Source organism: Ambystoma mexicanum, chromosome 3q, assembly GCF_040938575.1.
Source record: "Ambystoma mexicanum isolate Mex_15411 chromosome 3q, UKY_AmexF1_1, whole genome shotgun sequence".
Lineage (NCBI taxonomy): Eukaryota > Metazoa > Chordata > Amphibia > Caudata > Ambystomatidae > Ambystoma > Ambystoma mexicanum.
Genome location: NC_090926.1, coordinates 261030127 through 261102215, shown reverse-complemented (window position 1 = coordinate 261102215; position 72089 = coordinate 261030127). Strand labels below are relative to the sequence as shown.

The 72089-nt window shown below is 46.5% G+C and overlaps 2 protein-coding genes across 2 annotated transcripts; both read left to right on the top strand.

Moving 5' to 3' along the window:
- Positions 1–30426: 30426 nt before the first annotated feature.
- On the top strand, positions 30427–43159 carry IL23A (interleukin 23 subunit alpha). Its single transcript, XM_069652840.1, has 4 exons — positions 30427–30920; positions 38441–38530; positions 40729–40851; positions 42909–43159. The coding sequence occupies exons 1-4, from the start codon at positions 30750–30752 to the stop codon at positions 43080–43082; spliced, it is 558 nt and encodes a 185-aa protein (XP_069508941.1). The 5' UTR covers positions 30427–30749; the 3' UTR covers positions 43083–43159.
- Positions 43160–62297: 19138 nt separating this feature from the next.
- Positions 62298–70079, top strand: LOC138582421 (syncytin-2-like). Its single transcript, XM_069653705.1, has 2 exons — positions 62298–62400; positions 64548–70079. The coding sequence occupies exon 2, from the start codon at positions 67420–67422 to the stop codon at positions 68449–68451; it is 1032 nt and encodes a 343-aa protein (XP_069509806.1). The 5' UTR covers positions 62298–62400; positions 64548–67419; the 3' UTR covers positions 68452–70079.
- Positions 70080–72089: the final 2010 nt, after the last annotated feature.

Below are 72089 nucleotides of genomic sequence, written 5' to 3'. Positions count from 1 at the left end.
CATAAGGTCTTGAGAATCCTTATGCAACGGGATTGAGAAAAATGTATTTTTCAAGTCAATCACCGTGAGATATTGTGCTTCTTTGGGAAAACTGCATAGAATCGTTGCAGGATTCGGAACTAGAGGAAACTCGGCCTCTACAATATGGTTAATTGGTCTCATGTCCTGAATTAAACGCCATGACACTCCTTTTGATTTTTTCACAGGATACACCGCCGTATTACATGGTGACTCTGACATAACCAAAATGCCTTGTTCCATCATAGCTGATATAGTCTTGAAAATCCCCTCGTCTGCCTCTCGGGGCATTGGGTATTGCCTTGCTCGAGGCAAAATGGATCCTGTTTTCTCCCACCCACTTTAATAGTCCTACGGCATAGGGCCTGTAGTCCATAAAAAAGTTTGCACTTTTTCCATGTCCTCATCAAAAAATGCTGGGCGCTGCCGCACTATCACCATCCACTGTGGGATTTCCCTTCTCTCTAGTCTGATCCAATAAGTAATGCTCATTTTGAACACTACCTCATCATCTGATGGATCATCTGTGAACCTATCCTCGTCAGTGACATCAGTCAATCTGTAACTTTCCCCAATGGCAATTACTGTTCTCCATGGCCTGCTCTCGTTATATGTTCCTTCAAGCTTAGCTAATTCACCTTGCTCCATGGCTACCTGTAATTTTACGGGAATAATCTATCCCCCCTCTTCATCCATAGGTACCTGTGGCCTGAACAAGAATTAATCAGGTATCCTCATAATCTTGCCCACTAAACCGGGTAGCCATGTTAACAAAATGCGTACCCCACAGTGAAAGACTTCTGGTTCCAGTGGCATTCCTCGCAGAGCTATTTGCCCTGTAAACACCATAATAAATATGCCCACATTTTAATAATGTATTCCTGGCGTAGAACACACTATACCTTCATCAGTGAAAGAAATCATCATATTTAACTTCATCACTAAATCTCGACCCAGAATATTAACTGGTGTCTGTCTTGAATACAATAATGGAACATACATGTCACATTCTCCTATAGAGACTGGCAATTTCTCAGTAAAAGGAACTCTACTTGTAGCTCCAGAGAAGCCTTGCGCATTCATGGCATTTCCTGATAATGAAAACTTTCCCTCTCGTATACATGAGCGAGTTACCCCAGTGTCTACTAAAAAAGAAAAGGATTTGCCTCCTATGGTAACATCAACACTTGGTTCCTCTTGAGGATTTGGTGTCACTGATAGTACTGAACACATCAAGTCACCCTGTGAGCTGTTCTATTGTGGATACATGCTTATTCCCGTGCCTGTAAAAGGACTTCCTCCCACAAAAGTGACACCCCCTACTCTAGGAGTCAATAGCTGTCCTTTGCTGTATCTGCATGGGTGCGTGTTGTGACTGCCCTTGTGGCGGATTCAATGGTGCTTTCTGTGGTTGTAAAGCCTGTTGCAATGGCGGCTCTTGCGCCTTATACGCTGTCTAATCTTGGGCAAACCCATCCCTATTTTGTGAGCTATATGTTGGAGGATGTCGTCCTTCCTCTTGAGAATTGCCCATTCTGTACATACCCTTGGCTCCCACATGTTTGTGCGATGTGCCCTGTCATTGCACATGTCCAACACACAGGAGGAAGTCTTTTAATCTGCCCTCCCTTCATGTTTTGATTATCATTCTGCACATTCTGAAACCCGCCTTGGTTATTCTGGAAACCTCCTCTTCCTCTGAAACCAATTCCCCTGCCTCTTGGCATGAACACATTTCCTCCTTTGTCCGTCTGACATTGATTATTCACCTGTGACATACCCGCTGTTTGCTGTATTCCTAACCTTTCTCCCCTTGTCAGTACCGCTCCCTCTATGGCGTACTTTGAAAGTTTCTTCTGAACTAAATTGGCTTCCTCAAGTTTTCTAGCATCCTCCTTCTTCTTATTTTTCTCTTGCAACAATCGGCAATGATGCACAATAGTCAACTGTATTTCTGCCCATGGCTTTTCTTCCATTCCCACTAATTTCTTGAGCTGCCTCTGAACTTGCTCTGGCAACCCTTGACTTAGAATGTGGTAAAATACTGGTATTGGTTTCCCCCGCGGCTCCCTCGTTTCCAAAGTCCAACATTCTTGAATATTTTGAATGTAAACAAGCCCATCTTCATCATCTTTCATCTTACGTGCCATAATTGCACCCATATCTGACGTATCAGGATATTGCACTCTAAGCGATTTCCAGACTGACACCCTACACTTATTAAACGGCGCTCCATCATGCGCTGTGTTCTGTGCCATGACACTTGAGTATCCTGCTCTCGTCCAAATGTAATCAGCCCTTTCCCCAAGGATAGCTGCTAGAAGACCCTTAATGTCCTCTATGGCTAAAGTGTTTCCTCCTCACATTTTCTCTAACTCATAAATCCATTTCCCTGCACCCGCTGTTAAGCTGGGAGGTTTACATCTTAAATGATCCTTATCCATCTGGGGCCAGGGGATATACTGCGGTCTGGCCCCTCCTTTTTCCAATAAAGGAAACTGCGAAATCCCAAAATCCCAATCGGCTCTCATCGTCTGCCTGTCCATAGTAGGGACAATGGTTCCTGATCACCTTCTACCTGGCAATGACCTTAACCTGCTCACATATGGTGGCGATTAACCTCTCTCACTATACAATCGACTTTTAGGTCGCTTTGGGTACGCCATAGGACCTTGCGTCCTTTCTTTAGGTTGGTCTAGGCCCGACCACCTTACTTCCTTATCTGTCTGAAAGCATTGCTCAGGACCGCATGCACTTGCTCCCTCCTCCCCACGGAAGGTTTCTCTGTCTTCGTCTGACATATCTTGTCCCAAACTGGTAGGACTGTCATCCTCCTCATTTCTGTTTAAAGTCAGCCTGTCCAAAGACAAGGGTGTATGCTCGGGACTAAACAAGCTTCCCTCCTTGCCTCGTGACTGGACAACTATAGATCGATCTTCTTTTCCCCTGCTCCTTGATTCACTTTTCGTCCTCATCTCCTGAAAAGTTTTGTCGATCCTATGTCCAATGCTTCCTATCTCAGAATTCCCATCTGGGTTTACCCTAGACGGTCCTGGGATTGCTTCTTGCGATGGGAGAAACTCCTCTATGTCGCCCCATAATGCTACTGGACTTGGCTCCATCAGCTCTTCCTCAATGCGATCAATATGGCGTGCCCTCTGTCACCTTTTTTGCTCCATTTCTTCATCAAATTCCCTTTGCTTCTTTGCTTCCTCTCTAGCCCTTTCCTCTTCCTGTCTTTTCGCTTCTCTTCTTTCATTTGCCCTACACACCTCTGCATCTCTGCGTCTTTGCATTCTTTTATCCCTTAATTTCTGTTCTTACTCCTCTTCTCTCTTCTTTTCTAGCCCGTCTCGTTCTTCGATTGCTCTTTGTCTATTGTCATATTTTCTTTGCGCTTCTGCTCTTTCTTCCTTCCTTAGCTGCTCTTCTTGATACATCTACTCTCGTCTTTGCCTACTCTTCCTTTTATACTCATCTTCTTTCAATCGTTTCTCTTGTTCCCTGTCCTTTTTGTCATGTTCATCTTGATCTTCCCCTTGCCTTACTTCCTCAGTGCTCTTTCCATCAAGTTTGAGTAATATCTGCCCACCCATCCATTCATTCTGTATGAGTGCTATCTCGTCAGCCATGTCTTTTTCTCCTTTCCATCTCTTGATTTCTCATTCGATCTCTATTGTCACACTTGGCCGTTCACTTTTCTCTTTGTCTCGTAAGACCTTAGAGATCACTTCCTTTTCTGGAGTCCTTTCTGGACTCTCGTCACTGCTAGAAGCAGGCAGTTCAGGTATCAGATTACTATATCCTGTCGCTGCTTTTAATTCCCTTAGTGGATATACTCCATCATCTTTTGCGCTTTCGCCATTTACTTCAGGCGAGGCAAGGGGAGCAGAAGGCTCAACACCCCCCTCTTTACACAGGTTAAGCATCCAGTCCTCTGGAGGGGATGGGGGTCTTCCCGTTCCTCCTGGTACATCTTCCAAAGCTTTGGGCTAGCTAACCTTTTTTCCAATTTCGTTCCTGTGTACGCAGCCTGCAAGTATGTGGTCATGTGTTGCAAAACCGCTTTTGACAGTGAACCCCCTTGTGGCCATGGCATGAAAATTTTATCTGCTGTGCCCTTAACCCATTCTGCACTGTATTGCTTAAGCTTGGGTGGTGTTTCGGCAATTGCTTACACAGGTTCACTAGGGGAGTAACGTCCCCCGTTGCCTCGAGTCTTAACTGACTGTCAATACTTACCATTATTTGACACAAAAATGTCTTTCAGAAAAATAATAAATATGAGCGTGCACCAATCGTTGTCGCTCCAAGCCTCTACTTCACACTTTACTCCAATCTACCTGTTCGGTCAGCGCCGACAATGAATAAATAAATAGGTTTTACTCTCAATCTCTACTTAACACAACCTATCGTTTGTCGCTCTTGGACATTTCACTCTTTTCTTAATACATAAAATACACAAAATACACAAACAGACAGACTAGCCGGCTTCAACATGTACTATTTCTCAGCACTCCTCACTGCTATTCATGCCCCTAAAAAATACTCCGAAAGGAGTGTAAATTATTCCCTTTCACAGACCTTGTCCGTGTGTCATCTATTTATCCACTTTGGATTTTGGAATAACTTCTTTTAAACGTTCCTTGAACGTAGGACTCTGGGCTTATCTTAGACGCTCCATGTCTTGACGCTCGTCGTAATACACTAAACAACCAACCCCCTGTTACTTTCTCTCTATTACCACAATCCCCAATCTTTATTTATTCACTTTTGCCATCTTTCTCAATCTACTCACCATTCGCTTTTCAGCTCCTGCCCCTCAAGATCGTCTCCTCCTCCAACCGGCCACCGTCGTTTTCGGTCAGCTCAGCTCCTTGTGGAAACCAGGAGGGGATTTTGTGAAAGAGGGACCCGTCCCACCTATATCTTTTATCTTGCAAGAGTTTTATGTTGACCACTATCCACAGGAAGCCTTGCGGTCCTCCAGCTGAATGGCGGAGGACATCTGATATTCCGGGACCCTTAAAAGCTTACTTGGTCGACGGATCTTTAACCATCCTACCTCTGCCACCACATGAACCCATAGACCTAGGGCCCTTTTTAGGCGAGGTAGCAAATACAAGAGGTGGGTGGGGATGCAGAATTTACACATACATCAATAATCAGACCGACTCAGGAAGTTGGCAAAACACAGTACTGTTTTATTAACAATTATCTAAAACAGGGTGTTACAATGGACATCAACTGACGTTTGCTCGATTTCTCTCAAACATCATATGAAAAAACAGCATTCTTATACTAAGAATTTGTCACTATTGACGTCATCCTACGTGGCAAAATAAGAAAACCTACAGGAGATTGTGATAGGCTTAAAGGGAACATCTAGTTATACGTTCTATTTAGCCAGGGGTTGTGATTGGGTCTCTAAAATCAGGTGGACAACTAAACCCATCTCAAGTGCAAGCCATCTTCCATGTCATGCTAATATATGACATCCTATTGGCTTCTCAAACTATAGGGCTCTGTTCTACGTGGCCCTCTACAATTGGTTGGCACGCTTGTACCCTTCTGGAATATTCCCCTCGCTAGCAGCACGCCAACTGGTGCCCCAGGTACTGGGAAGGTCGGTCTGGTCTTGCCTCCCCACCCAATTAGGCCACATCCATCATCACTCCTGTGGTCTGCCATTCAATTAAGGCTTTGAACTTGGCCTTGTAGAAGCTCACTGTGCCTGAGAATAAAGGGGAGTAGAGGCATGGTCTTATCTTCTGGTTTCGGTGTAGCTCGACCCAAAGTCTATTTTCATCTGACCATGTGACTGTAGACCACATTTTGAGCTCTTTCGCTCCATAAAACACTATTAAATGAAGAACTCTTACCACTTGTAGTGTTTCTTCCATTACGCTTCAAACAGGAGCTTGCTGCTTTCTCACGTTCATGTGTTTTCTCAAACAAATAACCAAGCTCATGGTGGCCCCGACTCTTGACACTGGGCCAGCCAGCCTTTCTTGAATTCTCCTTCGCCATCAGCTGTTTTATTCAACTTCGACACACTTCAAGCACTTTATATTCACGGGTTCAGGTTTGCTAAAGTGCGTTGTGGAACATCCAGATTATATACATTTCTATGAATATACATTGGCACATCGCCTGCAGTCTAACTACGTAGCCAGCCTTGTAATTACTTTGTCTACTGGCGTTACGGCATCTGTACAGTTGTAAAATGACTGCATTTTCTTCCCGAAATGTTGCTTTTTCTTGATACTTCATCCTCAGATTCTTCATAATGTCTATATTCTTTCTTTATTTAGCATCCCGTCTGGGTGAGTCATTCTCATTTTGCATGACGTCACCAGTCTTCTTTCTTGTTCATTTTCACACTTCTTCCGGGACTTCTTCCAGAAGACTGTTATTTCTGCATGCATGTATATAGGGTTTTCTCAATGGATACCTTGTCTCAAGGATTCTTTGTGGTATAGACACCCTTACTAGTACTGCGCATGTCGCAATTTCCGGTTCCCAACATATAGGCAACATGGGGGCGGGACTTCTGGTAGAGGTACTTGGCTCCTCCTCTACAAACCCACATAGTGTAGCCCAGGACACGAGCAAGACTGACAATTTGTGTAGATGTTAGTGCATTTCGCGTAGATGTTAGTAACCATAGTTAGGAGACAGGGCCTGCGCGGCGAATCCAGAATTTCATGCATTAGGCCCTAATTGCGAGACAAGGGAAACCTCCAGCCAAGCCTGAGCTCCCATGAGGACAACCCACAACCCCAACCGCCATAAAGCTCATTCATTGGTCTAACAGTGTTGCAAAGATGTTTTTCTACTCTACAGGAATGTGCTCTAAAAGGCCGCGATCACAGACCAGCGCCTGGTGTGCATGTTATCTCACACTGGCCAAAGCATGACCCAGCCCTTCCCCAGGCGACCACAAGTTATAGCCCATATAACTGACTAAGCCCCAAGATCCCAGAATTCCATGGCACCAGGTGACCTTCGACCACCAACCCTAAAGTAACAAGTTCTGAATGTTTAAAGAGAACGGACATTGCACGTCTTTGAGCTACAATCATATGATTTGTATTGCAAGGTGCTGGGAGGGATAAAATATAGTTCAAAACGAGACCGGAGACGTTGCAGCCAGATGGCACGAAAGGGAGTGAGTGACATTAGTGTGTGGAGGTCAGAGTGCCCCAGAACCTCCTTTGTGCCAGTCTTACAGCCTGCCAGGTGCACAGTATAATGATGAAGTAGCATTGTTTTAGGGGTGTAGTTAATTTGTTCTTTGCCCTTCGTCGGTGAGAAGAAGATGATCTCTGCAGCCCCCATGTGATGGAAGACAGACAGACTGGGCTGGAACCAATGACCTGGCATCCCTTATGAAGCAGGCAGATCTTGTATAGGTGCACACCAACCAGCCGCGCAGGTTTTTACTGTATGCATTGCATCACAATGACAATGTATCTCCTCTTAAGTCTCTGCTTGTACCGCTTTTCAGCATAACATTCTTGGCAGCACAGTACTTTGCTGTTGCTCTCATTTTTGTGTGAGATTAAAATGTGTTATCCTTACATCGATCAACTTGGGCCTTTTTTTCCTAGCGGATTGTATTTGTTCTGGTGTGAGCGTTCAGGGGCGTGCCTTCAATTGGTGACCCGAATGTGATCCCAGAGCCCCCCGTATTTTCAGAGGCTTCCAGACCGCTTCTCCAGAAGGAGCCGCACCCACCTATAGCAATCGGTCCTGAAAAAATCTGTGTTCCGAGTGGTTTAGCAGGAGCAATTTTAAGAAAAGTCCTCTCTGCTCTTTGAAGCAGGCGTGGCTGAGGAGAGTGCAGGCTGGTGTTGGAACCCCGTGACGGAGGAGTTCGGGTGAGCACACACATGTGAGCAGACTCTTGTAAGTGATAACAAGTAGGGGACAGATGCATGGGGAAGCGTGAGAGGTGTGAACACGTGGAGAGTGAGGTTGTTGATGTGATGTGGGTGTGGTTTGTGTTATTTCTTATTGGTGGTTGTATTGTAAAGAGATTATTCCAGTGAGGCATTATAAGGTAAGGCAAAGGTAAGGCAGGGAGCCCCTCCTCGAAAGGGGAGGGAAGGTGGTACCACAGTAAAATATATTATTTAAAGGAGGAATACAGAAACAAATGTAATGGTCTTGTATAAGTAGTAGACCTGGGATAAGTAGTGGTTGTTATGTTAGTTTATTTGGCCAGGGAGGATATCTCAGGGGCAACGTGCTCACCTGGGAAGCAAGCTGGCACGGAGCAACACAGGTTCAATCCCCGGGTCTGCGCTTAGAAACCTCTGGGTATTAAGCACGTTATAAATAACTAATCATATCATATTGTATTTGTGTTTTATTGGATGAAGAACAGGCCCTTGGAGGAGCATTAGTTGTATGTGTCGTGGCATTAGAGGGTTATGTGAAGTAGTGTGTGTGTGCGCACGCATGGGGGAGTTGCAGGAGGACAGAAAAGGGTGGGGGTTGATTTTCCTTTTTTTTATTGTTGTTTTGTCACAAGCAGCAGCAGCGTGCGTGCCGCATTAGCAGGGCTTTGCGGGGTCAGTAAGGCATAGACATCACCAGCATAGGGGGAGGAACACCAATAGAGTATATGTACAAGGCCCTGCCACTGTATCATGACAGGGTAGAAAAATATCATAAGCAGTGGATCGCAGAGACAAGAGGAGGGGGATGCCCTGCCCATGGCCAGAGCAGGGCTTCCACAATAAGAGGGTCTTGGAACATATGTCCACATTCTTAGTAGCTAAGTATAAGGGGAAACAGCCACAGAAGAGAAAAGAAATGTTTGACCTCTGACGAATGTTTGAGTACACAGAGGACCAAGGGGACGGAGCGGGGGCACAGATACAAAAAGATGCAAAGTGCAGGAGGGGGAGGAGAGGGTGGGGCGCCAGCAGGGCGCAGGGATTATATCCCTTGACAGCGTGTCCCACAGAAGGGTACACATATCCAACCTATTTGCCCACCGTGATAGGGACCCCTTCAGTATCGGTAACACCACAGGCTACTGCTCCCTCACCCCCATATGTACACCCGCCTGAAGTATCGGCACACGCGGGTGTCAGGGAAAGAAAGTTCGATGAAACGTTGGCAGAGTTGCGAGCTGAGCTGAACAGTGCGCGGGTATCCCCAAGTGAAGTGAGGGATGTAGGGTTGTTAGAAAAACAGATTATTGGTGTGACTGAAATTACTGTGCTGACTGAATTTTAATTAATTGAGTGCATGATTTGAAATCATTTATAAAATATTTTGAGCTTTATTGTTCTTCTTTCATCGACTGTGTTTGCATTTAGTTGAGCCCCTCATTAGCCTAACAGGGGTCAAGCTAACTGCTAGACATGCTTACGTATCGCACAAGGTACTGGCTGTAGTTCTTTTGAACTTCAGTTCCCAAGTTTCCATCAGCGGCACGTAAGCGCCGGCACATTACAGAGGCTAGTTTTTGCCAGTTATTGCCGGGCTGCGGCCTCCTATTCTCTGTGCTTTCTTGGACTGTTACCCCATTGTGCACATATACGCCCAGGATTCAGCTGCAGCTGACACTTATCCTTCCACTGGTATGCTTTCGAAAAAGACTGCTTCAATCGTGGAAAAATACCTAAAAATAGGCCTTCTTCCTGAAGTTCTCCCAAAGGTAAACCGGGTGGGTGAAATTGCCATGAATATTTTGCAAACACCACAAGTAGACCATAAGACTTCTCCTGGCTTTGAACTTCGGAGTTCTGTGTCTGGGGTACCACACCCCATGTCAGTAGAACCGTTGGATAAAATGCCCAACGCTAACACTGCCTCAGAATGCGTGCAAGCGCCTAATTTGGTCAAAATGGCCCCCAGTGACGTAATATCGCTCATTTGTGTTGCCCCTTGGAATTTGAGCACTCTACCCACTGATCCACCTTCTATCCATCTTACTGACTCCAGTATGCAGCTTAATCATGCCAATCTTGCTGATGCTACCTACAAAACAGACACAGAACACTTGGCCTCAGGAGTCACTCCCTGTATCCGGGACAATGAGCCCTTAACAACTGAGCTAACGGGCAACATTCCCCCTACTATGCTGTATGCTGACAGTTCGGACACCACCAATTTAGCTAACCGCAGAAGAACCCAAAAATGTATGTTACTAAACTCAAGATCACTGATTAAACCTGCACACCTCTACAGGTTGCAAGATTGGGACTGGCCGCCTCAGGTGGGCAAAGCCCCTTTATAGAAGCAGCATGGAAGCCTCTGTCGTCGTGGTGGTCGCTGGGATCCCGTTGTAGTCAATAAATGTAGGAAATGTACACCTTTAAGGATATCAATGTTTATTTCCATACAAAAGGAAAAAGCGGCAACAAAGAACTCTGCTGCCGCGGAACGTTATGGCAACATCGGCATGTGCAGCACATTATAAAGGTACATTGCGTCATCAGTGACATCATTACATACAGTAGAAACCTACGCGGCTGGTTGGTGCAGCCCTATACATAGGCCACCTGCTCCATAGAGGATGCCAGGCCATTGGCCCCAGCACGTCCATCCATCTTCTTCCACGTGGGGGATGCTGCATTCGTCATCAGTCGCAAGCCAAGTAATAGGCCATTATTTTGCAAAGTAAACAACACTTCTCTATCTATTATTATTATTATACTTTATTGTGATACAATCCAAAATTGGATTTTACACAACTCATAAGTTTATACATCTCAATAAAAGCACACATATTTATCTCAAAATACAAACAAACCAAAACAGGACATAAACAAAACAGTTCAACTCAATCATTGATTATTGATTATTAATAATTCCTCAACACAATACGGCAATAGACAAAGAAGTGGTAATAAGGTTTTCAGTGAAGTAAAGGCTTCACATGGTTCCATACCGTGAAGAGAGCTAGCTGAAGGCCTAAAGTGGATGGATTTAAACATCCATACCAAAAGAACTCATCTTTTACTGCCTCAAGGTTGTGGACCCATTTTTCGTATAAATTCATGTATATCGGTCCCAATTTTGGGCAAAGTGTTAGTACATGCCGTGCAGATTCCAGTGCTCCTGTTTTCTTACATATTCTACATATTCTAGATTCACGTGGGATTTTTAGCCTTGGTCCTGTTATGGTAAGCAAGGGGAGCTGATTTGTTCTTAGTTGTAGCAAAAAACGTCTAACATCAGGTGCTGGGGTGAGCAAGAGATACACCTGGGGTCTGAGATATCTATGGATAACGTGAAGTACTGCCTCATACCCTTTCAAGGTAGATAAATGCTCCACATTCAAGCACCAATCCCACTTATTCAGCTTATCTTGAAATGCTCTTTTCTGGTGAATAAATGGTAAATGTTTTAGCTTGTCGTAGGGCCAGTCAATCTCCATAAACAGTGATTCATTCAATTGTTTATAAGACCCCCCCCTTGGATGTTTTTCCAACTCAAAACATTGCCCTGCCAGTTTGAGCAATTTACAGCGTGGATTGGCTAGGGCTTTCAAATAGAAGGAACCTCTCGCGCGCATTGCCATCCCTCTCAGGGACACAAGACCCAATTCCAATCTTAAGTACTGTACTGAACATGAAGGTCCCAGTCCAAAGACAGAGCGCCAATAGTGTCCCTCTAGTATATTTAGCCACATTAAGTCCTGCATTGCTAAGGCCTCCAGGCCGTAAAGCACAGTAGGGACAAAGCACTGCATATACAACTTCATAATACCAGCCATGCTAAAGCCAGCCGTCCCCTTTGCAAATCTACAGGCCTGGAGGGTAAGCAATTTTGCTCGTCTTTTTTATTTCTGATAATGGCTTCATAGTCTGATAAGGCCATAAAATCCAGCCCCAGATATGGGTACTGCTTCACCACTTCAATGGTTCCCAAGTTAGTATCAATACCAAATCTTCTTGGCCCTTTTCTTGCAATAGTCATTATTTTTGTTTTTTCCAGGTTTATAACAAGACCCAGATTAGCAGTGTATTCCTGTAGTTCATTAAGTAGAGTCTTAACACCGGATAGTGTCCAGTCAAATAGGATTAGATCGTCTGCATATAGCATTCCCGTAAGTGGGGTATCCTTCAATTTAGGAGGGCAGTTAGATTTTAACGCCATACGTGCTAGTAAATCTGCTATGTATAAATTATACAACATAGGGGCCGTTACGCATCCCTGCTTTACTCCTATGTTGGTGTAGATCTCTTTGGATACCTCCCCCCGATCATTAAGACGGACCCTTGTTACGGTATTACTATGCAGGGCTATCAAAATATCTAGGATCCAATGTGGACATTCCATATCTTTTAACTTGCACCACAGGATATCCCGATCTACCAGATCAAAAGCACTTGTGAAGTCTACAAAAACAATGAAGAGTGTGGCATCCTTACAGCTCATGGTGTTATTTATTAGCATGTCTAGGACCCTGATGTTATGGGTAGTGCCTGCTCCAGGTCTAAAGCCAGTTTGGGAAAAATGCAAAATCTGTCTTTCAGTAACCCAGTTTTCAATCTCTTTAAGGACCAGCGTGTTAAAGATTTTGCTACTCACATCCAGCATTGAGAGTAGGCGATAGTTGGCCGGTAAAGATCGCTCCCCCTTTTTGTATATAGGTATCAATATAGACTTTTTCCAAGTAGTAGGAATTTGGCTAGATCTACAAATCCTTGAATATAGTGTGAGTAATATCTGAGCCCAATTATGTGGGTCCTGTTTCAATACCACATTGGCCAATCCGTTTGGGCCTGGAGCATTGGATGATTTTAAATTCAATATAGCCTGTTTTATACAGCTATAGCTCAGAGTGAGGGGCCAGGTTTGTACCCTCATAGTACTTTGTATGTTGGTCGTATTCTCTCTGTAAAATTTGTTAGAAATATAGTCTACCCATTTTTCTTCCTGGATGGGGTTTAAAACCTTCAACCTCTGTTCTCCTCCCACCTTTGTTAATATTTGCCAGATCTTGCGGCTATTTTTGCTACAGAGGGCTTCAGCAAATTTTTCCCATTTACTTATTTTTGAGCCTGGCGATACCTTTTTAGCCAGTTGTGATAATTACGTTTTATTTTTAGGGTCTCTAAAGTAAGTGTATCCACCTCAAAGGTAGAAAATTTTTGTATTCTTAAGGATCTTAAGGCTCTTCGCATAAGGCGTTTCTGGTCTCTGATATTTGCGTCAAACGCTCGAGTGCTCCCTTTCTTCCAACTTATCGTCGGGATAGGGTTGGCTTTAAAGAGTGAGTGTGTTAAGTGGGTAATCCAATTTTCAATTTCTTCAGGACTCTTACCCCACATTAATTGCTTAATGGTCTTATCGCTAGGGAAGGAGATAGAGGTCATTTTTTCAATATTTCTATGTGTCCATCTGATCTTGTTGCCCGCCGAATTAGAAGTCAAATATTTACAGGAATCCACCTTTATGCTATCCCTTCCACCTTCTAAGACTAATGTGAGGGGACCATGATCACTAAAGTCATTCAACATGACGTCTAAATGCGTGATATATGGTAGCAGTGCACCTGGCATGAGTACACAGGTGTCCAAGGGGAATGGTGAGGTCATCCTAACTCACACACTTCACTCACTCCCAAACAGGCCACCCTCGTTCTGGGCTATCATTTCTTTCCTCCCTGCACCTCGCAGCACAAATCACGTGACCTAGAAGTGAAGGCAGGAAGACCCTGCTTTCTGATCTTTTTGATCGATCGGGGCTCCAACAGTTTTATGATCAGTGGTCTGGGGCTGGCTGGTACATTGGAATTAAGAGGTCCTAAAGCCAGGACATGTGAGTGCTATAACTAAGAATTGGGACTGGTGTTGGTCGGAAGCCTGTGCCCTCCTTTTCGTGGGATTGTATCGCACATAGACGCTCAGGCCTCTTCCTATGGCCTTGCAGGGCACATTTTTCCCACGGTGCGAAGGTTGGCAACATTTTAGGACAATAAAGGGTTTATGGATCTGTGTAGCTCTGGCCTTTCTCATCAGTGCCAAAGATACAACCTATTCCTTTGCTCAGGCAGAGCCCTGGGATACTGACTGCTGCCCTACGTTTAAGCTTTGTGTTCCAGTATGGCTGCTAATATCTAGGATGGGTGCTATCTCCACATGTGCACTGCACCTATAAAGCATGCAATAGTGTCATTGTTTAGACGCTTTTATGGGCACTCCCCTACTCCTGGTCTCTTACATTACTGGCAAAGGCCTTTGCCTTATTCTGAAGCGCTTGGGGTGCAGGAAGATTGTGTCCCCTTCCCAACAATAGATTTAACTCCCTTTCCTTCCACAAATGAAAAGACTGCCACTTCTGTTAGGCCACTCTTTTATGATATAGGTCACATGCCTTTTAAAGTTTCCTTAGCGTCTTATGATGCTTAGGCCACGGCAGACACTGCTTAGGCCCTACCCCCAAAATATTGTTTTTACGACTGACTTGTCCCCCTACCCCACAATCACATCAAATACACCCTGGAAGCTGAGAGGGGAGCACAGGCCCATTTATTCTTTGGCCTCTCAGCTCAGACTGCCAGCAACGGAGCCAGCTCTCATTGTGCTTTCACTGCAAATAGCCTGGTACTGGGGGCACATAGTGGAGAAATGTATGGGAACAGAAGGAGGACGGCTGAATCTCCGTTCATCCCCTACAGGTGATCTGTCCAATGAGAGTCTTCATTCTCGTCGCAAGAGAAGATCACCATACTGCCTGCATTACCCAGTCCATTTGGGGGAGTCTAGTCCAGTCCTGATTTTAACTTTGCATTCTGCGTATTGTCATCCTGGATTTCTCCTTAACAATCACAGAACTACAAGTCCCAGGACTGGACTAGTGTTAAAATGGATTTCTAAACTCTGACCTGGTGGGCAGATGTTTAGGAGGCCACCCTCGGTTTAGTGAAACAGGAAAGCCTTCTGGACAAGCCAGACAAATCTAGGTAGCTTGGCAGGCGGTCAAAACTAGAACACACAGTAACGAGCCACAAATTACTCTTAGACAAGTGTATGTGAAAAATATCTGTACGTGTATTGTCGGCCGGACCAATAAACATAAGTAAACCTTAGTATTATAAAAACAGTTACCACACAAAATGCTCTACTATATAACATATATACAATATGTTTCCTAATGCAACAGATTAGTAAAACACAGCCACAACCTGTAAAGAGAATGGTGAGTTGACACACTAGGAGCATTAGACAATTCTTCAGAGTCGTTCCCTAACTTTCAAGTCCAGCCCTAAGAAGTGGGGAGCCTTGTGCTCAACAGTACATTTGTGCGTAAAAACGCACAATCGTGCAGGCAGAACAAAAAGCGGGTCTTCTTCTGAGAGCTTGTAGCAAATCAGGAAGGTGCTTGAGACGATGAAGAATTGGTTCCCACTATTCGAGTAGGATCTGCCCTTGGCAGCAGAGCAGTTTTCAAAAGGTGAGAATAGCTAGGGAGCGCAGGCTAACCCAGCCAAAGGTTATATCGTTTTAGGGATATTTGTGCGTAAAAGAGATTGGTTGTGCCAGGGGGCCACCGACAAGTGATGCAAGTACTCACCGACTCTCAGCCCAGTCCGGACCAAACTTTGCCAGTTTAGTCAAGGTCGCTAGTAGGCTCGAGTCCTGCAGTTTCGCGTCGTTCCTGCTTGCAGCGGCTGCGGGATAGAACGATTGTCTGTGACAGGACAGTTGCCTTTTCTCAGCTTCTGAAGGAGGTATGAAGAAAATTCTGGTGCAGCAGGCTTCAGGGCACAAGAGAGCAGGTCAGCAAGACACCTACAGCGATCGTCATCAACAGGTAGTGACGCGGGAATCACAGATGAAGGCAGCATTACGCACTCTCCTAATTCAGGACCTAGAGGAGCTAGGCCTGCAAAATTAGGCGGGAGAGGGCACGGGACCACAAGCAAGTGATGTCTCAAGTTTTGGGTTGCAACTCAAGACAGTGGCGATTCTGCGGGATACCCTGAGGTAGAGCTGGACAGTTCACTGGTTGGCCCAGGAGCACTTCCGAAGGGGCTTGTTTGGTCGGTAAGCAGGGGGTGCCGACCATAGTTGTTCCCACTACTTCAAAGGGGCGAACCGCCTAGGCAGGCCTTCTTGATTGATGGGGAAAACAGGGGTCTGACGAGACAGCAGAGGGTAAAAGGTTCCAACCCTTCCAAAGCATCTCAGGCAGTTCCCCGAGTCTGTTCCTTCATTGCAGGATAGTTGGCTCCTTCTGTAGTTCGGGGAGAACTCAGGTGATTGGCCTGGAATGGATTCAGTGACCCTTCTCTTATTCATGATTAGCTTTGCGCAAATATCAGGGACTTACAATAGAAGATCTGCTCTCATGCAGGCATCCCAGTCATGGACCAATCACGGTCCGCGGTGGTCTCAGTCATTCAGGCACTCCAGACATCCTGGCACCAGTAGTGTGGATTGGGACTAGACAGTCCCAACCCGCTTCCTGGGCACACACACGTGACAGGTAGAAGCCCGTGGGAGGCAGCATGCCCAAATAAGGAAAACCCGGGTTACTCGACCTGGGTGAAGGCAAGGGACAAAATGGCCCTGGGACAGAACAAAAGATGCTGTGGCTCGGCCATTTTCAGACCTGCCCACATTCTTGAACCAAACGCGATAAACGCGATGTGATTCAGTAAATAGAAGTAAAACACTTTGAAAAAGTAGCTGCTGCCACCAGTTTGTCCCAGGCACACTTGTACATTCACCAAAAAATCTGAGGGTGTCTAGGGCCATAAAACAAAAAGGACCCCAGTGCACGCTACTGGAAGGTACGTTGTGCACTGTTAAAAAGTTACCAAGAAATAGCAACATAGTCAAAGACTAAGGGAAACATAGTTTCCCAGTACTGTCAGTTTGGAGGACATGTCAGTTTCCCCATAACAAGTAAGCAAAAGCCCAGGGGAGTGCAGCTGAAGGCTGAAGGCTGTGCTCCACTGGCAAAAGTCAGGATAGGATAACCAAACAAAAGCGAAAAGTTTGGGGAGTCCACAAATGGAGGGAAAATTACACATTGATGAAATCTTTCCTAAAAACTAGTGACTCCCGAATGGAATGGATAATGTTGGCATGCATGGATCCCTCCGATGAGAGATGGGGCACTGAACGGATGTTGAAGCTCTGGTTGCCCCTTGAGATGATTCTCTCTGTACAGCGCACTGCCTATGTGCAGTGATCGAGCCATTCATCCATCCATCTATCCATCTGTACGGTTGGCATTTCTAGAATCTTTATTAGAGGGCAATACAGGGAGCACAAATGGAACTAGGGTGGGGTAAAAACAAATAAGGGTTAACATTCCAAACTGGTTCAAGTAAACATATTTTACCAAGCTGTTGGAATTTATTACAAAGGTGGTATAATGCAAGTTTAGCATAGGTTCAAGACTGTAAAAGGTGTGCATTTATTTAATAGATACCCTTAAAAAGCAACCTGTTTCACAGTTGCAAAACGGCCCCCAAAATGTTTCCAAAGACGTTTCGTCTAACAAGTTTCTTACTGTGCGATTTTCTTCGAACACATTTCATCAGGCTTTGTTACTGCAGCTTAAACTAAATTACTTCAAAAAAATTAAGAAATGAGTAGTCACTGAGCACCCCATTCATCCCCCACATATAAGGTACCTTCAAGGTCTAAACCACAGCACACTCCATGTAACCCTTCTCCAATATTTCAAGTTTACTAATAATAATAATATCATGCTTATATACAGGGCTTAATGGCGGAAACCTCCTTTGTTTAAGAGCTGTGATAAGTGGTATGACTAGCCAACTTATTGGTCTTAATGGTAATGTAATGTAAAGTGGTCTTACATAGCCCATCTCTGCAATGTGAGGTTACCTTGTGGCGTGCGGTTTGGCAAAAAAAGAGGGGAGTGAATGTAAGCAAAAAGCAAGGTGTGGAAAATGGCATTGATGAGTGTGGGCTGGAAGTAACAGAGTCCCGAGTGCCGGTATGGTTCTATGTGGTTTTTGGCATTGATACTTGAGTACGTGTAAAGAGGGAAAAAACACAAAATCCATTAGATGTCAGTGCCATGTGCTAGAGCCAAAGATGTAGCAAGCTGTGAGATGAGCTCTGAGACACTTGTTCTCCAACAAATTAATTCCTCTAGTCCGGGTGGTGTGAGCAGATGTAAATCAGCCATGTGCGTTTTGGTCCATGTGGGTAGTTTCAGGGTGCTAGTAGAGTGAAAGCTGAGTCAATCAGTTGGTGAAGGAGGAAGCGATTTAGGGTGCCTGAGGAGTCCAATTATTGGAATTTTAGGGCTTCACTAAAGCAGTAAAATTCAAGGCACGTTGCTATCCATCCAGATGTGGTATTACTGTTGTGGGTTCCATTTTATCATGGTTGTGTGGTGGTGTCAGTGTATTAGATCTGTTGGGGAGAAAAGGTTCTGGAGACTGATCCGACTGGGTTCCGATCTCCAGGGGGTTCTTCGTGTTAGTATTGTGCACAAACGTATTGCCCGTCAGTGCGACTGACCCAACTGGGTCCGATCTCCAAAGTTTTTTCATGTAAGGCTTGTGCGTAGATGACTAGCACGCCAGTGAGCCTGACCCGAATGCATCTCTATTTCGTCCTGGTTTTAGAGGTTAGTGCCCTGGTCGGTCTTTGTGCTCTGATGTGGGGTGGCTATGGTAAAAGCCGAGTTGTCCATCCCTTGGGTGTTCCAGGAGCATTCTGGTTCATTTGAGGGGTTCTCATGGGTCTTACTGTCCCAGCTTGTGGTGGCTAGAGGTCGAAAGTTCTGATTAGTGAGGTCTTTGGAGGGTGTCATGCAAGTTTGTATATTGTGGTCTAGTGAGCAGCCAGCTTTTGTGAGATGTTTCCAAAGATTAGGTGATTGTCCTCTATGCAGTGTTACCTGGGTATGGAGCTCCATAGTGTGATTGATAGAAAGAAGGGAAGGATTTTCAAGGTACTCAATTTTTCATGTTCTGAATGTTAAAGGGCTGTGTTGTTCCCAGCAGAATTCAAATGTGTGAGTGCAGGTTGCACACAGATGTCAGAACCAAGCTCTTTATCAGAACTCATAAAGCCAGGCATCCTTAGTTTGAAAATATCTGCTTGTATTATGCATGCACTGCAGTCCCTAAACTGGGTCCTGATAGACCAGGATGAGTCAGGTTTTAAACTTTGGGCTTTACTCGCTTGCAGGTAATACTGGGCTCAGGGCCCCAAATACCTTTAGAAACTCCATCCTACCCCACAGACTGAGGTCCACCTTGGAAGGCATCATTGAAGCATATACTTTAAGGAGGTTCAGTCTTGGGTGTAGGTGGGTTAGCTGCATGGAAATAAAAAACCCCGCCATACATTGAAATTGCAATAGAGGTGGGTGACCTGAATGAGGTCAGTCGGGAAAGGAGAGAGCGAGGGAGAAAAGGTAAGATGTAGGTTTTGGTGTATCTCGCAATTTCTGTACCTATTCTGCATGAGAGGATTTCACTTCTGCTGCCTGTCCTGCACTTTACCTCATATTTTCTTCTGCCTCAGGCGAGGGGATACTTACAGTAACCCTGCCTATGCAGCAATGAGTCTTGCCTTTTCTTATCTGGGCCCTTCCATCCCCTGACTACCCTTAAAGGTTTAGCTGGCTTTTTATGTGCACATTGATTGTGATAATAAGTTTGTCATTGTGTGTCAGCGGGGAGCGGTGGGGGAATTGACATGCCACTGAAACACCCTTTTCTACTCCCATCTTAGTCCTGCAGATATCCAAAAAGTCTGGAGGAATTGCTCCGGGGCCAAAGGACTAACCCGATGTTTCTTAAATGCCCTATGTTTTAATAGTATGCAGAAACAATGCCTTTGCGTTGGGGCATAAGGGCTGGGATGTTCAATCGCTTGCTTTAAGCGCACCTGATTTAGTGTTCTTGTACAGTAATTATAGTTTTAGTTTCAGACCATAAAGCCGGGTGCATAAGCTCTAGAATGCAATGGGATGAAAAGAGCTGGTTTAGCATCTCCACCTGACGTGCTCATTTGAGAGGTCTCTCATTCTCCCACTGGGCTATCATGTGTGATAGTTACCTCCTCACGGTCGTTGTTTGATGCAGGCATGCAGCTTATTGTTATTGATGATGTACAGGCAAGCAAGAGACAGCACACCTTCAACGATAAGACATCACTCATAATTCAACCACCTAATAGTATGAGCTCAGCAAGGGACAGTGTGCTTTTAACTTAAAAGAGACATCACTCCTAGCTCAGCTTCCAATAATATGTAGTCAAAGACAGTCCGTTTAACAGGAGAGATATCACCCGCAGGCGCTTTTTAGGGGAAGAAAACTGGCAACTTCCCAATTGGTTCTTTGGCAACAGAGGCAGGAACATCACGTTGCCACTATAGACATGTTTACAGGCGTCATTTTCTGACTGCACGTCCTAAACGAATCTGTGTGCACTGTCAGTGTGGCTGGAAAAGAAACACTAGTGGCTTTAAAGTCATGTACATAACAGAAACGACACGGTTTGTAATACATTTATTTTTAGCACAATCACAGATCCACATTTGAATTTCACGTTTTTGAAAGTACAGGTGTATATTCTAAAGTAGAAAACAACCAAAGTGGCTCAGCACGGTACACCACTTTTTTGCGCCGCTGTTTTGGCGCGGGCCGGTTTGGCGTGACCACTTCGACGAGGCGGACAGTCCGCCACTCATTTTGGCACAGAGGGCCTCATTACGACCCTGGCGGAAAGTGACTGACCGGACCGCAACAGCGTAAATAGCGTTTCCGCCATTGCACGAAGGAGCAAAGTGCGGCCAATCACGACCCATCGGGCACGAGCATTACGCCATGGCGGAATCCGAAAGGCTGCGATGGCGGAAATGACCCCAAAACGGCCCTTACCGCCGCCGTACGCTGCACCAGGTGCAATACCGCCACCCATCTTAGCGGTCACCGTAATGAGCGGTCACCGTAACGAGCGTGCACCGCAAATTACGGCCACCGTAAATATACGGAAACGGAAGTAAAAGCATGTGGCCGGAACGGGAAACAGCACGCCGCACAACTATAAAATCCGAATCCCAACACAACCATAAAAAATCCGACCCTGACACACATCCCAACCCGTTAGCAACCCCAGTTAAAAAAATAAATATGGGAAAGGTAGCCAAGAAAGCGTGTGACCGCAAGCGGCAGGTACACTTCTCCCGAGAGGAACTGACCGTGCTCACCGAGACCCTCCAGGAAAATTCCGCCGTCGTCTTCTCCAGTCAAATGACCAGGACGGCCCTTGCCAACAAGAAGGCCATATGGGCCCTGGTGGCACAGCGCGTAAGTGCGGTGGGGACAACACCCCGCACGCCACAGCAATGTCGCAAGCGGTGGGACGACCTGCGGATCCGCGTACGCAGCATACTTTCTGCGAACAGGAACATCGCCACAGCTACCGGGGGGGGTTCAGAGTCGCCCATCAAGTTGACCCCCTGGGAGGAAATCTGCGCCTCCACCATAGGAATGGAGAGCATAGAGGGAGTCGGAGGGATGGAGAAAGGAGTGCCGACATCCGGAGAATCAGGTAGGTTGGCCAAGAGAAACAATGCGAAATCCACAAACCACGAACATGTGCAGTACCATGTGACCCCATAGTGCAATACATACTTTGCCCTGACAGCGCCCTCTAAAAGTCAGAATGAACAAACAAATCAATCAAGAAGCCATAAACAACCCCTACATGTGCAGCATGCACCCCCTAACTGCAGGCAGCCAAATGAATGCATCCTCAATCCACACGAAAATGAGACCACCTCCAAGGCCCAGTCCCAAATCAGCCTCATGTACCACCCCAATGCATTTGATACGTTGCCATTCCAAATCCGACAGACCCATAACTAACGCTCGCCCCTCTTTACTCCACCACAGGGTCCGATACCAACGACGAGCTGCAGGACACCCCTACCAGCACGCCTGCAAAGAGGGCCAGGACCAACGTCCCAAGAGCCTCCACCTCAGGTGCAAGGATCAAGACACGGCAGCAGCAGGAATCAAGTGGCAGCACACTGGAGGGGACTGCAACAGGCACCCCAGCAGCCAGCAAGTCCACAACCCCAGCACCACAGGTCCCCCCAAAGAACGTATCTGATGGCACTGCCTCTGGTGGTAGCAGCACCATAGGTGACACAGCTGTCATGCCAGCATGCTCCGACACGGAAAACAGTGCTGGCGACGTAGGTACCATCCATGACCTTTCCCAATCCCCCTGCATGTTCCATCCCCTACACCATGACGAAACCACGCAGGGGCACCCTGAAGACGACGACTGGCCAACCCCCACAAGTCCTGTGCCAAGGCAACATGTGTTGAGCAGCCCCCCTGTCACACCACCGCAAATGTCCATGGCCCAGCAGAGGCAACAGTCCCTCGACCTGCTGATCGAGCAACAGCAGGAAGCGTCCACGCTACTCAAGGACCATGCAAATGAATGCGGGGGTTCCAGGGCAGCCATGGAAACATCCACCGAGACACTCAGGGCACAAATAGAGAAAAGTAGTGAGAGCCTCAGGGGAGAAATGGAGAGAAGCACCGAGAGCCTGAGAGCACAAATGGAGAAAAGCACCGAGAGCCTGAGGGGGGAACTGCATGCGACGTCCAAAGACGTTTGTGCTGAACTTGCTGCTGTGCGCCGTGTGCTCTCGGAGCTCTCACAAACCCTCAGAGACATGCATGGACGCGAGCAGGCAGAGACATCATCCGTGGCAAGTTCCGTCCAGGGCAGCCCCCAACGCAGATCTGGCAGGAACCTGCGCTCCACGGGCAGGGGTGCCCCTGATACCCGTAGAGGGGGCTTGCAATAGCGTCTACCCACGGACAGCATGCATATTTGGACACTGGTGTTGGGGGGGGAGGTAGTAGGGTGGAGGGGGTGTGTTGGGCTTCACTGGGTGGCGGGTCCATAGGGTGTATAAATCAAATCACATTAACAATACAGCACCTCATTATCATCCAATGACATGTGTGGACATTGATATTTGCGTACGAGGCCTTCATAGGCGTACAGTCCACAATGTGCCTGTACTACACACACACAGTGCCACAGGTCCCCTTTCCGTGTAATAGGCACCATGCGTGGTTGCTAGAAGCATGCATCTATGATGCTCTGTCGGATTGCACGTGCATCCTGTGCCTCATGGACTCCTTGAGGTGCCTCCACATCCCCACCCTCATCATCATCATCATCTTCAGGTGCATGCAGTACAGCGTCAGGGGGCATGGGCACATTCCTACGTATGCACATGTTGTGCAGCATGACACATGCCATGACCATCTTTGAAACCTTCTCATGGCTGTACATGAGTGCCCCGCCAGACCTGCTGAGGCTGCGGAAACGAGCCTTCAGTAGGCCGAATGCCTGTTCAATGACCACACGGGTACGTGAGTGGGCATGGTTGTAGTCCTCCTCATGCTCGTTCTGTGGGTTCCGGATTGGTGTAAGGAGCCATCTCTTCAGTGGATACCCGGCATCACCTGTATGAGACGAATAAAGGGTGTCAGTGGAATGATAGTGCTAAGTAGCCCCCCCCCCCCCTGCAAGGTCATTGACGCATCAAATGGGCCACGATGTCATGCATGGAATGAGACTCACCGAGTAGCCAGGATCTGTGCCCTGCGTGTCGCTCCATGTAGCGTGGTATTCTTGTGTTCCTCAGGACCATAGAATCATGGGTAGATCCTGGAAATCTGGCACAACAATGCGTAAATATCTTGTTGGAGTCACACACCATTTGCACATTGATTGAATGAAATTGTTTCCGGTTGCGGTACTGGACCTCCATGGCATGTGGGACAACCAATTCAACATGGGTGCAGTCGATGGCACCAATGCAACCCGGGATGCCGCCAAGTGCATGGAATCCCACTTTAGCGTTGGTAATCTCCTGGTACGTGCGTGGTAGTGTGATGTGGTCGTCGGCGTGCTTCAGGAGGGCATCGTGCACTTGGAAGAGTGTCCGTGAGAACAGTGGCTGTGAAATGCCATGCAACTGTCCCACTGTGTGCTGGTAGGTGCCTGTGGCCAGGAAGTGGAGTGCAGACACCACCTTCAGTAGGGGTGGGATGGCGGTTGGGCTATCTATCATGCTCACGAGGTCAGCATGTGTCATGTCCACAATGGCGATTATGGTGTCCCGGTCCAAACGGTAGAGGGTGTGGATCTGCTCAGCAGTGAGGTTGAACGGATCGGCTCGGAGGCGTGGGATTGCGGGCCGCCTGCGTGGTGGTAGTGGCAGTGCTTGTGGGCCTTGCTGACCCTGCCTTGCCCTCCTCCTCCTCCTTCTCCTCCGTCTCCCCTGTGCGCCCGGTTGTTGTACCTGTTGTTGTTCGTCGTCTTCTTGTAGTTGTAGCACTTGCAGTGCTATCTGGTACCCCAGGCCCAACATCGCTAGTCCTGCCGGTAGCATTTTGGAGTGGGAGTGGTTGTGGGAGGGGTTTGGGTCTGCAATATATGTGCTGTCGGCCTGTATGGCCTCCACCTGTGCTGATTGAATGAATCTGTGGCAGATGCAATCCCTTCTGGTCGAGCACGTCCCGCACGTAAGGCTGCATTTGGCCGCATGGCATCTTGGGATTTGAATCATGTATCTAATCCCGATGGCAGTGTGATGTACTTTGACTGATCTTCATGCTATGCTCCCATTGTTACACATGCTATGATTGCAGCCGCTTACATACCTGTGAAGAGTCAGTGGTATGTAGGGCTCGATCGATGGCCGACCCTCATGCAGCACAGTAACGTACTTCACCGACGGGCGTGGCGTCCCATTTGTGATTGCAGCCAGTTAGCATCATGACACACAGCCGCACTACATTGATGTAATTGTGAATGCAAGCGTTCACAGAAGCCTTTTCGACGTAATGTTGCAAGTGAGGAATTCGAAGGCCAGCATTTTGGGTTTTGAAGTAGCGGCGAGGATACGCCCACAGGTCTGGCTGGAAATGTAACGTTCTATTGTAGAATGTCCTTGGGACATGGCCCATAACGAGCAGGCAATGAATGATATGAATTGAATGGGATGCGCAATAGCGTAGTGGACGATAAGGCAGGACGTTCCCAAATCCATCTTGCTTCACAACACTACAGATCCGGCCAGGGGCACAGTGGTTTTTGCGGACTGCATTACGCACAGACGCGATGGAAGTTTCACATATTATGTGAGTGAATATTCATGCGTTTTCATTGCGGGATGAGGGAATGATGTGTGGATGCATGGACTGATGATTCCGTTTAGGGTCTGCCATGTACATGGGTTTTTTGATTCACTCCCCTTCCCCTGCGTTATGTGATGCAAGGCTGCCATAGTGGGACATACGTCTATCTGCCCTTGTCGGATCCTCCCTGTCTCGACGCGCCTTCATAAACTTGTGTCTAGGCACGTTACTAATCCCATGTCATGGGTTCTATCTTGACGGACGCATGCACAGTAACCGACGTTGCCAATGGTGTATTTAGCTCGATTGGTTTCGTTATGATTCGATACTGATTTAGGGGTGTGTATATTCCTTTGGAGTGGGCTAGCATGCATATGGGTGTGGATTTGGTGTGTTGAATGAAGATTGTAATGCATCATGAGTCCCGTAATGCAATCGGTTGATTTGTGTTTCTTTTGGGTGACAGGTATCTCCTGCCCTATTGCAGATGCCATCTCTACGCCACTCCTCCAGATGGTTTTTACTCTCGACTCCTGCAGCTTCGGGTGAATCAGTGGAGCACCATTTCGATCATATGGGACGATCGCCAATGGGCCACATGCCCTTACGCTGTACTGGTGGCTAGGTGCAACATTTCGGCCTTTCAGCTCGACTAGTGCCTGCCTCATGGGACGGACCTGCGGTTCTTGCCGCTTCCATGTTGCCTTTTGGAACGTTGATGTAGGCCCTGTGTGCCATGATGGTACAGGGCGTCACACAAGTGGAAGCCGGTCAATTATTGCAGATGCAGCCCTCGGTGATGATGGTTGTTTTGGTGGTATTTTGCAAATTGCTGTGGGGCCTTTGTCATTTGGATGTGCATTTAAATTGTATTCCGATATTTGTCGTGTTGCGTTGTTCTTTGCAGGTGATGTGGCGATTTTCGCTTTGTGGCGGTATGTATTGCGTGATGATCTGCATTGTGTTCCGCCTTCTGAGTTGAGTTGTGTGGTACAGTACTGGCCGCGTTTGCCTACGTAGCACAGTATGGTCACGGATAGGGGCTGCCATTGTGACTGTTTACATGATGTGCTGTTCAGGGGCGGGGGATTGGCTTTTGGCCGACTGGTGCCTGTCAGCCAGGTCGATTGGTGGAATGATGGCTTGTTCAGAATGTGGCTGGTCACAGGTGACTGTGTTTGCGTGCGTTTGTTGGAGGGGGACTGGGGTCATGTCCATTGGAATAGCTTCTGTATTGATGCCATCTGTGCCCTGCAGCTCCCATCGGCCCCTCTTGGGATGAGCCTGGCTGCTCAGTCACTCTGCCGACTTGTGTGGTACATGCTTCTGCTGATGGTTGGTTTGTTTACTGGCATGAGTACAGGGCTGGTGCAATCCCCCTCAGGATGCTGTTTTGGATGTTGCCTTGCGCTGGTGGCAAGCGATGGGGGACCACTGTTGTTTTGTGTCATGTGTTCTTGATTTTCATTTTGATGTATTGTACCTTCACATGCCTGTGCTGCGTCAGTACGGCTATGGTGACATGCCGTACATGGATGCCCACTCACGGGGCGCTTTGAGCCCCTGCATGCTTTTCTACGTTGGCATGCATGGGTGAATTGTGGATTTCACTGGTTGCATAGTGTGAGTACATTGCGCCTGCCAGGAGTTGTGCAATGAGGCCAGGGAGTGGAGTACAGGCACTCAGTGGGCCATTTACGGTTGGTTCGCGTTGCCGTATTTCTCGCCATGGCGGAATGGTACTTTACGACGTGCTTGATGGCGTTCAGTACATGTCCGCTAGGGTCAGAATTCGCGTACCGTTGCGCCATGGCGGTGATTCCGGTTTTGCAAGGCGCGCGTGCGCGTACTTGGTGCAGTTAGCGTTGCCGTTCACTGCGGTGTCGCTAATGGCATCGTACTTTACGGTGACGGGTCATGATCGCAACGAGCGGTGTTCGATGGCGGTATTGCATTTCCGCCATCATTTTTCCATTTCCGCAAGGGTCGTAATGAGGCCTAGAATCCTTTCTGGAGCCGTCGATTTGGTGCGAAGGACGCTTGGACGTGGCTGACATTGTAGCCGCGTCTCAACTCCGTCACGCCAAAAGCATAATTCTTGGCAAATGCAGCACGAACCGGCCGCGCCAATACGTCCTGTCAGATCAGCCACCCTTGGGAGAGGCAGCAGGGGCATCTTGGAGCCAGCAGCACCCACGGATTATCATAGCTGCGGAGCCCGCGCACCCACCGCCCAGCATGTCCACTGTGCAAGTTTGTGTACCACCACAAGCTGCATAACTACGTCATGAACTCTGTTTCCCAAGGAGGACTCTTCTGCTGCTAAGTCCGTGCTTTATTTAATGTGGGGCCCACTGGTGCATGCGTCTTGTTTTGCAGAGGTGCACATGTTGCGGTTTTTCCCAATCAACTGGACTCATTCAATCCATTTCAGAGGGATGAAACACTGAGTTGATCTCGGAGGGATGAAAGGCTGAGTCGACACCGCAGGGAGCCGAAGCCGTCCAATACAGTGTGTGCACACTTCTGCAGCAGGTGCAATAACCACCTTGTCTGCCTTACAGACATATATGTTATACACTTTACTGCTCCTTTGGTACGGCCATGTTTGCAGGAGTGCCCCTGGATTGTGAGCCCCGTTTGTGATAATGCAGGATTTAAGGTGACACGCAGGGAACTTTCCAGTTTACGACTTCCTCTTAGTAATTGCAAACAGCAGAGTGGATAAGGGGCACCGTGCCATGCGTGGAAACTACTGTTTCGAGTTGGTGATTGCCACTCCAAGGCAGCAGAACCAGGACTGTAGTGGGGTGTTCTTTTTTGATATATATATATATATATATATATATATATATATATATATATATATATATATATATATATATATATATATATATATATATATATATATATATATATATATATATATATATATATATATATATATATATATATATATATATATATATATATACATACATAGAAAGAGATATCGACACATGTACAAACCAACTATATACAAACAACATGCAAGGGTAAGGGCACATACAATGATTTGATAGTACGTGTATATGACTGTTTCCTTTTTTATTGCCGTTTCATCTACATAATTCGTTTAACAAGCGCCTCGCAAGGTCACCTCCCCTTTGTGAACGTGAATGTGTAAGGAACGCAGAAGCGCAGTGCGAGCTGCTGGCGGGAGCAGACACTAGGCGCAATACACTGCACTGCGCCCACGTCGGTCTCCGGGCTGGAAACGGCTCAGGCGGGCACGAAATCTAGACAGCTCGGCCATGGCATCCGAGAACGCTAAAATACATGCACTGGCAAATTGCAAACACATTGCAGGTTAACGGAACGTAATTACAAAGTCGTCAACTTTGTGTGTATACATAGAACAGGGAGCACAGAGAATGCAAGCAGGGAGTAGACTTTGCACAGCGCCCAGGGAGGGTGAGAGGAGAACGTCCTTTTCAAGCTCGAACTAAACAGTGCCCAATGAGCATTGGGGAGAGAGCTCTCCTCCCTGCATGACCTGTACACTGCCCAGGGAGGATGGGGCGTGGGGGGGCGGGAGAGCACGAGCTCTCCTTCCAGGCTACGAGCTGGGCAGTACTAGTGGGAGATGTGTATGTGCACACAGCAACTCGTTGCTCACAATGCGGCCAATACCCGCGCCTAAACATCCTGGCGCCAGAACATCCCAGCGGCGAAATGGCCGCGCTGTAATGGGCGCGCCAAAAAGGGCTCTGCGCCCAATCCTATGCGCCAAATTGGCCGGCGCCGAAATGGCCACACCAAATCGTCCTGCTCCGGCTCCGCATGTTGAGTGAATGCTGCTGAGATGTTATATTTTTAAAGCTTCATGTAAATCATGAGGCTTTTTGTTATTCTTTCAAAAAAATGTCTTGTAAAATGCTGTTCCTTTCCTCATATTCAGAATGAAGGAATTTCTAACCCCATTGTGAAAATTAAAAGTTGGCACGCAGGGACCCACAGCTCAACTTCCTAGTAACGGCTGCTAGTAAAATCGAAGTATTTAATTTAGGTTGAGCGGTCTGACAAGCCAGAAACTTCTTTAAAAAAGTGAACACTCCGAGATGAAATAATCAAAGGAATGGGTTCAAGAATGGCCCAATGTTTGGGGGGGTGGAGGGGGTAGCCACACAAAAATAAAGCCAGATTAAAGAAATCCGCTGAGGGCATTTACCACAACAGTGTGACCAGCACCTGGGAAGCCTACTTTTAACATGGATGCCCCCGCCCCAGAGTACTCTGACCCATCTATTCCCGTGGTGTCTGCTTCAGGCCGGAAGAAAGCAAAGCCAAGCAAAGGGACGGTTAGCATGTGAATCCTGGCTGCTCAAGGGAGCACCTTGAAGGCTGCTCATTAGCTCGAGGGGGGGGGGGGGGGGTAACCAATCAGGGAGTGGGGCAAAGTATCGAACAGGGAGGACAATTGCCCCACTTTTCCCCCCTCTGGGTACCCCTCTCTTGAGGAGCCAACTACTGAATGGGCATGGATGGTGCTGTGTTCCGCCCTTGAAACGTCAGTTCGGTGCAGTTCATAAGTGCAATGAATCATTCATTCATCAACTCATCCATCCAGTGGTAGTGGCGGGGGGGGGGCGGCCCAGTGTGCCCCCAGCCTCCCGCCGGCATCCTATTAGACCCCCCCCCCCCCGCCCTCCGCTACTGCATCCATCCATATCGGGTTATCGAGATGACAAGGAGTGAGTGGGCGGGAAGGCTGCACTCCCGCTCATTGGAGTTCCCTATTGGGCAGGCCGCGGCGCTTGGTGACGATGTCTGGACTATGACGGAACGGGGAAGCTGATCCATATCTGTCAGAAGTCGGAGACACCTCAAACAACAACAGAAATACTACGTTTTTTTTTAAAAACAACATTACTTCCTTCCAAAGGGACCGGCAAGGGGAAAAGCAGAGTTTCATTTCGAAACCTCAGAATCTGCATGTGGGGAAGCGATTCCTAAAAAGCATTGCAGTGACGATAGAAGGGCATGTCTCCGACGATGCCCGGTCACTGGGCGCGGCTCGAGCGGGAATGGGCCCCTGGCTAAGATGAACATGCCCAGTGAGGCTCAGAGGCACCAGCGAGGCTCAGAGGCACCTGCTGGGCTCTCCAGGGGTGGGGGAATCCCTGCCCTCCCCCCCCAGGTGACACCCGTGGGTAAGGCTTGATAGTATAAAAGGCTATGCAGGGCGTTCACACAGGACAGGGTCACAAAGCTGAGGCACCGAGCAACATCAAGGCGCTACAGAACGCCGGGGTGCGTCGAGGCAAGAAGAAACAAGAAAAAAACAATACCACTTAAGGAAGAAAAAACACTACAGCTATACAAGGAGGACACCAAGCAAGGCCAAGGCGGGATACACAGGCAACGGCACACGCTACACAATCACATCTCCGAGAGCCTCACACGCCCCAACAGAAATGTACACTTAAGGTGTGAACACCCCAAAAAGCTACGGGAGGAGGACAGGTGCCGCCGCGCAATCCCCGCGCTCCGCTCGACAGCCTGCACTGAAGCGCGCCAGGGAGCGGGGTCCGCCATGATGGCACGGGTCGCGCTGATGCTGCTGGCCCTGCTCCACGCTATCAGCCAATCGGAGCGCAAGCCCGGAGCTGCGGCCTCCCCCGTGCACAAGCCCAAGTGGGAAGAGTGCAAACAGCAGTCAAGACGGCTCTACCAACACGCCAGGAATGTGTACCATGCCACCAAGGTGAGTGTCCAGGACTTTAAGTGGACCAGGGCTAAGCACCAGTAGTCTCTGAGATGGGCTCCCAAGCGGGGCCCACGCCGACTAGCCCCAGCCAGGCAGACCTCTCAGGCAGCCTTTTAGCCGAGGGCGGCACGGTAACACGGCTGCCTGCAGGTGTCAGCTTTTCGGATTAGAAAAAAGAAAAGGCATTGCCTTCTAATCCAAAATGCTGACACCTGAAGTCTAAACCTGCTGCTTGATGACTCTTTATTCAGAAACACGAGGAGGGCTGGGTTGGCCAGCCTCTACCTTTGTTTCTGAGTAAAGAGCTAACTTGCAGCAGGAAGCCCATTAACCGTGCTTGATTAAAGGGCTTCTACAGCGAATCCCGCAGGCAATTCTTTAACCAAGGCTCCTTGAATTCAAGGGCTGGGGGTGGCTCGGGGCTCTTGTTTGGGGGCGTGTCCTTAGCGCTCGTATTTAGGCCACGCCCCTAACGAGAGCCCTCTCTCAATTTACCACCCCACTTAAAGCACTGTGAGAGTCCCTCCTACTGCCTTGTCCTGGCGGGCTATCTCCTCCAAGGCCTTGGGGGGTCTTCATCCTGCCCCTTTCTACTCCTCTCTAACCCTTCTTATTTCATTCTTCCCCTCCTGTTCGTTTGTCTTATCCCTTCTCTTACTTCGGTAACGGTTGCCGCTCCCTTTCCCTTTCTTATTTCCCTTTCCTTATTAGCTACGTGCGTTGCTTTCATTCCTCTTCTAGTTGCTTCTCCCCGTTTTCTTTGGTAACGCATTCTCTCATATAACGACTCTCCCCCAATCTCTTTGCCATCCTTTTTTTTATCCCATCCACCCCCTTGCCTAGAATACAGGAAAGCCTGTTAAACATTTCTCAGGCACGTATCGAGAAGTTGGGATGTTCACATAACATTTCCTATGCAGTGGCGCGCATTTATCTCCTGCAAGCAGTTTATTTATTCTCTACGCATTTAATAAACGAGTTAGAAAATGGCCACTCGCTGTTTATTTCGCCCATTTGCATTTGTCATGCCACATACATGCCTGGGTAGCGCTTAGCAAATGCTTAGTTTGCTTGTTCATACAGGAGCTGCCTTTTATTTTGACTACGGTTGCCCTTCCTACATGTTCTCTTGTGTGTCTCTCTCTGGTTGCCTTGTGGCTATTAGGTGGTAAGGCAAAAATTAGGTATGAAGAAGGACACACAGGGCCTGCTGTAGAAAAACATTTTACAATGGTGCAATCCCATTAGGAAACGCTATGTGAATCAGGCAAACAACAGGTTGTGCTTGTTTGTTTATTTGCCCATTCATTGACCATCCTTGGCCGTGCTACTCACTATAGCCATTCCCACCCGCTACCGGTCCCGTACCGGTCAAAACACAACCCGCTGGCATCTCTTTGAGTCTAGCTCTGTGCTTTCTAAGCAGCCTTCTGAAATGTAATGACTTACTAGCATCTATAAACCAGCTCTCAATGTCATACACCTTTCTTAACTAAGTGTGCCTTCAGCCACTTAAGGTGTGTCCTTGCATCTGTTCCTTGCACTCAATTCCAGTTAAAACACACATTGGCAAAGCCAACAGCTGTGGCTCAGGTCTAGGCATTAGATAGGCATCTGTGAGGCACTGCTATTATATGCCTAGGTACACACACCATTTGTCAGCTGTTACCAGGTACCACCTGGGCCTCATTACGAGTATGGAGGTAGCCCTGCCGCTTTTAGCGGCATGGCTACACCCATACCGGGTTCCAGGAATGAGGAATTACCGTGCCATTCCGACCTTGGAGGGCCTGGTAATTCCCTTTCCTGGGACCCAGACCCGGTACATCCCCATTCCCATTTGAGCCACCATGGGGCTCAATGGGAATGGGGAGGATGCTAACAATGGGCCCGTTAATAACTGCCCCTAGCATCCTGGTCTGCTAGTGGGTCCCGCTAAGGACGCCTGGTTTTACCAGACGTCCTTAGCGGGACCCCCGAGCAGACCTCGTAATGAGGCAGTAGAGGGTTAACAGCGCCGGCAGCTCCACCAGCGCCATTAACCCTCTACCGCCTTCCCCGTAATGTGTCTGAAAAATGTGGATCCCATACCTACACAAAAGTCTGAACTTTTGGCATTTCCAACGATTGTTATTTCCTTCATTCTTTTCCCTCCATGCCTCTCTTATTTTTCCTAGTTCATTTATATGAATTTATACAGTGCCTTCAGAAAAGTGCTGTGCACAATTAAATAATCAGACACAAAAATAGAGGCAATTACATAGTTGATAACTTGTAATTCCTGTCAAGGAGACAGGTTTTAAGAGGAAAACCAAAGGAAAGAAGAGTATGAGCAAAACAAACCGGAAAAGGAAGGACGTTCCAAAATGTGGGCACCAAGGAAGAAAAGGAAGGAAAGCGATATTGGGCACAAGAGGGACAAGGGCCTGTCACTAGAAGCAGCAAAGAGGAGATAAGTGTGTTCGAGCTCAGGGGAGCTCAATTAATAAGCAGTGCGACCACTGGAACATCGAGGGGGTGTGCAAACAAGAAGCAGGTACGTATCACTGCCCTGCATTGTGCAGCTACAGAGAGCTGTGCTTTGGTAGGTGTGTTCACAATGTGAATGCATTGTTTGAGGAGAATGTTTGGGGATAGTGGGAAAGAAACTCCACTTACTGGTGCGGCTTTAACATTTTTCAATGCTATTGGTTTAATGTTTGAGAACATGGAAATTAATTACATGGGGTTTTTAGATCTTTTTTTGTTGCCTTCTTCTTTAGTATTTTCCATTTAGTCTGAGGTTTAAAGTTATGCTTACTGTATACATAGCTCATTTGTCTCTTAACCTTTGGATACAATGGGCCTCATGACAAGTTTGCAGGTCTGGAAATAAGGGTGCCCTTGTTTCGGGACCGGCAAACTACATGTTTGCCTGCTGGAGCCGTTGTGCTCGACAGGGCTGACCCTGCCGGGCGCAGCGGTCACAGTAAGCAAACCCGTCACAGAAGCACCGGCACCGTTAACAACGGTGCCGGTGCTTCCATGACCCGACTCCCATAGATACATTTATTGGTGCTTGACTTCCCTGCCGCCGTACACGTAATGAGCCGGTGTCATCGGGAAGTCAGGCGCTGGTACGTTTTTACGGGTCTGACGGCAATCCACGGGTAGCACCGGCAGGGTTAGCGCCGGACCCGTCATGAGGCCCAATTTGTCTGCTTGTCTTCCATTTTGTCTTTTGAATCCGTTTTTTGTTGCCTGTTTTTAGGATTGTGTTATATTTGTACAGTTTGTAAATGTGTGTAAGGTTGATAAATGTAACCATAAACACAATAAAGAAAAAAAGGGGGAGGGAAGAGTGTGGGTGGGCACATACAGCAGCATGAAAGGCAGAAGATAGCCAGTGGCAAGGCCAGGCATGCATTAACAGCAAAGCACAACGAGTGCAGCTGCCGACAGGCGGGAAAAGAGAGGCAATGAAGAGAGGCGCGCGGGCCATGCTTGAGAGGAGTGGGGAAGGCAAGTAACTGAAGGAGAAACAGACTGGAGCGGAGCAAGGCCATAGGCAGGGAGGCCAACAAGAAGAAAGAGCACAGCTCCAAAGTACGAGTAAGAGTTTAAGAGGCAGAAAAGGTCGCACCTTAGGAATATTGTCACGCTGATAATGGCAGGTGCGAGCACATGAAAGGGATGGACCAGAAACAACACTTAGTTACACTCAGATAGAGAGCGAGTAATGATATGCCCGTTGCTCTCTCTCACTCATTATCTTACGCCAGCCCTGGTATAGTTCTTTATTCCTTCCCTTTGTCTCTCATTCTGCAGCTTCATCCATTGTCTCCTATTCCTTAACTTTCACATTCCATTTACTCTTTCACTCTTTTTCTCTCTCATTCCTTTCCTTTCAAAATTCACTTTCACTGCCAACCTTTCAGTTCCATTTAGTATTTTCCTCTCATTTACTTTCTCTCGCCAGCCATTTCTCGCATATTTATTTCCCATTCCTTTGCTAGTACCTTCCCGTCTCTTTCAGTCATTTCTTTCCCCCTGTCCCTTTTCTCTTCCATTCCTTTTCTTTCACATTTCTCTTCTATTAGACTCTTTTTTCTCCCATTTCCTTTTATTTGAGTCCCTTTCCCTTTTATTTCTCCCCTCCCTTCTCCTTGCTCTCACAATCTTGATCTCTGTTATTCCACCGCTGCCACATTCTTTTCCGCTCACATTCCCAGCCTGCCTCCCATTCCCTTTCTGTTCTCTTTCCCATGAATTCCTTATCCACTATTCCTTTTATATCGTCTCTTATTACTTTTTCTTTATGTTTGTTTATTTTATGTGACTTCTTTTGTGCTTTACACCGACGCACTTTGCAAAATGTAATGACATGGGGAAAGATAAGGATATGATGACAAAGCCCTAAGCAGAGGCACAACAGAGAGAAAAAAGAATGAACGAATACCAAAGAAAAGTGAACATGATCTAACTGCACTTTATAAAAAAGAAATCTATCTGGCTAAACAAACCTCCTTTGACTCTCGCATATCCCAAGCTAAATCTAACATGAAAGAACTCTTCTCTATACTTAAAGAAGTAGAAACCCCCATACTACCCCCTGATACTTGCATCAAAGATAAAAATTGGTGCTCTGAAATTCCAAACGCCTTGGCAAATAAGATCGTGACCCTTCAAAGCAAAATGCCAAGCAAAAAAGATGCCCTAAAAGATACTCTCCCTTCCAAAATTCAGGTTAAGCGTTCGACCACAGATCCCACCAGCTTCAAGTTCTCCAAAGTCAACACTCTTGACGTAGAAAAAAATGATCCTGTCTTTGAAACCATCTAACTGCCAGGCAGATCTGTGCCCAGCACAGCTCATCAATGATGCCGCCCACGACCGCTCACCCTTTATCACTAAACTGATCAATGCATCTTTCAACACTGGCTCCATCCCCTCTAATTTAAAACAATCCTGGGTACTTCCACTACTAAAAAAACCTACGCTGGACCCAGCCATACCCACAAATTACCGACCCATAACTACTGTTCCCTTCTTACTAAAAATCCTCAACAAGGTTGTCTATGTACAAATACAGAAGCACCTGGAAGAACACCACCTCTTAGGATCCAGACAATCAGGGTTCCGTCCTCAACACGGGACTGAAACCACACTTATTGACCTAAAAGCTCAGCTTGATACACTCAGGGACAAAGGACAAGTTGCCCTGCTCCTCCTCCTTGACTTATCTGCAGCTTTCGATTTGGTCGACCACTCTGTTCTATGCTCACACCTCCATAAGGCAGCACACTTCTCCCCCGAGGCCATTGCATGGATCACCTCATTCCTCAACGGAAGAACTATGAGGGTCTTCTGTCCCACTGCTGCAGCAGACCCTATTCCCATCACTTGTGGTGTCCCACAGGGCTCCTGCGTCTCCCCCATATTGTGAAACATATTTACCAAGCCCCTCTTCGATGATTTGGATAATCTTGGTATCACCTACACTAACTACGCAGATGATACCTAGATGCTCCTTCCGCTTTCTGGAGATTATTGAGAGGATTTGGCCTTGCTAAATAGGGTGTACACCATCATTCAGGCATGGATGGCCACTCATGGACTATGCCTGAATGATGAGAAAACAGAGCTTATCATCCTGGGCACCACGTCCAGCTTAAAGCAACTTAGCCCTGCCTACAATTCCTTCATGATAGATGGGAACAATATCAAAGTTGGACAGGAGGTCAAAACATTGGGTCTCTATTTAGATTCCAACCTTTCCTTTAAAAGACAAGTGAGTTCCCTGGCCTCCTCAACTGCATACACGTGCAAATTAATCCGCTCAGCCAAACCATTTCTGTCAGACACTAGCTGCCTCACACTCGCTAGAGCCCTTATAATTTCCTCAACAAAAGCGTAGTATTATCGCTGAGAAGATTCAACAATTATAGAAGCCCTGTTACAGCAGTACTATCCCATCAAGTGTATAGCCAGCTGAGGAGTACCAGCATTGCCCCATTTCAAATATGGCAGCTCTACTAGAAAGTGCTGGCTCATACGCCTCCGCTCCCCGCCCATAGCATTCACCCTCACCACGTGCACACTCAGAGACATGCAAACAGTCTCCCTGCCCCTGCTCCCTGCCCCCTCCCTCGCTTTGCATCTGTACCTCCATTTCTAAAAATCCTTCTGGGTTGGGTGTACCTCTACATCTGTTCAACCCTCTTGCCAAGATGGGTGCACAGATGTACAAATACACCCAAACCAAAACGATTTTTAGAAATTGAGGGACAGACTTGTTTTGCATCTGTGCCTCCATTTCTAAAAATCGTTTTGGGTTGGGTGTACCTCTACATCTGTGCACTTTGGTGCACAGATGTAGAAGTATACCCAACCCAAAACGATTTTTAGAAATTGAGGGACAGATGCAAAGCAAGAGCCTCTTGCTTTGCATGGGTCCCACAATTTCTAAACATAATTTTTCCCCGGCTTTTACCCGCGCCGCCAGAGAGAGACACAGTATGGATGGAACAAAGGGCCATCCATACTACGTCTCTTCTCTCCGGCTAGGGGGGGTGGAGGGGCTCGTGCCCCGCAGCCCCCCGTACTCGGTGCCCCTGCCAAATGCAGAGTTTCAAAAGGATACTCAGTAAAAACCACCTGGTTTTGTGTGGAGGGAATTTCGTCCACACAAAGCCATCAGTGCATGAAATATTTACCACATGCAGTAATATGGAACCCCCATGGAGTCCAGTGGTGGCTCTTCCCGCTCCCGCATGCTTTCTGCGTGCAGTAACAGCATTGCCAGCACAGTACAGCAGACTCCTAATGTTTGCCTTTGGCTAATGGGGGGTGCATGTTCTGCCCAGGCTAGCTTAAAGCCCGGGATAAACCCGTCCCTGTGTCCCCTCCATAATCAGGACACCCCTCAACTGCCACGAGGCCCTGCAAACGGCTTTACAGAAACAGATTTCTATTAGCGATTCCTGTTTAAAGGATGATTTCTTGGGTTTCTAAATCTATTAAAGGTTGATACGATTTTGGGAGAGGAATGGAATATTTTAGGAGTCATTATTAGTAGGGATGCTTAGTGGATTGATTCGAATGGAAATGTAATTGTTGAATCGAATTGGTGGTCTTATGAAATGTACTGGTTTCGGGAATGATTTTTGTGCTTTATGTATGAATTATCTAGGAGTATATGTTTGTATTGAAAGGTTGACATGTTTCAGCCATAAAGAAAAGTTGCCATTTGCCTAGATTGCACATCCGTACACTTAGCTCTGTGCTCGATTGTGTGCATTTACACATTTGCATATTTAGGGCAGTCATAGCATTGCTGCCCTTTCTCCCCCTCAAGGCGGGTTATTTGCAGACCACCCTCTAGCCGCTTTTTGGGCGAGGAGTGTCGCCCTAGGGCAGGGAGCAGCACCCATGGGTGCTTTCTAGGCCTATGCATGTAAAGTATGCTGTGGGGGGGCAGTGACAGGATGTTATGAAGACTTTGGCTCATGATGGCTGTTGCCTTCCTTCTCGTGCAGACTTCCCAGCGCATCACCCCAACAGTGGACATCCCCCGAATCCACTGTGACGACGGCTGCGACCCCTGGAGCCTGAGACGGGAGAAGAAGGTAAGTCGCACCCCCACGTGCCCACCCCTGCATGAACGGTATGGGGGGGTCACCTGGGGTATGGTACCCATGGCACTGCCCTTGCATCCCCTGGGTCAGAGATCCCACGGTCCATGCCAAGGACAGAAAGCAAACAGACCTTGGCTGCAAGGGCCGTTATCTGCGCTTCACACCACTTTCCGCCTCAATATGTCTCATCATATATTGCTGCTTCCATGGGCTCGCGGAATGTCCGCTTTACTTTATTTAGGGGGGTCGGTGCAGGGTGGGGGTCTTCTACATTTCCCATGTATGGGGGTTAGGGTTAGTGCTGACCAAACACTTCCAAGACATTACACATATTTAAAGGTGCCTAAAGGCAATCCACATTGCAGTGTGGGCTGTAAAAATCACAAGTGAATCACCAAATTCTAGAAGTCCCTAAGTAGCTGGGAAGGACCGAGTCACCCATCAGAAAATAAGAGTAGCGTCGGCACAATACAAGATCGAAAGTACAAAGACTCCGACTAGATTACCTCCAGTACAGAAAGATCAAGCTCACAAAGCAGAAACAGGCTATCACTGAATCTTAGGATCAATATCAGTATTGTGCTCCCTGAAGAAGAGCAAGTGCTCGAAACATCTGTAGGCGGTGGGATGTCTCGGCATAAACATAAACATGCTTGTGACTATACAATGAAGTGAAAACAATCAGTTTGGGAATTCGGCTTCTACAACAGTTTAAAAACATGACATTGTTTTATACTTAACTAGTAGTAAACTGCAGAGCCACTGACCCTCAGAGATGCCTGAATAAAAAAAGGGAGAACTGAGGTGAAGAGGGAACAGGAGGCAGGAAGGAATAAAAACCGAGAAAAGAGATATAGCATAGTGGGAGTGAGGGAGTGAAGGTAGGAGAGAGAGAGACATGTAGGAGATATTAGTGAGGGGGAAAGCAGGAAGGAGAGAGCAAGAGATGGGAGCCATGCGCAGGGTATAGAGGAGGAAGAGTTTAAAGCGACTGAGCGAGGGAGTGAAGTGGATAGAAGGGAAGAGACTGGGGGCAAACACTGATCTGAGAGTGGTAGCAGATGTGAGGAGGGAGTGGTCTGGGGTGAGAAGGAGGAAAAGCACAGATGGACGGGGAGACGCGTTCCTTATGATTGAGGGTGGGGCGCTGGGGAGAGGGAAGGGAGCATAATGGATGAGAAGGAAGGAAGAGAGTGGAGGAGGGGCGTGATATGGCAGAAGTGTGAAGAGATAGCAGGGGGGAGAGGCAATGGGTGCGGGGGTAGGTGGGTGCAGGGCTGAGGTAGTGGGGGCGTTAGTAGAGGAGGGGGGGCAGCGCAGTCAGCAATTCTTTATATCCGTACCAGGATAAGAAAGGGAGCGGCCTATGTGGTCATGAAAGCTAGCAGCCAATTACATAATATAATGCACCTCCAGCTGTGCATTATAAGGTTAATTAAAGTCACACAGGAGCTCTGATTGATTTGATGTATTTAAACGTATTAGGCACACACAACCAACAAGCACCTTCAAGGCGCTTTGCATATAAAGCGTGAGAACTCAGGCCAAATGAACTCCGGAGGGACTTTTAACAGCCATATAATGTATGTTTTGGGTGCTCGGTATCCTTTATGATGCAAACACATGTCAAACATTGATCTATTCTCTATTGGAATTATCCAGCATAGCAATGTAGAGGTCATTAACCTTAGTGGTAAACTTTAGATGAACCAGGATTTTACAAAGTTCCGACCCTTGCGAGGTGTGAGGGTGGGCCTAAGAGCAGGGTTGGGCCTTGGGATGGAGATGGGCCCAGAATTGTGAAAGGGCCTTGGGCAAGATACTCGATTCTGGGATGGCCTTGGCCTTGGGGCAGGGATTGGCCTCGAAATGGGGCTAGGCCTCTGGCCAGTGGTGGGCTTAGATGCAAGGAGGGACCACAGGGCGGGGATGGGCCTTGGAGCAGTCGTGGCCTCGGTCAGGGATAACTTCAGAGGGGGTGGTGGTCTCAGGTGAGGATGGGCATTAGGGTCGCCCTGGTGGCATTATTGGCACATTATACATTTATTCTGGACTGTGATTGATGCGTCTATGATGGTAGTAAGAAGTTGTCGTTTTCGCAAGAGCCTGTCACGTGTACGCTGTATTGCCTGCCTAAGAGCGTGGCCTCTCTGTGTCTCACTATCTTCCGGTCCCCCTCACTCCTGCAGAGATGCCTGCATCCGGTGCTTCGGGTCCTGCACTGGTATATTGCTGTCTTCACGTCGGTGAAAGTCGACACCAGCATCGAGGCAGAAGTGATTGCCGTAAAGAACGGCATGGAGAACCTTAAGGTGAGACAGAGCCCTGGTGCAAGGGGGGTGATGCTCTTGGGGGGCCAGAGACTGGGCCGGGCAAGCTTCCCCCGGTGCTGACCCATTAAAACACAGGCAGAGAGTCCACAGCCGTAATAGGAGTCCAGCGGTAGCCGTGTTGGTAAAAACAGCACGGCTGCTGCCGGAGTCAGAGGATATCCGGGAATGCAAGGCACCCCCTTTAGACATCATTGCACTCCCAGTCTTTACTACCCCTACTAACGTAAACATGTCAGGCTGCTTCTTACTGGTAATCCCAAAAAGTGGACTTCCACAGTCCTTGGTGTGTCTCTGGCCTCCATGGTGTGTGTCTGCATGCCACTTACTGAGCGCGCCACATACATATGAGGCAGGCGTGTGCTCCTGCTGCCAATGCGGTTCCTCTGGTGCCATGTATAGCCCTTAAAGCTCGGGCGGGGCGGATGAAGATGTGTCGGGGCTGGTGGGCGACCCCATTGGAAACAGTCCGAGGCAGCCATAAGGTGCTTACATTACTCTAGAGTCAAAAGACTGCAGCCGGGCTGAAGCTTGTCAAAGGGCAGGCAGCTTGCGGGGAGCTGAAACACTGAGGAGCTCATGTTCGAGTTCCCTGTAGATTACTCCCCGACCTGCCACATTTACAAGTTTGCATAGGCACGTCCCCTCTGTGCAATTTTCCACTTTAACTCGGCGGAGTGCAAACGTGGAGTGTAAAAAGGTGACATACATGCTTGTACTCCACCCCTTTGCACTCCACCGTGCACAATGAGAAACATTGCCAGCCATGTGCACATGGCAGGCATAATTGTAATGGCTTCCTATGGAGTCTGCCTGCTTTTTACTGGTGCAAAAAAAGGCAGGCTGATTCCACAGGAATCATCAGTATTTGCGTGAGCATGAAAATGCATGCTGGTGCAAATTCTTCGGTATTTGCATGACGGAGAGCAAGGCCGAGGCAGAATTGTAGCTTATGATCCCCATTCCTCTCCGCCATGCAAATTGTAAAATATGAGCCGTAACGTAAATGAAATGCCTAAAAGCCTTAGCCAGGGCTGTTACGCGTTGTATTTACATTACGGCTCAGCTAATTGCCTACTGAATCGCTTTTTCTCTGCAAGGGGCTAATATAGATTAAGCCGGTGTAAAAAGGCAACAGGGTGAGAAGAACCATGCTGGATACTGAAACGCATAAGGGAGGTGACGGCCTGAAGGCGCGAGCAAAGGCGACCTGTAACGCGTGCGCTGTAAAACGCAGATTACTAACATAGAGGAAACCAGAGTAGAAACGCAGCAAGGTGAGAAGAACACTGCTGGCAAAGGCGACCTGTAACGCGTGCGCTGTAAAGCGCAGATTACTAATGTAGAAGAAACCAGAGTAAAAAGGCAGCAAGGTGAGAAGAACCCTGCTGGATACTGAAAAGCCTAAGGGAGGTGAAGGCCTGAAGGCGCGAGCAAAGGCAGCCTGTAACGAGTGCGCCGTAGAGCGTACACTTAATGTCCTAAATGAAAGGTTCATGTTGCTGTGTTATGAGACTGCCAACACGTGGCAGCTACTGCCCGTCCCCTCGAGCTCAGGGCCCATTTCTGGTGAAAAGTTGAAAGGCCCGACGTGGAGAGAAGCAGAAGAACTGGGTTGAGAAATGTTCGTTATCTGTGTATATGTTCCCTCTCTATGGAAACGCCCTTCCTCAGTGTCCATACGCTGTGTATATGTGATGTCTGTTGCTTGCTTTACTAGTATTACGCCACTACATGGCCATCTCACAGCCTCGACTGTGGAGAGGAAGGGTCTGTGTGATGGCAGCGAGGTGTCCTGCTGCTGCGGGTGCTGGGCCTGCCTCATGCAAGCAAAGCGTGGACGGCTGCTGCCAGGTGTGTGTGTGTGTGTGTGTGGGTGGGGGCCTGTAGTGCTGCTTGTCCTGTGGGATGTCCAGCTGCTGCAGGTACTGTACCAGTTCTCTGGGCTGTGGAAGCTTGCGCTGCTGCCCTATCTGCTAGGTAGTAGCAGGGGGAGCCTGGTCTTTGGTAACACGTGCTGTCTGCTTGCTCCTTCTCAGGGCCACCTGGAAGCCGCTACTGGCCTGCACATCGCCCCTGTGCCGCCACCCACCGTGGACGAATGGGAGAGAGAGGTATTCATGAAGGAGGTCGCCGAGAACCTGCTCACCTTCTCAAGCCTTGTGGCCCGTATTTTCCACCCGGGTAACCCGGCACACCACGCTGTGCAGTAACCTCAGTGAAAGACCGCCCAGGCCACCTGCCCTGGAGGGATGCTTGGCTCACCCCGTCTTTGTGTAGCACAAGATCATGAGGGCAGCCATTTATGTACGTTGACTACAGCAGGGAATCTCTGCTGATAGCCATTACTTTTATTTAATTGAAAATAACGTTTTTATGTAAAAAAAAATGTTTGCCTCTTCACAGAAGGAGATGTCACACACCTCCGTGCGTGGAGTATTAGTACATACCTTATAAATATGTGCCCAGGTGTGCAACCATCAACTCGGTAACCGAGTTCTAACGCGCCTGGATCTTTGTTTTACTTTGAGCTATTTATGTATTTATGTATATATTTAATAAGCAACATTTGCAGACAAGCCATTTCTTAGGCCAAGGGAAGTAAACTGTGCTCAGTGCATATTGCATTTCTATTCATAAAATGTTTTTAAAAACAGCTGGATTGGGGCGAAAAGTTGTTATTGTGCCCATGTCTGCTATTTATTGGGTTTGAGTTGGAAAACTTGAAAACCTTTTGCCTGCAAATTCAGGAAGGCACGAGCACGTAGCTTCACGTTCGCTCTTGTCCCCATCCTGAATGTCCTGCTCGGATATCTCCACTTATTGTAAAAAGGTTTTCACTGGACCTGTCCAACATGGCGTCCATCTTGGAGGCATTATATTGGAGCGCTGTGCAAACCTCGACGTAGCAGGCCCATGTACCCCAAATCATTGCAGATAAGTGAATGGTCCTTGGCTTGTCCTGATCCACACCTGGACACCGACCTGGACAACACCGTGACTGCTACACTGCACTGCAGTTTACCTAGCTGTCAAGAGACGATAGTAAAATGGACGCCATGTTGAGCTGTTCAGACAGCTACGTGTGCCTAGAAAGAAAACCAAGAAGGGTTAAGGAAACAGTTTTATGTGATGAGAAGAACATGTTATAGATAGAAACTGTATTCATATAGTAACATTTATACTGTGTGTGTTTTATTTTATGTTTAGCAACAGTTTTAAGAGATGTAATTCACAGGAATGACGTCAACGCTGTGATTTACGCGCTTTTCATTGAAAGCCTCAACAAAAATACATTTGTCGTGTAACAAAATGAAAGCGGGTAAGGGGATAAGGGACGGTGACTTTAATGCAGTCTTGGAGTTCTGGTAACGCAAAGCACTCCACCTTTCACCCTAGTTTTATATTTCATCAGATATCCTTGATTGTTTGCCTCGTCCAATCAAAATGCATGACTTGTGTTCATTTACAGACAGCCCTTTTTTGTACATTCAACCTGCCCCATGCAGGGCTGCTGTTTTCCACATTGCTGCCATACTGAGGTTGTTATTAATGTATTATTTATTTATTTTTATTTATTTGATAAATGTGTTCACGTTCTTGGCCTCCTGTGGAGGTAAATGGATGAAATAAAGCTCTTCCACATCATTTCTTGGCCTCTACCTTTTAAGCTGTGGGCGATTGGGGTCACTTCAGAGGGGCAGAGGGACTGGGGAAAGGGCTGCTTCCCACAGCCTTGACACTGCACGCCGTGTATCATTTTGCATGACAAATAAACCTGTCATATGAAGGTTGTTCCAGATCATGCAATGACATTTCTTGGCAAATGGACTCCCAACCCTAAAACACTCATTCACGCACTCACCCCTGCACTCGTAAACACGACTCACAACTAAACTGGCGTCATAAATGCCAGGTCGATCAGAGTCAACGCCAGTGATTTCTTCGACATCATACATGACCACTTCCTAATGATCATCGAAGCCTGGTTCACGGATATATCCCATCCATGCTTTCCCCAACTTCTCCCGCCACGGTACTCCTTGCTCAGCCAGACCAGTCGGGAGGAGCGGTGGGTTGGCTACCATCTAAGAACCACATCTTGAATCTGCCCACCCAGAGCTTGCCCACATGACAAACGGCTTGATCACCCCTCCAATCCTCTGGAACACCATGGCACTCAAGTCGGCCAGCGTCCAGGCTGTGGTGACCCTTTACTAATGCCAAAGGCTTCAGAAGGTCCAGAACGCTGTGGGCTGCTTGAGCGTGGCACTCAGAAATGGCAGTGGTCTCCACTGAGCTGGCACTGGCAACCTGCTCAAGATACAACAGTTTCCTTTCTCTCCAGAGGTATCAAAGGTCTACTTGCAATGTAGAACCCCCATATCCACACATCCGAGCTCTTTACTGCATCCATACCAATCTGCGTAGCCTTCCCCAGACAGTCTACCGGAGCTGGGAAGAAGGATTTCCACACAAGGTACATGAAAACCCCAATGCAATTTCCTGCAGCACTCAAACCGCGAACGTCAAACTTGCTGCCGCATCAGCTACCTGTTGGTTCACTCTAGGGATCAGTGCTATTTCGAACTGTTGGTGCACGATTTACCGGTGTGTTTGTTGTGGGAAGCACCGCAACACTCCCCAAATGCGGCCTTTCTAGAGGTAAGAGACAGTTGGGTTTGCAGCCTGCACACATGAAAATAAACTGCCAAATAACAGCAGTAGCTTGGCCTAAGATGGCACCACCTGCAAATTGTGAATGCCAGTGAAAGGTCTAAATAATGCCTATACAAAAGCCAAAACTACCGGCTTTGTCAAAGTTGGCCCAATCTGAGTTGCTTCGTGGAGTCGGTCCGGTTACCCACTATCCTTCACAGCTGACTCTCCACTACACCATACTACCCACCGAGGCAGTTATGCTGCAGAATCAGAAGAACAACACCGTCCCACCCTGGGGCTCACCCGGTCACCACCATGCTTTCCTTTTACTCTAACCCTGCATAATGCTGTAAAACTGTGGGAAGAGGCTTGACCTGATACACGCCCCAATATATAAATGTACCTTTATCATTGAGGGTTAGAGCAGGTCAGCGCAGGCCTCAGAATCCTCCTCCTGATACGGTCTTCAATAGTCCTGTCTAACAATTGCGTTTTGCAGACTTTAGAAACTGGTGGTATGGGTTCCAATCCCGGCTTCTGCACTTGACCAAATACATTCATTCTGGGCAAGTCATATGTATAGTGTGGTGCCAATTTCAAGTTCCCAGTCCTGACCTCCCATTACTCAAATATTCCCTCTTAAACACAGCAGTGTTCACTCCTTGAGGCATCCAATTGGGTTGATCTCATCCACGGACTCTCTACAGTAGGCATGGAACACCAAAACCTCCCCTGGGGCACAGCCAGGGCTGAGCTTAAGAAAACCATAACCCTGCAACCCCCTAAACAGTCAAGTAGCTTGATTGACAGAGCGTTTCCCATTGGGATTGCACAATTACAAAACACTTCTGTGAATCAAGCCCATGGGCTGTTTAGCACAATGAGGTGTTACACCCGGACCCAATCAGGTTGGACTCGCTCAGTCGACCTCCGCCACAAGCACAAGAAATCAATATCTTTCTACAAACCCTGGTTTAGGCTCAGACAGCTGATACAGTCCCAAGCTGCTACCTTATTACCATCACTGGAATACAACCGAGGACAGTCAAGACCATCTGGCCCGATAAGCATCCTCTGCCAAGGACCCCCCCTCCCCATCCACTAACCTTCTAACCTTTTCTTCTTGCCACCTTATGCTATATGATATGATAATATGATAAGATATTTATAACGAGCCTGTACACAAGTTTTTCTAGGCGCGATACACAATGCTCACCACACATGGCAGCTGGAGATCTTCAAATACCCCGGACCACCCAACTCTCACTCCAGCAGAGCATTGCAGCACTGACTTACATAGCTCTGCACCACTTCTACCTTCCCAATATGCATAACACCCAACAACAACCAGACCACGTGCTCCACTGGAAGACCCTTGTTGCGAGTGGTGAAACCAACAGCATTTTGTTCCAAATGAGCTGCAGACGTACACCAACCACCGACAGAGTAAAACTGTAGCCATAACTGGGAAATGGCACAGTGGCCACAGCCATGATTGGGGGTAGGTGGGATGGTGCTGAGAGATTTGATTAGTTTTCATGCCCATGAGATTCTATAAACTCAGGGAATGGATTCAATGAAGAGGGTTGGACAGCGTGTGTGCAGGAGAGCACGAGTCAACCAATGCGTGTACGCATATCTGGGAACTTTACTCTAAGATATCTCTGCAGTGTAGAAATAAACAACATACTTCAGTCTCTCTTGAAGAACAAAGTGAAAGTGCCTAAATTGATTAAATAAGCTCTTCCTGCTATCACAGTATGTAATCTGCTCTGTCCCTCACCTAAGTGTCAAGATAGCAACATTTTAAAGCAATCTACACAAATGTTAAAACAAATAGTTTTCACAGTGGCATTGATAATTGGGTATGTGTCAAGATGGGGAAAAAACACAAAATCTTTTAGATGACAGTGCCATATGCTAGAGCCAAAGATATAGCAGGCGCGAGATGAGCTCTGAGCCACCCGTTCGCCAAAATATTGGTGTGGTTCGGGTGGTGTTAACATGTGTAAATCAGCCATGTGTGTGTTGTTCCTTGTGAGTAGTTTCAGGCTGCTACCAGAGTAAAAGCTGAGACAATCAGTTGGGGGGAGGAGGAAGTGATTTGGGGTGCCTGGGCAGTCCACTTATTGGAATTGTAGGGATAGACTAAAGCAGTAGAATTCAAGCCATGTTGCTATCCACGAGGATGTGGTATTGTTACTGTTCTGGAATCGATTTTATGATGGTTGTGGGGTGGTGTCAGTGTCTTAGATCTGATGAGGAGGAAAATTGTGGAGACTGGCCCGACTGGGTCTGATCTCCAAGGTTTTTTTCATGTAAGGCTTGTGCTTAGATTTATAGCACGGCAGCGTGGCTGACCCGAATGCATCTCTATTTCATCCTGGTTTTAGAGGTTAGTGCTCTGGTCGGTCTTTGTGCTCTGATGTGCGGTGGCTATGGTAAAAGCTGAGTTTGTCATCCCTTGGGTGTTGCAGGAGCATTCTGGTTCATTTGAGGGGTTCTCGTGGGTCTAACCGTCTCAGCTTGTGGGGGCTAGAGGTTGAACGTTCTGATTAGTGAGGTCTTTGGAGGGTGTCATGCTAGTTTTGAGAGTTATCTCCAAAGGTTAGGTGATTGTCCCCTATGTGTGCTCAGGAACCCAAATACCTTTAGAAACTCCAACCTACCCCACAGACTGAGGTCAACCTTGGAAGGCATCATTGAAGCATATACGTTAAAGTGGCTTAGTCCTGGGTGTAGGTGGGTTAGCTGCATGGAAATAAAAAACACTGGCACACATTGAAATTGCAATAGACATTGAAATTGCAATAGAGGTGGGTGACTTGAGTGAGGTCAGTCGGGAAAGGAGAGAGCGAGGGAGAAAAGGTAAGATGTAGGTTTTGGTGTATCTCGCAATTTCTGTACCTATTCTGCATGAGAGGATTTCACTTCTGCTGCCTGTCCTGCACTTTACCTCATATTTTCTTCTGCCTCAGGCGAGGGGATACTTACAGTAACCCTGCCTATGCAGCAATGAGTCTTGCCTTTTCTTATCTGGGCCCTTCCATCCCCTGACTACCCTTAAAGGTTTAGCTGGCTTTTTATGTGCACATTGATTGTGATAATACGTTTGTAGTTGTGTGTCAGCAGAGAGCAGTGGGGGAATTGACAGATAACTACATGCCACCGAGACACCCTTTTTCCAGTCTCCTTTTAGTCCTGCAAATATCCAAACAGTCTGGAGGAATGGCTGCGAGGGCAAATGACTAACCCATTGTTTCTTACATGCACTATGTTTAAATAATATGCCGAAATAATGCCTTTGCATTTAGGCGTACGGGCTGAGATGCACAATCACTTGCTTTAAGCACACCTCATACTGTGTCCAGACCATAAAACCGGGTGTATAAGTTCCAGAATGCAACGTGATTAAAAGAGCTGGTTTAACATCTCAACCTGACATGTGCTCATTTCAGAGGTCTTTCATCCTCCCACTGGGCTATCAGGTGTGATAGCTACCGTATCATGGTCGTCGTTTCATGCAGGTATGCATCTTATTGTTATTGATGATGTACACACGATCAAGAGACGGCACGCCGTCAACGATAAGACATCACTCATAATTCAATCACAGAGCAGTATGCACTCAGCAAGGGACAGTGTGCCTTTAACTTAAGGAGACATGACGCCCAGCTCAACTTCAAATAATATGTAGTCAAAAACAGTCAGCAACAGGAGACATATTGTTAAAGGCTCGTCCTGCTCCCCATGATACCAGTGCTCACCAAGTTCCCCCATAACACCTCAGGCATTCCAGGCACTCGGCTCTCGGACAAAAATAATACACAGGAGACCAGTAGTAGAGAGAAATGGGCTGTAATGCAAACACACACTAATGCATGAGCGGGTGCTCACTGCTCTACCCTCCCAAGCCTGGATTATCCTTAAATACAATGGAGTAGCTAAATCTAATCTCCACCCAGCACAGATAATGCACATATGATAACAATCAGGTCATTTCGCAGAGCAGGAGGAAGAAAGTAAATTTCGCAACTGTAGGCTGTTTTCGGCAAGGCAGGCCCTGGCAGCCTTGGGATTTCAGCAGCAGCTTCATCGCTGTGTACGTTCTTCATGCCCGGCAGTCTGAGGCCTCACAGCATTCCACAGCTCAGCTGTGCTCTGCGACTTCACTTGACATGGGTATTCAGCTGTTAGGCCACTCTCTTAGGATTAGGCAAGCCTGTATGCCAGTCCCTTTGCATCCTATGTATCTCAAAGAAACCAAAAGAAAGTGCAGTATCAGAAATGGTTGCATATGCCCAGTTTTCTCTCTTCTTATTTGATCTATGAACCACTATAATAGCTCTCCAAAGCCTTGCACTACTTCTACATAAAGCACACTGCAATAAAACTATTCTGATGCTTTCATACTCAATAAGGAAGCAAAAAAAAAAACATTATCAAAACAAGACAACTACTTAATGTCTTAACTCCTCTAAAGCCATTAATTTACTGTACTTTATTGCATACCACCCCCAAACCCCCACCACCATCAGCCATTATCCAGGGTGCATCTACAACAACAAAAACAGTCAGAACTACATGTCCCTCCCTTTCTAGCTCTGAGCATCCCTGTCACTCTAGCATCCAGCACCACCTCCTTCATGTGTCTGTCATATTGTGTGTACTGTCCAAGTCAATGTTTATCTTACTTTCCAGTATATAGTCAACCTTTAGTACCTCAGAGTCCCTAGGCGCACCTGCAGTCGTTGTCAGCAACAACTTGTCAGTGCTTGTCATATTTCACCCAAATAGCATTTTCCATGGTGAATACTTGCTCGCTGACTATTCTCTCACTTGTAGGTGAAACGTGAAGTTAAGACACGAAAATTGATTGTTTTAAGATTAAACATTGATGGTTGTTTTTTAGCAAGATTAAAGTAAAAAAATGCATTGTGACGGGATTGGATCTTGCAATGGTTGGTGCTCGCTCATAAGTGTATGTTGACTGAGACGTAAAACTGAAAACTGTAACTAAACCATAAGTGAAGTGGTAGCAAAGAGAAAAATAAAGGCTAAGAAATGGAAGAAGTCACGCCATTAGTGCATCTTTGCAAACAGCTACCAAAGCACGCGCTTAAAATTAAACAATACTGTGCAGAATGGGGTTAAAGGGACTGCAGATAAAATGTTTATGCCATGGCCACAAGGTGGGTCATTTTCGAGAGCAGCTCTGCAGCATATGACGACATATTTGCATGCTGCATACACAGGAAAAAAGTTAGAAAAGCGCCTGGCGAGTCTAGAGCTTTGGAAAATGTATGCACATGAGAAGGAGGAGGAGCCTCCTTTGGATTGAATACTTAATATATGCAAAGAGGGGGTGAATAGCCTTCTGCTCCGCCCGCCCCGTCTGAAATAAAAGACGAGATTAAGAAAGACGAATGGTTATACCCGTTAAGAGAACTTAAAGCAGCGACGGGATATAGCAATCCGTCATATGAGTCACCTACACAAAGGAGTGACGAGGGCCCAGAGAAAGACACTGAGAAAGATATAACCCCCAAAGTCCTGAGGAACAGGGAGAGACGCGATAAGGAGAGAATCGATCGAGCAAGCTTATCTCTAGACATAAGGAGAGAAACAAAGAGATGGAAAGGAGATAAAGATAAAACCGATGAGATAGCGCTCTTACAGAACGAATGGTTGGGAGGCCAGATTTTAATATCGATGGTAAAAGCATCGAAGATGTAAGACAAAGAGGAGATCAAGACGAACAAGACAGTAAAGACAAAGAAAGAGAGGAACAATTGAAAGATGAAGGAGCGAAAAGAAAAAATAGACAAACACAAGAACAGTTATATCAAGATGAGCAAGCTAAAAAACAAGAGAGCAGAAGAGCAAAGCAAACGTGATAATAAAAGGAGAACAGCTGATGAACAGGAAAGGCTAAGAGAGAAAAGAATAGAAGATGATGAACAAGAGAGGATATGAGAAAAAAGAATACAGACGAGGGGATGAGGAAATACGAAGGGCATATGAACTAAGGGATATGAAAAAGAAAGGGGAAGACAAAGCAAGAGAAGAAGCGAGAAGCCGATGACGACATGAAATGTAAAAGAAGACAGAGAGCACGAGATCTCGAGTATTTGGAAAGGGAAGCAAGAAATCCCACTCCACGGGTTGCATGGGAAGACATAGAGGAATTCTTTCCCAAGTCAGAGTCATTACCAGGTACGTCTAGAGTAAATCTAGAAAACAAATTTGACTCACGAAGCACTAGGGATACGATTGATAACGTATACCATGAAATGCAAGCCCAGAAAGAATCACAAGGGAAAGAAAAAATGATCGTCTCGAGAGCACTCAGTTGTTTGACACGGAGGAATCCTCCTGTATTGCGAGACATAAAAAACTGTCTATAGACAGACTAACATTAAATAGAGATGATGATGAGAGGAGTTGCACAAGAAGTATCAGACGAAGAAAGGGTAACCTTCCCGAGGGAAAGGAGAAGTGACATATGTGGTCCAGAGGGATATTCACCTATGGATAAGGGAGTAAGATGGTCAGATTCAGAAATACCTATGCCTAGGGCACCAGAGCAACTGACACAGTCAGACCGACATAAGGGGCAACCCCATGGTCAGAGCGGGGAGTCCACACCTTATGTAAGCAGGCTAAGATCACTGCCAGGTAGACCGCGATGTGGGAATATTACTCCAGCGGTAGATAGTCAAATGATGAGAGATGAAAATTAGTTTGGAGCGTCACAGGTCCCCTTCTTTGAAAAAGGGAGGGGCCAGGCCACAATATATACCATGGCCCCAGATGGACAGAGAACATTTAAAATGTAAACTCCCGAATTTAACTTCCAGTGCTAGAAAATGGATACATGAGTTAGAAAAAATGATGGGAGGGAATACATTAGCTATAGGGGATATTAAGGGTCTTCTGATTGCCATACTTGGTGAGAGAGCTGATGATGTATGGACACAAGCAGGTTACCCTAGTGTGACTACAGTCAACGTCCCATATCCTGAGGTCTTCGCCACCGGAAGACACAAGCCGGCCCTCCTTCAGAAGACCACCTTTAAAAGGCGGTAGCCTGTCTGCGCCACATCTTCTTCTGCTGCTCCTCAACGTCGGATGGGCAGCAGCCCATCCCTCACCATCGCCGACGGCTTCAGGAGAATCCCGATCTACTGCAGCATATGAGCGGAATTAGAGGGTAAGCCTTCTTGTGTGTTGCACTACCCTGCTATATTCAAATAGAAGCTCACCTTCGCTCCCATTCTTCAGCATACTGACCTCCGATCCAGCCGTCCCAGCGACCGAAATCCTGAGAACCGGCATGCAGCCGATCCAAAATGGCCAACGTATTCATTGTTTATCAGGTTGCTAAGCAACCACCTTATGCGAGCACTGCACCCTGATTGGTGCAACGTCCCATATCCTGAGGCCTTCCACCGGAAGGTGCAAGCTGGCCCTCCTTCAGAAGGCCACCTTTAAAAGGATGTAGCCTGTCTGCGCCTGTCCGCGACGAGCCGGGCCATAACATGCTGCCCGCATAACCACCACGTCCCCAGCCTTACGGGTAAGCAAACCAGGCCCTTCCGCTACCACGATACCTCTACAAGCCCTGAACATTTTGTTATCCATGTGACGCCTCTCCGTCCACTGAACTTACATCTCAATAGCATAAGCGCAGACCCCAATTTTGACAGAGCTGCATCTGTGAACGTATCCACTGCTTAATCTCTATCTGCGATATCATTGACTGCCACGCCATAGACCGCTCCACTTGGCGCCCGATACCTACCCTATATTGTTCCCCCTACAACACTTATACCACAGCACCTCTAGCGCCTGTAATGCAAATATGGTCTGCTACAGTACAAAGGCCCACCTATGCTAATGATTAATGATGCACTGACTGCAACTATGCTATTGACCACTACTGTACTCCTAGGCCCACTTGTGCTATCAATTGTTTGTACATGCCCACCCTGATGACTAGTATACCGTTCGGATTTGCTCTACTTGATGCCTGATATCCACTTATTATATTGCATACCATACTGTATAGAATTGTACCTGCCTATGCCCGTTACCCAGTCAACAGCCTATGCCTGACTTGTCCACTGTATATCAGCCTTTGCCTAACCTGTATTATGTGCTGAATTGTACTAGCCTATGCCAGACTAGCCTACTGTGTTGAATTGCCTATGCCAGACTAGCCTACTGTGTTGAATCGCCTGTGCCAAACTAGTTTATTGTGTTGAATTGCCTATACCACACTAGACTATTGTGCTGAATTGCCTATGCCAGACTAGTCTATTTTGTTGAATTGCCTATGCCACACTAGCCTATTGTGTTGAATTGCCTATGCCAAACTAGCCTATTGTGCTGAATCACCTATGCCACACTAGCCTATTGTGTTGAACTGCCTATACCAGACTAGCCTATTGTGCAGAATTACACCAGCCTCTACCCAACCTGCACAGCGGTGCTGAACGACACCAGCCTATACGGCACTGAGTAGCCAATACTATGTTCCCTGGGTACATCCAAATGACCCTTCTCCCATTTATTTTACCTCTAATTCTCCAGCAGATAATAGCCCCAACAATGGCCTACACCAGGTGCATACCATGTCTTCTATCTGCCAGAAACAATAGACTGTGAGCTAGACTCCCTTGCATCTATGAACCTAGGATCAGTAACAGTACGAACACCGACCTTAGCTATCACAAAAATGTCCCGGGGAGCGTACCTGTACCCAGCCCACACCTTGAGACCTTGCCTAGGATTGCAAACCTTGTATCCTTCCCACCCTACCGGACCAAACCTTCATTGTATCCACATAAACCGGCTCCCACTAGCCTACTGGTCCTTAAAGACAAGATCACAATCTCTGGAGCACTAATCAATGCCAGATCGCTAGTGGCACATGCCACCGAAATAGCATACCTGATATCCACAGACGACCTTGACTTCCTTGCTGTCACAGAGTCTTGGCTACATGACGGAGCTGGCCCAGCCCTCATAATAGCAATTCCTGACAACTACCAAATACTCAGAGTGAATAGATCCAATGCCAGAGGAGGAGGCTTTGCCCTCATAGCCAAAGCTAACCTCGCCATAAGACTCTTGCCACCACCTCCACTCAAATCATGCGAAATACTCATCTCAAAACTTCCTATCTCCAACTGCCGCACCCTAACTATTTACTTGCTATACAGACCCCCAGCCACCATCGGCACCATTGAGGAAGATATATCCAGCCTCCTAGACAATAACACTAAAGACTCCTCACAAATACTAATACTGGGTGTCTTTAACCTTGGATTTAACGATCCAGGGGACAAAAATGCTCAGGCACTAGCTACCATCCTATCAGAACACGGACTGATCCAAAAAGTCTTGGCACTGACCCATGTCAAAGGAAGGACCTTAGACTGGGTGGCTGACCTGAACTGTGAAACGTCCATTACCAAGATAACCCCACAACTGTGGACTGACCACCATCTGATTGACTTCTTCCTAGCAATAAACAAACAATGAGCCAGAGATAAAATCATGGCACCGCCCATTCCAAGTAAAAAAAACATTACCTCGGACAAGCTACTACCACATAACCTTCCTTCACTAAATTCACTCTCGAATGATTCAGACCCCAACCTCCTCGTCGAGGTATTTAACAACACCATGTCTAATGCCTTAGACATTATTGCACTGGTCAAACTGCACAAAAGTAAACAACGTTCGCAGCTCAATGCCTGGTTTACACCCCAACTCAAAAACCTCAGACTACAAAAAAGAAAACTGGAATACTTATGGCACCACACTCCCTCAGAGGAAAACAAGCTACAACTAACTGACTTTGCAAATAACTATCAAAAAGAAATAATACGCACAAAAAAAGACCTTTGCAACGAAAGAATCTCCAATGCCAGCTCTAACACGAAGGAACTATTCGTGATCCAACGAGAACTGGCATCCCCTATTCCTCCCACGGACAACATACCCAAGAACAAATTATGGTGCACCAGCATTCAGAGTGCACTAGCTAACAAAATAACGTTACTCCAAAATAAGATTGCCAACAAAAAACCTCCCTGCTGACTCTAGAGCCGCTGGAGCCGCAATCCACCCGTCCTATTGCACCTTATAGCACCCTAGAACCATTCAGATTCACCAAAGTATCCATCCAGGAAACTGAAAACATTATCTCATCTTTGAAACCATCCAACTTCCAGGGTGACAACTGTCCCTCCCAAATAATCAAAGATGCAGCAAGAGACCTATTGCTGTTCGCTTCCAAATTAATCAATGCCTCTTTCGCGACTAACACTGTCCCAAGGTATGTAAAAGAGTCCTCGGTCTTACCATTGTTAAAAAAACAAAGTTTAGACCCCTCCATCCCAACCAACTACAGGCCTATCACCACAGTGCCCTTCTCAAAATAATCGACAAAGTAGCCTATCTGCAAATACAGAACTACTTTGAGGCCAATCACCTCCTAGGTTCCCGCCAATCCGGTTTTAGGCCACAACATGGCACGGAAATAGCATTAACTGATTTAAAAACTCAAATCGACAAGCTCACGGACAACGGGTAAACCGCCATGCTACTTCTTTCGACCTGTCAGCTGCCTTCGACCTGGTGGACAACGAAGTTCTGTGTAATATCCTGGCTTCGGCTGCCCACTTTTCGAAGGACGCAATAGAATGGGTCCAATCCTTCCTAGACAATAGAACAATGAGAGTTTTTTCCCCATCAGCATCCCTATTCAGACTACATGTGGTGTTCCACAAGGTTCTTGTGTATCGCCAACTATGTACAGCATATTTACCAAGCCCTTATTCGACAAATTGGATAGACTGGGCGTCATCTAAACAAATTACACAGATGACACCCAGATCCTCATTCCCCTTTCGGGCCAATTCATCGAAGATACAGCCTTGGTAAATAAAATGTACCTCCTCATTCAGGCATGGATGGCATCCCATGGCCTCTGCCTGAATGATGAAAAAACGAGATCCTGATTCTTGGATCAGCTGCGAATCTCAAAAAACTTAACTCAAACTGCTCTGCCTTTGACATAGACGGAAACTCAATTACGATTGTTAAAGAAGTAAAAACCTTAGGTTTTTACCTTGATTCCACCTTACCCTAAGTAAACAGGTAAATTCCTTGGCTTCCTCATCCACCTACACCTGCAAGCTAATCAGGGCCTGTAGACCTTTCATATCCAAAATGAGTTGCATCATCCTCTCTGACGCACTAATACTCTCAACATTGGATTATTGTAACGCCCTATACCTAGGTGCCACCAAATATATTCTAGACAAAATCAAAATCCTTCAGAACAATGCCCTAAGAACAGCATTGAACATACCCAGTAGAGAACATGTCTCTGCAATCAGAAGAGAACACCACTGGCTGAAGATAAATGACAGAATTCTACTAAAAACAGTCTCCCAGACCTTCAAATATCTAAACAATACTGCACCCCCATACCTCATGGAGAGAATTGTTAGGAAAACTTCCACCCATCCCACAAGAGAGACTAACTCCTTCTGCCTGAACAGACCCAGATTCTAGCAAAAAAAATGTGGAGGTATTAGCTTCACTGTGAAAGCGGCACAGTCCCGGAACACACTACCTCTAGCTCTTAGAGTCGACCAATCCTACCTTAGCTTCAGGCGTAACACCCTGAACTGGCTGCACTCCAATGACTCATGATCTCTACTGTACCGTCTGGATTGTACATGTCCTTCCTTCTGCTATATGTTTTGCTGCGATGTGTCACTTACTGTACAATTCTTGCTGGATCGCCAATGTAAACTCTCTGCTGCCTCTTACCTCACTATGTAACCTTTTCTGACTATGTAACCGAAGCCTTAAATATTCTTGTACTCGTTGCGCCCAGTTACCTACGGGTTCGGTGCACCCTACAAATTAATAAAGAAACAAACACTGTGCACGATGGAGCACCGTTTAATAACTGTAGAGCAGCAATTTGGAAAGCGCTTTGAGTGCTATATCCGGACACGTCTGATATGGGAGCTATAATGTCGAGAAAAATGAAGGAAGGAGAGGACCCGTTGCTTTACATTCAAAGTTTTCAAGACGCATGGGCGCTTGAACCGCGTGAGGCTTGGGGGAAGTCTATACCTGTATTTTATCATATATTATGCAAAGGGCTGCCAGAGCAGGTTCAGAAACAGCTCAAGACATTAGTGGGGATTGAAGCCAAACCGTGGTCGGACATACAGTTAACCATTGCACATTATTGTAGACTCCTGTAGGAAAATAATCGCAAAAAGCAAGATGCATTAAAAGGTGAAGAAGCAAAATGAGTTCAGAAAAAGTTATCCAAGTATGCCATTGAAGGGGCAATGTTAACTAACGTAGGTGGATCAAATGTGCAGCAGGCAGTGCCTTTCACAAGTAAATAACCAAAGATAGTTTGATCAGACAAATAATGGATATGCACATTTTCCCCTTAGGCATAGAAGCAGCTATAGTCTGAGGAAATATGGATTTGCTTGATGCAACTGATGATAAAGGTAGACGATGGAGCACAATAAATGCCGTTGAGGAAGGTTACAGAGTGACTGACGTCACTGATGAGGATTAGTTTGGACATGACATATCTGACGATTTTATGGTATTTGAAATGTGCATTACATATTGGGTCAAGGCAATTAAGAGAGAAGTCCTGCAGAGAATGATGCTGGCAAGGAAGCGTCATGAATATTTTGATGAAGATATGGCAAAAGTGCCAATTTCATTATGGTCTATTGGCCCCTGTCCGACTCACAATCTTGCGCGGAGGTAGCACGTACACCTACCCCCCGTTGGGTCTTGTTGCCTGGCTTGATAGAAAACACAGGCCACCGCGACCGCCGGGGAAAGAGGGTTAGGATCCGATGGATTGGATGGGTAGGGGGAGTTAGGGAAACTGAGAAAAGGGTAGGGTAGTGGTTATGGATAGGGAAGGGTTTTTTGGGAAAGGTCCGCCTTGCTGTGCCCTGCCGGGGCTCCTGATATCGAAGGTACTCCGCCCTTGCACACACTCTCTCACAACTATGCAGATTGGCCTCAATCCAATAACATAATAATCAGTATTAACACAATCACCTTATGCGTTCCTGTCACGCTTTGGTTCTAAACATTTCCTTGGTTGTTTTTCAATCACTACCAACTCATACAATAGCCCCCTGCAATTATTTCCAAGCACAATAATTGGAATAACCAAACAGCACTTAGCTTTGTATGATGCTGCCGAGTTGAATGCAAGGCTGCTGCCCCAGTTCTTGCTGTAGCACTACGGTGAGGAAACAAGTTCTTGCTGAAAGCACAGCGGAGCGCCGCTACAAGAGAAACAAAAACAATTATGAGTTTAGGTCAAAAATAGTGTTCCCATGGTACAAACAAACATACAATCCGCTCCGAGTTTGCAAGAAGCCGTGTTACTTCACACGGCATTAGCTACACCAGTTTAATGATCGGCAACTTGGCCCTTCCCGTGCCTCAAAGTGGGCCGAGGCTTCCCCCCAGTCCGGCGGATATACAAGCGCCGGATCCTAATGGATGCTTCCCCCCACGGTTGGATTACACACACTGAGTCTGTCAATAGTTAAACAACAAGCGTTCCTTTGCCGGTCGCTTGTTCGTATCAATGCCCAGAGAAAGAGAAATGCACTTATCTGCCAGGGTGCGCGGGGCCTGCAGTTTTCACAGGCGGGGTGTGGCCCCGCGGGTTGCAGCCTGCAGGAGCCCTCTGCCGACATGTCTTCTCCGGTCCGTGTCCTCTAGCGCAAGCGGGGATCCCTGCGTGCAGCGCGCGCATGCGCAGACCTTCGGGTATTGTCCCAAATGTAGTTCTTTGGCTCGCGAGCACGCAAGCTTGCTGGGAATTGGAGTTTTTACCGCTCCGGATGCCGGATAGTGTTTTCTGATGCCCCCAGCCCGCCTCCTGCAATAAGGGCACAACAATGTACTAAAATACGACAGTCTGCACTTTAACAAACCTTTCTTGGGTCCAGGCTGCTGCTTCTTATACATCAGATCTACTAGTGCCCCCAAACCCTCACTGGTTACTGTTTTGGCCCTGACAGCCCCTATGACATAGGCTTACTGAAAGGAGTTGGGGAAGTGAAGATTAAATTGAAGCCAGGAGCAATTTTACTTTGAGCATGTCTCGAGAGGCAGATCAAGGCATTTTTAAGACTATTTCCGCAATGATGCACCAAGGTCTCTTAGTGACATCAGAGTCACCATGTAAAACATCAGTTTATCTGATTAAGAAATCAAAGGGGGGTCATGGCATTTAATACAAGATTTAAGACCAATAAACAAAATTGTAGAGGCCGAGTTTCATCTAGTTACTAACCCGTCTACAATTCTATGTAATATACCTGTTGATGCACGATATTTCACAGTCATTGACTTGAAAAATGCATTTTTCTCGATCCCATTGCACAAAGATTCACAAGATTTGACATCATTTACCTTTAGACAGGTGTGATTGAAAAGCACAAGGCTGCTCCAGGGTTACTGTGAGTCCCCATCAATTTTGAACAGAGTCCTCCAGATGGACTTGAGCAATATTGCTTTAGAAAGTGTTGTGCTGTAATACATAGATGACATTTTAGTTTGCAGCACCACAGAGGAAGAGTGTAGACGCGATTCTGTTCAGCTGATGATTATACTTGCTGACAAAGGTTACAAAGTTGATAAGGAAAAGTTACAATATTGTCAACAAGAAGTGTTGTACATAGACCAATTGATTTCACAGGAAGGAAAGAAGGTTACCCCTGAAAGAGCTGAGGGCATTTTAAAAACAGCCAAGCCACACACGATAAAACAAATGTAGAGTTTTCTAGGACCATGCAATGATGTCAGAGCATGGATCTTTGACTAAAGCTCATATACGAGGCCTCTCTTACAGGCCTTGAAGAAAGCACAGGCAACTAAAGAAAAAATTGTGTGGACTGAGGCAATGGATGAACAATTTGATGAATTGAAAAAAGTAATCTGCACAGCCCCAGTTCTAGGGATCCCCAATTATGCAGAGGAATTATTTTTATTCTTGCATACAGATGGTACCTTTATGACAGCAGTACTCACACAGAGAACCACATTGGGGTACAAGGCCCTTGCATATTATAGTGGAATTTTGGACCCAGTAATGAGAGGTGACTTTCCATGCGAACAAAGTTTGGCACCCGCCACGTTCGCCATAGAGAAAGCTACAAGCATAGTGATGGGATGCTCCATGACGTTATTTGTTGAACATGCATTATTTGCTATTTTAGAAAAACTGAAAGGCACATTAACTACTCAAAGCGCTTCTGCCTATGAGGTAATCATATCAACTGCAGCGATTAAAGTAGTTTGATGTGAAATAGTGAATCCAGCTATGTTTATAGCTGAGCCAATTACCGAAGGAGCGCCTACACACGATTTTGCAAACTATGAAGAATTCTGTGGTGAGCTCCCTAGAGCAAAGGAGAATGCGCTTGCAGGGGGAGAGATTCTCTTCATTGACAGCTCCTCAAGGGTCAATCAAAATGATGGGCAAAGATATACAGGCGCCGTTGTAGTGAAACATCTGGCAAATGGAGAATTTCGAGTGCTTGTGAGTACTCGATTGCCATCTCATTATTCAGCACAAGATGCAGAGTTATTGGCATGGATACTCACAATTGAGAATCACGCAGACCATGAAGTAACAGTGTACAGCGACTCCGCCTATGTGAGATCGAAGGTGCATGCAGGATTAGCGCGCTGGAAAAGGAGGGGCTACCTCAGAGCGGACGGCACGCCAGGGCAGCACGCAGCCTTATTGGACAGGCTCATTAAGGCACTACAACTCCCAGTGGGCATAGCAGTCGTTAAATGCAAAGCTCACACGAAAGGGACAGATTTTATCTGGCGCAGAGATCAAGCAACAGACGCTGAAGCCAGGCGTGTAGCAAATACAGATACAGGGATGATGAATATCGAAACCGTTAATGTGAATGAAAGAATGACTGTGATGACGATTGTGGATGAGGGATATAATCATATGTCTAAAACACAGATAGTGGAGCTTCAAGGAGAGGCACCGCAAGAGGAAAAGAACTTGTGGAAGCGAGAGGGTGTCTTTACACCCCTCTGAAGTATTATGGTGACAAGACAGCACTGGTAAACCAGTGATGCCTATAGCTTTATTAAGGGCAGCACTAGAACAATTACACTACCCAGCGCATACAACTAAGGAGAATCTTGCTGTAACCATTGCTGAGGATTGGTTCATACCGAACCTAATGGAGCATGTTGCATTTTTGATGGTAAATTGCATTGTTTGCCAACAATTCACGGCTGGGCATACACTGCGCATAGTGAGGGGAGTCAACCCAAGACCCAATGGCCCTTTTCAGCACTTGCATATCGACTATGTCAAAATGATACAAGTTTGTAATGGATATAGATACCTATTAGTTGTAATATGTCCTTTCTCTAGATCAGTGGTCTCCAAACAGTCGATCGCGAGCTACCAGTAGCTCGCCAGAGCCTTTGAAGTAGCTCGGGCTCGAGTTTCAGAAAAAAAAGAAAATGATGCCAGGAAGTGCTCTGACCAATCACAGGCCTGCAATTCTCTAGAGCATATAGATTGCACCTTGTGATTGGCCAGAGCATGTTCCTTGCTGGGAGCTGTGCTCCTATTGGCCACAGTGGTTTCTTGTGCTCCTCAGTTTGCCGGGGCTTTTTTCTTTAAAAAGCACCATGGCGCCTCGCATAGTTTCCGATCTGTTTTGGAGGTGGCTGATGCTGGGGCTTGGATTCCAGGAGCAAGCTGAAAGTGGCAGGAAAACTTCTTTTGTGAAGGTAAGTTGGGTCGGGTGGATGGGGGAAGTTAATCTTTTTTTGATGAAGCCCGGGGTGAAATGGAGACATTTAGCTATGATGCTTAATGTCTCTGCTTCACCCCGGGCTCGTTTGCAATCGTGAGCTATTTATAGAAGGAAGGGCTCTGGCGAGCAAGCCCCCTCGGGACTTCCTCGCCAGAGCCATGCGTTTCTAATAGTACCTCACATAACAGGAAAGCAGCCCAGGGCGTGCGGAGACATGCAACATGATAGCTACATGCCTCCGTTTCGACCCCGGGCTCGTTTGCAATCATGTGAGCTATTTTTAGAAGGCAGGGCTCTGGCGAGCAAGCCCCCTTGGGACTTCCTCGCCAGAGCCCTGCATTTCTAATAGTACCTCACATAACTGGAAATCAGCCCAGGGCGAGCAGAGCCATGCAGCATGATTGCTGCATGCCCCAGTTTCGACCCTGGGCTCATTTTGAGTCTTTTCCAGGGGTGGACTGGCCTATAGGGAACTCTGGAGATTTCCCGGTGGGCCTCTTCACCCTGGGCCTCGTTTGTGTGGCATTTCCAAATTTTCGCATAGGAAAAGCATTGGGCTTGCTGAAAATGTGTCATGTGGCGCCACTTTGAAAACAATTTCCAGGGCCTCTTTTGGTCCCAAGTAAGTATTTCCAGGGCCTCTTTTAGTTACCAGTCCACCCCCTTTTCAGCTATTTTTCGAAGGTAGGGCCATGGGTGGACTGGCCTATGTGGAACTCTGGAGATTTCCCAGTTGGCCTCTGCACCATGGGATTCCTTTGTCTGGCATTTCCAAATGTTCACATAGGAAAAGCATTGGGCTTGCTCAAAATGTGTCATATGGGGCCACTTTGACAATTATTTCCAGGGCCTCTTTTAGTTGCCAGTCCACCCCCTTTTCAGCTATTTTTCGAAGGCAGGGCCATGGGTGGACTGGCCTATGTGGAACTCTGGAGATTTCCCAGTTGGCCTCTGCACCATGGGATTCCTTTGTCTGGCATTTCCAAATGTTCACATAGGAAAAGCATTGGGCTTGCTCAAAATGTGTCATATGGGGCCACTTTGACAATTATTTCCAGGGCCTCTTTTAGTTCCCAGTCCACCCCCTTTTCAGCTATTTTTCGAAGGCAGGGCCATGGGTGGACTGGCTTTTAGGGAACTCTGGAGATTTCCCGGTGGGCCTCTGCACCCTGGGCTCCTTTTGTGTGGCATTTCCAAATGTTCACATAGGAAAACCATTGGGCTTGCTGAAAATGTGTCACATGGGGCCACTTTGACAATCATTTCCAGGGCCTCTTTTGGTCCCCAGTAATTATTTCCAGGGCTTCTTTTAGTTCCCAGCCCACCCCTGGGCAGGGCTCTGGCGAGCAAGCCCCCTCGGGACCAATGTGCTTATGGGTTTACCACACTGGACTCACTGCAAATGACGCACATTTAGTACATCCAATCATTGATATCAAAACTTATAAGCTTCTTAGCGAGAAGTGAGGGCTAATACGCAGGAAAAAGGCCTCTTTACAGCTAAAAAAAGTTCCAATGTTTATGAACAACCCCGACCTCTGATATCGCCCGCAAGTAGCTCTTGCTGTTGGCCCCCAGCTGAAAGTAGCTCACGCCAACATAAAGGTTGGAGACCCCTGCTCTAGATGGATAGAGGCAGCTCCATGCATGCACCCAGACTCTACCTGTGCAGCTCGGTTTTTAGTGTGCGAAGTATTTCCCAGATGGGGAGTGTGCGAAGTAATAAGATCAGATAATGGACCTCACTTTGTTAATACAGTTTTCGAGCAGATCACCTTGTTGCTTGGTATAAAGCACACATTTTCTTCGGCTTATCATCCACAAGGAAATGGGATCTGTGAAAAGCTCAACGTCTGTTAAAAGAAAGAATAGCTAAATTGAAACTTAATTTGAAAAAAGGGTGCTTGCACTGCCTACCACTGACATTGTATGCATTGAGGAACCAACCAGGTTCTGACCACCATCTTACGCTGCATGAAATTGTGACAGGAAGGCGAATGAGAATACCTTCAATGCCTCCATCCCGAGTTAGAAGTGATGCTCAGCCAACATCAGAAATTTTAGGACTTGAATTGCAAAACTATTTGAATTGTTTAACATCTAGTTTTTCTGTGATTTCAGAACAGTTGCAGAGCCGAGCGTTTAAGGCAGTACAGAACACAGAAGGAGATGCTTCAACAACCCCAACTCCTGAATTTCTATGTCCAAGAATCTACCCAGGAGATTAGGTCCTAATTCGTAACCTTACAAGGAAAAAGTGGGACGAGCCCCGTTTCAACAGCCCTTTTATCGTTGAGGACGTAACGCCATCTGCTGTCAAATTGCAGGGTAGGCGAGCTTGGATCTTCCTGGGAGATATCAAGATCTACTCCTGAGAGACCCTCTGCCTGCACCCCACCGTGAAGAAGCTACAAACATCGGGGAATAACCACAGCATGTGCAGACCAGATCTATGACGGGGAAGAAGGACGCATAACCTGACAAGTGTGAAGAAAGTAACCTACAAGTGGACTGTGGCTTAAATTCGACACTCCCTTTTTAGCTACAAATAAAAGAGTAAAAGGACACATTCGAACACTCTGTGCATCTTAGTTACAGAGTAAAAGAAGATCTGCATTCTTAAAAAGCCATAGTAGCTTATTGACTTTGGACTGAGGCACACTTAAGCCTTGATAAAAATAAGGATATGCCAAATGTTGATAGTGGACACAGCAATTGGAAGAGGGTACAGTACCCTGATTCCTTTTACACAGAATTCTTGTTTTGTTCTACTCATGGTGTTACCCAGTGATGACCTTTCTAGGTTTGTACTTACGTATCTTGAGTGGGTGTTACGTTCTTATCCTACGTTGGTGGGGAGAACTTGCCGCATACCAGATTTTATTGGTAATCCTGACAATGAAAAACTCATTAGAAGGTTGCTCATAATCATCAATGAAGAGTTTTTGGAAGTTGCCTGAGTCTAGTGAGAAAAATACAAATGCCATTATCAACCAACGCAGCACATAGACTGGTCAATGTGGTGTTCTTTCATTCTTTTTGAAGAATACCTGCATCTCGTTAGGAGACACACAGGTGTGGTAACCTTCCTAAGAGACCCAAGAAATACTGCAAATTTGAATGTGATCCTGGAAGGAATTATCATCCAGGTGGAAATCTATTCTGAAAGAAATCAAAGAGCTGTGAGGAAACTTTCTTCTAAGGGACAGATTGAGGAATTGAATGAAGGACACAACTCTTTGTTCATGCTGACAGGGAAGCAACATGTCATCTGAACTGAAGCAGATTCGAGACGCTGATTGGGACCTAGTAAATTAAGCAGATTACATAGAGGCTCACCAAGGACATTTTTCTTCACGATAAAGGAACATTTGCATCCTGATTGGTGAAAAAACGGATTCAAGAGAAAGATAAAGTCACTTCTTAAGGCTTCCAGACAGCAGATAATTGATCAAGGATGAATACTGAAAGAAGACACCAGCTTCTAGAAACAATCTAACAATACAGAGCTATTAAAGTTGTTTTTATTTCTTTAGCATCAAATGTTCGAGATGGGAAACCAAAGTAGCAATATTGTGTTACCCCATGAGGACAGATGAACAAATTGCCCCAGAAGCAGATGCTGCAGGTTTACTTACCAATGCATCATCCACACATCTATTATATTCATACTCATATTGCTTTCACTGACAGTAAGAACTGCTTTTTATATAGGAGCGCATGATGCAAGAGCTCCTGTATATGTTTCTGAGCAGAAGGAAAAGGTGAGCGTGGCAACTACAAGGCAGCCTAGACCCTACATAGTTATTCCGGTCCCAAGAAAAAATGGGATACCTGAGCTTGAAATGGATGTTATCAGTAATGCATCACACACAGCATTTGCTTCAAACACTGCTTTTAAAGGCCGGAAACAGGGTTGGCGGATCAGGCAAAGTAAGGGGTTGACAAAGGTTGGGCCTACACAGATAATGCATGCAGACACACCTGGTCCAGTGACAAGAAGCCCAAGCACACGTCCCACAGAGAAAACCCGTGTAGAATTGATAGCAGAATATATATGGCTGTTTTTAGCTGTGGCTAGAAAAAGACAGATGGATAAAGAAAGACTTGCTGAACTTATTTCTGCGCAGGGAACCAGGATGGATGTTCCTGCAAACACTTCAGCCAGAAGAAGTTATGTTGATGCATTCCGAGATGTGGTCATAGAAAATTACATGACGATTTTGAGAACCAAAAGAAGCACCCAAGGAGGTAATTATGAACTGAATGATTATCTGGACAGCACAGCACATTTGGGAAATAACATATGGTACCAACACATGAAAGAAGTTGGAAGAAGGATGTCAGAAAAATAATGCTTCGTATGTGCACTCCTACCATACAGCATGGGGAAATCAAAGATCTTTATAGCTATTGAAATAGATGTCCTAACTGCACACTGCATAGTGCACCTAGCTTTCTGTAGTACCAGGGGCCAGTTCATGGTCGAACAGCCTCTCTCAAATGGGCAACTGAAGTAACAGATCCAAATGAAGATGACTATGTTCAAGACATAAAGACAAGAAACAATGCCAAGACAAAGAATATTGTAATCAGGTACGAGAAACCAGGAGCAAAATGAACTGGTATAAGAAGAGAATTGAATAAAAAACAGAAAGTTCCAGGACACTCCACAGAAGACATCCGCAGATGGAAAAACAGAGGCCAGATGCAGATTTGTGGAACTGTCCTATCACCAGATGACTGGGAAGAAGGAGTAGTAATCTTCAGGGAGTGGGTAATAATGGGTCACTACCAACCAAAAATTGAGAATGCACAAATGTTGTGCAAGCCATTATGGCCAAAACTTACGAAACTCCTGACATGGGTAGAAGACAGAGGAGGACCTTTACAGATAGTACCATTGGACAGTTCTAAATTGTGCTTCAGGAACAATAGTACAAGAAAAATGGGGGAAAATCAGAACTGAGAATGAATCTTCGATGCACCAGGAATGAACATCAGAACAGCAGTAATTATGGATCATTATTGGGTGTGTGCATCCAAAGCCTATATCAGACTGCCAAAAGATTGGGGAGGAATTTGCACATTGGTGAATGTCCATGTTCCTGCATTGGTAATTCCTAAAGGTGACCTGAACATTGATAGTTTCTCGAAAGCAGATGCTCATCTAAGAAAGAAGAGATCAATGGAACTGATAAATCGAATAAAGAGAGAGAACTACTTTTCAGCTAAATCAATAGAAGCCTTTGATGCTATACCATATGAACATAGACTGTTCAGCCAGACTTCTTCAGTGTTCACGTTGATCTTTATGCCAAGGATCCAGGTTGGGGAAAATACCAAGTGGCTTAAGATCACCAGATGGGAACTACTATGGATGATTAATACTACCATAAAGGGATTTAATGCAATAAGAGAAGAGCTGAGAGTTGTAAGATTGATGACCCTCCAGAACAGATATGTCCTGGACATGATCACAGCGATGGATGGAGGTGTTTTTGCCAAAATTGGAGAATCATGTTGCACATGTATACCTTCTCATGATGACGAGAATGGAACCTTGACAGAGGCCATAGACATGCTGATGAAACTCCATGCCCAGATGATAGAAGAGGTTGAAGACATTGCTGATGACAGCTGGTTTGTATCACTCTTCTCATGGGTTCCACAATGGATGGCAGATATGTTCAAGTTTTTAGGAGCTTTATTATTGTTAGCGATGCTTGGATTTTGTGTGATCAAGATAATAATCTCACAATGCAGGAAAACAGCAAAGAAAGCCATAGGGATGAAAATCATGATTGATGTTGAACCAGGATGGAAGCCTAAAGATCTAACTGATGAAGAAATCAGAGACTTTGTAAAGACCAGTATCCATGCACCCGAGGGAACAAAGTTCCTGTATCCAAAGGACCATAAGAAATATGTGGGAAGATGGATCTATTGCAGTCAAAGTGGACAGTGCATGCTCATGACATGGAATAAAGATAAGCATGTGAAATCAGCTGGGTGCTTGAAGTGAGTCATACAAATGTGGGTCCCTAAGAGGCATTTCATCAGGCCTGGGTGTCTAGGTATAGAAAATAATGTGAGAATGGTCAAAAAATCACCCAGAGGGGGGAGTGTAGAGGAGGAGCAAAATACCCCCACTCCACCTGCCCCGCCTACATTACCTGAAACGTATGATCCAAAATATGTGATGTATACTGAACAGTTAAACCAGCAAAGAGAAGAGCGTGGGCTCTGTGCAGTACCCATAACAGTACCTATACCTAAGAGAATATGGGAGGTAAAATACCCATTGAGGAAACCATACCTGCATCCAAGACAATATGATGGTGATTTGAATAAGATTCCCGATGAAACAGAGAAACTGAATGACCAAGATGAATGGTGATGTCATACAAAGCTGAATCGATACCCATACAGCAAGATAACCAGACCAGAGAGGCAGGCGATTTATAAAGAACAGAGAAATTGCAAGGATAATTGACATCTTGGGATCAAGATGAAGAGACTTATGCCACAAACCTGATGAAGAAACTTAGTTAGTTTAAACATGTACAGATGCAATGAAATGCAAGCAGCAAAGCAATCATGAAGCTAGCCACATGCTTAAATAGATTAGACCGCGGCAAGCGCCAACATATACATATATTCCTCATAGATACATATGGACTAAGTAAAGAATGAATGTTTCCACTACGTATAAAGCAATACTGAACAACAACGAAGGCCTCATTTCAGTGTTGCAGTTAAGAAAAGCCATTGAATTAAACAGAATAAAAGTGCAGCTAAGGAGTTCACTGAGCCAAGAAAACCATGGTCTTATAAAAATGGAGTTGGCTGACATTGGATACAATTAATGTGAAAGAACAGAAGCTCCTGTTCAAAAAGGTCAAGCAAAGACAAAAGACGTCAGAGAACTATTGAAGAATAAAATCAAATACACAAAAAGGCTCAATTCATGGTGTCCAGTCATGTGATGTAAGAAAGTTGGACGGATGAGAAGATCACACGTACGCACGGAAGCTGGATAGTGACCATACTCCTTACAAATTCTCAGAGAACAGTTTGGACTCAAGGCCAACTTCAAAGTACTAATTGACACTGGACCATCAAGGTGATGATGGATCACGTTTTTAATTGGTGGGATGCTGGTATCAAGACGAGGCTATCCGCACCTGGTTGTTCGGTCGGCGTACTGCTCGCATAGGTGGAAAATTACAGACGGGGGTTAGTAGCCAACCAATTGTAGAGGACCACGTAGTTTGGGGTCCTATAGTTTGTGTAGCCAATGGCACGTCGTACATTTAGTGACGTTCATAGTGGCCATTTTTAAGGGAGGGCCTAGTTCCCACACCTGATGTTAACTATCCTATTACCTCTCTCCATTACTCCATACAGATATAGAACCTATCACTAGTTATTCACTTAGAACCAATCCCGCTTTTCGATAAGTTTCTGTAGTTTTCCACGTAAGATGACCTTGGTAATGACGCAGGTCAACATGTCAGCTATGACCAATTATGGGTAAAAGAACCCATCCTTTTTATGAAGCAGTTAGAGTCAGAGTATCGAGCGACTGCTGGTGTTCGTTGTACTCCCTGTTTTAAATACTTGCATTAAAACAGACAAACTTTTGCCAAACTATTTGTGTCGTCTGGATTATTGATGTTTGATTACAATCTGTATCCCCATCTATCTCAAGGGTACCGCTACTCATCTTAAAGGGCTGGAAGCCTCCAGTTCAACTGCATTCCTTCCCCCCTCCAGTGGCAGAGAGGTTGCTGCCAAACTGATTAGCTTTCCACTAACGTTCCCATTTCGACCCGCTCCTCCCTGCCCGTAGTCACCCAAGCTTCATCGTGTCCACTAGGGCATTTTGGTACCGGGCTAAACGAGTCAGCAGTCTGCCGTCCTTTCATGTAATTTCGCGTATTGAGCCGGTTTCTGGAACTACATCATCCCGGTTCCCTGGATAGACCAGGGAAGATATAATCACCGGGGACTGGGGTGGGGGCGGGATTTGAAGAATTGGGCTTGTGGGGGCAGTATTAGATTTATATCATATTGGGGCGTTCTGGACGAAATCGGAGACAGTATTATCACAGAGTCACACTAGGTCAGAGGTACAGCATGCAATCTCACCTGTAATCTTGTTCTGGCCCCTGACGGGTTAATCGGGTCCAATCCATCTTCAAAAAGATTTTCCAATAGGCTTTTTGATCTACAATGTTAGATGCAGAGGCCGAGTGCGGTGTCACTCACACCCGCAAACACCCCTTTGCACCACTTTGCAGAGCAAGGTGCTTTTAAGTGTGCCAGGTCAAAAGTTGATTCTGCAGTAGGTCCTCCACAATTAAAGGCACAGCACAGCGTAAGTCCACAGCACCAGCAAACATGCCTTTGCATCACTTCGCAAATAATACACAGGAGACCAGAAGTGGAGAGAAATGGACTGTAATGCAAACACACACCACTGAATGGGAGGGTATTCACTGCTCCCCCCTCCCAGGCCTGGCTCATCCTTATATACAATGGAGTAGCTAAATTTATTCTTCACCCATAAACCAGCACATATAATAAACAGGTCATTTCGCAGAACAGGAGGAAGAAAGTACATTTTGCAACTGCAGGCTGTTTACTGCGAGACAGACCCTGGCAGCCTTGTTATTTGAGCCAGCATCTTCATCGCTGTGTACGTTCTCAGGAGGGGCTCTTCATGCCCGGCAGTCTGAGGGATCACAGCTTTCCACAGCTCAGCTGTGCTCTGCTCTGTGACATCGCCTGGCAGGGGTATTCAGCTGTTAGGCCAGTCTCTTTGGCAAGCCTGTCGGCCAGTCCCTTTGCATCCTATGTTTCTCAAAGAAACCAAAACCAAGTGCAGTATCAGAAATTGTAACACATATCGCCCATAGGCGCTGATATCACCCACCGACAGTGGTTAGGGGAAGAAAACTGGCAACTTCCCAATTAGTTATTTGGCAACAGAGGCAGGTTTGCCACTATAGACATGTTTGCAGGCGTCATTTTTTGACTGCACGTCCTAAAGGAATCTGTGTGCTGTGTCAGTGTGGCTGGAGAAGAAACACTATTGGCTTTAAAGTCATGTACATAACAGAAACGACACGTTTGTGATGACTTTGAGCACAATCACGGATCCACATTTGAGGTTCAATTGTTTGAAAGCGCAGTTGCATGTTCTCAATCAATACAGCTTTATTTCGGCGTTGTGCCATAAAGGACAGTTGCATGTTCTAAAGTGGAAAACAACCAAGATTGCTCAGCAGGTTGAGTAAATGTTGCTGAAGTGTTATATGTTTTAAGCTATCTATAAAACATACAGCGTTTTGATATTTCTTCTGAAAAAAGTGTTGTGAAATGCTGGCATGGTCCCTTACTAATATTCAGTACAAGGGTGAGGCAATTTCTACCCCATTGTGAAAATCAAAGTTGGCACGCAGGAACCCAAAGCTCAATTTCCTAATAACTGATGCCAGTAAAATCCAAGTGTTTAATTTAGGTTGAGCGGTCTGACAAACCAGAAACATCTTTAAAAGTAAACACTCTACGATGAAATAATCAAAGGAATGGGAACAAGAATGGCCGAATGTTTGTGGGGGTATTCCCACACAAAAATAAAACCAGATTAAAGAA

Bases quoted from the DNA above. Each gene is read 5' to 3' on its own strand.
- LOC138582421 (XM_069653705.1), top strand. From the start codon at position 67,420: ATGAACATCAGAACAGCAGTAATTATGGATCATTATTGGGTGTGTGCA.
- IL23A (XM_069652840.1), top strand. From the start codon at position 30,750: ATGATGGCACGGGTCGCGCTGATGCTGCTGGCCCTGCTCCACGCTATC. The intron at 30,921-38,440 runs GTGAGTGTCCAG...CTTCTCGTGCAG, and splicing joins ATGTGTACCATGCCACCAAG to ACTTCCCAGCGCATCACCCC. The intron at 38,531-40,728 runs GTAAGTCGCACC...TCACTCCTGCAG, and splicing joins GCCTGAGACGGGAGAAGAAG to AGATGCCTGCATCCGGTGCT.